Source organism: Phocoena phocoena, chromosome 6 (genome assembly GCF_963924675.1).
Source record: "Phocoena phocoena chromosome 6, mPhoPho1.1, whole genome shotgun sequence".
NCBI lineage: Eukaryota > Metazoa > Chordata > Mammalia > Artiodactyla > Phocoenidae > Phocoena > Phocoena phocoena.
Window position 1 is genome coordinate 113487933 of NC_089224.1, and position 58747 is coordinate 113546679.

General features: G+C 60.5%; 3 protein-coding genes across 5 annotated transcripts; 1 reads left to right on the forward strand and 2 right to left on the reverse strand.

The window, feature by feature from the left end:
• The first annotated feature begins 8346 nt into the window (after nt 1–8346).
• Nucleotides 8347–15830, forward strand: SLC2A6 (solute carrier family 2 member 6). 2 transcript variants are annotated; one of them, XM_065879199.1, is made up of 10 exons: nt 8347–8479; nt 9031–9193; nt 10171–10377; nt 11008–11107; nt 11738–11949; nt 12373–12525; nt 13157–13265; nt 13653–13838; nt 14052–14197; nt 15057–15830. In XM_065879199.1, exons 1-10 carry the CDS (start codon nt 8388–8390, stop codon nt 15210–15212), a joined length of 1524 nt encoding a protein of 507 aa, XP_065735271.1. In that variant the 5' UTR covers nt 8347–8387; the 3' UTR covers nt 15213–15830. The 2 variants fall into 2 exon arrangements, with proteins under 2 accessions (XP_065735271.1, XP_065735272.1); XM_065879200.1 differs by lacking the exon at nt 13653–13838 and having other exon boundaries at nt 8388–8479; nt 15057–15212.
• A 2375-nt stretch (nt 15831–18205) lies between these two features.
• On the reverse strand, nt 18206–25637 carry CACFD1 (calcium channel flower domain containing 1). Of its 2 annotated transcripts, XM_065879603.1 has the most exons (5): nt 25517–25637; nt 22460–22532; nt 21763–21888; nt 18862–18969; nt 18206–18296 (listed from the first exon to the last, which is right to left on the reverse strand). In XM_065879603.1, the coding sequence occupies exons 1-5, from the start codon at nt 25635–25637 to the stop codon at nt 18206–18208; spliced, it is 519 nt and encodes a 172-aa protein (XP_065735675.1). The 2 variants fall into 2 exon arrangements, with proteins under 2 accessions (XP_065735675.1, XP_065735676.1); XM_065879604.1 differs by lacking the exon at nt 21763–21888.
• Nucleotides 25638–26478: 841 nt separating this feature from the next.
• Nucleotides 26479–57254, reverse strand: ADAMTS13 (ADAM metallopeptidase with thrombospondin type 1 motif 13). The gene is given in 33 exon segments (XM_065879970.1): nt 26479–26643; nt 27262–27446; nt 28530–28706; nt 28998–29144; nt 29662–29974; nt 30737–30941; nt 32926–33108; nt 34244–34373; nt 35278–35398; nt 36018–36198; nt 37474–37476; nt 37638–37767; nt 37849–37984; nt 40118–40299; nt 41275–41355; nt 41852–41972; nt 42324–42472; nt 42974–43100; nt 45517–45580; nt 45693–45844; nt 46801–46905; nt 47692–47854; nt 48439–48579; nt 50175–50321; nt 50443–50567; nt 50840–50923; nt 52922–53061; nt 54225–54248; nt 54605–54791; nt 55787–55932; nt 55935–56060; nt 56725–56791; nt 57156–57254. Coding segments are annotated over 33 exon segments (4506 nt in total).
• Between the last annotated feature and the right edge of the window lie 1493 nt (nt 57255–58747).

The window sequence follows — 58747 nt, forward strand, 5'->3', positions numbered from 1 at the left end:
TTGAGAGTCCTCCTGCCGATGCAGGGGACGCGGGTTCGTGCCCCGGTCCGGGAAGATCCCACATGCCGCGGAGCGGCTGGGCCCGTGAGCCATGGCCGCTGAGCCTGCGCGTCCGGAGCCTGTTGCTCCGCAACGGGAGAGGCCACAACAGTGAGAGGCCCGCGTAGAGAAAAAAGACGGCTGGCTATGCCCTCCCTCTGCCCACCTGTCCACCTACTGTCTGTGCCAGTCCCGTCTCCTTGGGAGGGGGAGGGGGCTTCCACCTGTCACCTCATTCCCGTCTCTTTAACCTTTACCTTGCAGAGGACACAGGGCGGGAGCAGGCCCCATGGTGCCAAAGCTGCACTTGGTCTCCGACGAGGGCCCTGGAGGTGCCCGCCTCCCACTGGGAAGTTAGGCCGGGCTGTCCTTGTCTTCTCGTCCTTCTCCTCTCAAGAGGCACCTGAATGCCCCTGAGGACTAGTCCCCGGTGACCCTCTCAGGGCCGAGGGATGAGGATGCCTAGCTCTGAAGCGCACCCACGAGCCCCCCCCACTTCAGGCTCCAGGCCCCTTAATCCCCAGGTGAGAAGGGGGTTGATGGCCTGTATCGGTTAGGAGTGCACGAGGCTACAACACACAGGAAACCAGCTCTCACAACAAGGCGGCCAGGCTCTACATCACCAGAGAACGAGCTCCCGCTTCAGCCCTGCCCACCGTCCTAGCCTGGGCTCCCACCTCGCGGGTGCAGTCACCAGGCAACATGACTGACTTCCAGGCAGGAAGAAGCGGATAGGACCCAAAGCCGCGCTAATCAGGAAGGTGGTCCTCCCTGGACACTCCTGTCTACACCCTTGGCCAGAACGGACTCACGTGGGCACCCAGCTGCAGGGCGTCTGGAGGACCTGTGCGTTTAGGTAAGCACGTTGCCCCCCCCCCGAACACAACTGGGGCCCTTTTAGGAAGGAGGCAGAAAGGAGTAGAGGTGGCAGTGTGGCCCCACCCCACCGCAGACTGATGAGGAAATGGCTCAGGCAGTGGGACTCTCCCAAGGCCACACAGCTGGGCAGAGCCGGAAAGGGAGGAAACGATGGGAAAACCTCTTTCCCCAAAGGAGAAGCCTCCCTGCCCCCGGGGCCACTTGAACCCTGACTTGTAAACACCCACGAGCCCATGCCCGGGCTGGGAGGAAAGAGGCCAGTTCCACTCCATCCCCAGGCTCCTATAGGGAGGCCACATGGATTAAACACACGTGTGCACATACAACTGCATGTATACACACACGTACGTGCACGCATGCACATACAGATGTTCACGGTGTACGTAGAGTCGCACGGGGACACACGCGTACACACAGGCGCGTGTACGGAGATGGCCACACGTGCGTGTGTGTTATGTGCACGTACACACGCGGTGCACGTGTTTGTAGCACGTGGGCACACGTGTGTGCGCACAGACATGCATGTACACATACGCACCAACACATATACACACTCGCACACGAGCTGCTGGCTCCCAGCCATTCCCTGCCCATGGGCTCAAGGAGCAGGCTGCCAGCCCCACGCCAGGACCCTCTCTGGCTTGCCCACCCCAGGCCCAGCCCATCCTGTCACTTGGCGACGTCCAGCCCACCAAAAGCCCAGACTTTCCTAACCTCAGGCATCTGGCTGCCCCGGCACCCCTGGAAGATGGGGGAGACAGGGCAGGAAAAACCCCAAATGGAACCACAGTGTTTATAAAACAGGTCACTGAATTACACAGAACAATATTTCCCTCGCCGGTTCAATTCCTTCCTGGACCAGCTTCACACAGATGCCCGTGCTGGCCTCAAGCGCTACAGAGGGGGCTCGGCAGCCTGGGAGAACCACAGGGGCTGGGCCGGATGCGGTGAGGGGCTGCTGGAACCGCGACGGAAGCCACACGCATTTTCTTGGGCGCTGGACAGAGATACAAACAAGGGGCCGCACACATCTGCCCTCACCCCGTGTCGGGCAGTGGGCAAGGCTGAGGCCTCGGGCGAGGCCCAGAGGGGCTTCTCCTCCCTTCCCTGCTCCCCGGAGGACAGAGGATAGCCCCCGGAGGGCTCTTGATAAGTATTTGTCCAGTGGATCCTGGAGGATCCTGGGGCCTCCAGCCCTGACCTGAAGATCTCCACGACCCTCCCAGCCTCAAAAAAGCACATCTTCCTTTGTCAAGGTCCAAGAAGGGGCCACTGTGGGGCAGGAAGGCTCCGGTGACCCTGGGCCGACCACCCCCTCCCCGCCCCCCCCACCCTTGCTCAGAGTTCTCCCCCACTCCCTCCACCTTCGGCCTGATGCTTTTTTGGTAAGGAGATTATAGATATGGAAATAGAGGGAAAGAAGATAAATAGCAAATGGTAAAAGAAGTTTTCTCCACGTAATCCGATTTGTGCTTATCCACAATCTCAAAATTTAAAAAATAAAACAAACACCTTCACTTCCTCTGCCCTGATGGGAACGCCAAAGGGATGGTGTAGTTCTGACTTCAGCCACCAGGTGGCGGCCAAGACCAGCGCATCCCGTCTCTGACTGGCCTCAGCCCTGGGCAGGGTGCGGGGCTTCCTCCAAGGGTTTTCTGGGTTCCAGGAGGAGGGAGAGGGACGGACACGAAGGGAGACTGTGTGCTGCGGAGGTGACCACAGAATGCCTACCTACTGGGGGGCCTCCCAACGATGCCCCGAAGTAGGTATTGCCATCCTCATTTGATGACTGGGAAACCGAGGTTTGGGATGGAGAAGGGCCTTGTCCACCATCACACGGCCCGGCATGGGCAGAGCCCCCGACTCGTTCTGATTCATTCCACCAATACCCAGAGGTCACCTGGCTTTATCTGCAACACTCAGGATGGCGGTACAAGGATGGGGACCCCGCCACACCCTGCAGCCAGCCAGGACGGGATGGTTTTGAGGCCCAGCTGCCTGGGCACTCTCGCCTGCCCCAGGCCCTTAGCCCACCTTCTCTGGCCGTCCCCAGACGTGAGGCTCCAGCAGCGGCTTTCTGCTTCAGAGTCCAGGGCTCATCGGGGTTCCTGCCCTCCAGTGGGAGGGAGTTGGGGGCCTCCTGGGGTCCCACTGGGGCTGCCACGGGCAAGGGCTGAGCGGCTGGCCCCAGGATTTGTTCCAGGGTGTGGCTGGGGGGGCCGGTGCCACTCCCGCCCCAGGGATACCCACACCCCCCGCTTGGGAGCCCACATGAACAAAAACCTCGGAGGGCCCTGTCCCATACCAGCCAGGCCGAGAACAGGAGGAACAACAGAACCAGAGCCGCAGCCAGGGTCAGGGAGGGCACCAGGTCCGAGTCCTCGGGGTCAGGGATGGCGGTTGCACCAGGCAGCTGGGTGTCAGAGACCTTCCCACCGGGGGGCCCTGGCTGGCCCATCTGTGAGACGGAAGTGAGGGACAGGACTCCGTTTGGGAAGGGCCCACCACCCACCCACCGCCTGTCCCATCCCTCTCCCTCGGGAAGCCCCCCAGACACAGCAGGAGCCAGGGGCCAAGAGGTGCCCCAGAGGCGACCCTGGGCAGTGACTCCCTGAGCCTTGATTTTTTCCTCTGTGAAATGGAGATGCCGAAGACCACCCTGGGAGGATAAGGACCAGATGAGACAGCCCCTGGGCCGCTGGCATTCCTTCCAGCCTCCTCACCTTCTCCCTTGAGATGACGGGGGCTGGAAGTCAGGACCTTTTCCCCTGCGCCAGGGGGTCTGGAATGCAGCTAGGCTAGTTTCTGGGGCAGTTGAAAGCCAGCAGCCTCGTCTGGAGGGACTAGAACTGCAGGAGGATTTGTATCAAGGCTCCCAGATGCTCTCTGCCCACACGGCAGCTAAGGAAGTGGACACCAGGTTACATCCATCTTACAGATGAGAAAAATGAGGCTCAGTAAAGGAAGTGGCTCCCAAGAAGCCCCAGAGCTTGGCAGAGAGGGTCCTGGCAGCCTGAGACCCTATTCTTAGGCTCCTCTTCTGTACAGGGACAGAGTTTGGACTAGGTCACTTAAGCTCCAATGCCCTAGATCAGCCAGCAAGGTCCAGGAGACGGGGTGTGGTCTCTGCCCAGCCCCTTCCCAACCCCAACCCAGGCAGTTCTCAGGACATTTACCTTCCAGCCGTTGGGGCTCCCATGTCCTGGGAGAGGGCTGCCCCGGAGCTGCCAGATTCCCCAGGGACAGACACCAGTGAGTGACAGCCTGAATGGATCAACTACGGGCTCTTTCCGCTAAAGAAACCACCCCCTCTGGGGCTTCCCCCAAGGAGTGGCTGGAGCTGCGAGGTGGGGAAGTGAGGGCCCCAGCCCCCGCGTGGGTGTGTCCAGGGCTTTCCCCGGGCCCAGCAGAAACAGGTTCCTCAACTCCCAGACCAGGGCTTCCCGCTGCCGCTAAGCTTCCGCATGGGGCCTGGGGGAGGCGAAGGAAGAAGGGCAGGCTCTAAATTCAAGCCAGCAAGGGGTCTCCTGGCATTGGAGGTGTGCCCATGCTGTGCCAGGTGCAGGGTGGGAGGGAGAGGGGGGATAGTCCCGCCCCACGCCCAGAGGCCAGGTTCCAGAGCAGCCCCTCTGGGGCTGACCCAGATGAGAGTGGGCAGGAGAGAAGATAGGAGGGTTCAGAGGCCTGAGGACCACAGAAATGATCTTTGCTGAAGGAAATTATCCCTTAAGGGCAAAGATGTTTATCACACTGCTAATTTTAAAAGCAAAAAGGTGTGAAGCCTTAATGCCCATGACAGAAGGTTCAAGAGCAAATCCAGGTTCGTCCACTCAAGAACCTTAAAAAGCTGGTAAGACAGGATTATGAACGAGGAGAGTCATACCAGCTTTATTCTTTTAGCCCAAAACTGAAAACAGCCTGTCCAGGATAGTTAAATTGACACAAGACAGATTAACAGAAGGAATAAAAAAAAACAAATTGAATTTCCTACATGCAGAGGTCTCATACATATGGGCCCCAAAGAAATGACCAAAGCAGGCAGCTTTTATGCTTTTTAGACAAAGAAACAACAAATGTGTGAAGAACTGACAAGACAAAGAAACTTAGGTGTGGGTACTCATTAGCGAAGAAACTAGGCAGAGTTTGTTACACAGCCTTCTTGCCTGGAATTCCCCATCTCTGGTGATAAGGATGTCTCTCTACCTCCTGGTGCAGGAAGGGTATATTCCACATGGGAGATTTATTTCCTGCTTTCAGGGGGACAGAGAGGAGGGTCAGAGTGCCCTTCTTGCCTCCACTTTTCTCAAGTAACTTTAATTCAGCATAATCAATCTGCCACCTTGGCACATTTGGGGGTGGCTCACCCCGAGCTTCATGAAACCTAACCACCCATCAAAGGATGGAACTTAACACGCACAGCGACAAAAAGAGAACAAGCCACTAGAAGACACAGCACGGATGAAACTCATAGATGTACTGAGTAAAAGAAGCCAGAAAAAAGCACTTAATATATGGTTCTCTTTCTATGAAACTCTAGGAGAGATTAATGTACAGTCACAGAAAGATGATTAGTGGTTTCTTAGGGATGGGGGAGGAGTATTGACCGGGAAGGGGCACCGATATACTTCTTGGAGGATGGAAATGTTCTATGCCTTGATTGGGGGGCCGCTGCGTGATACAGCTGTCAACACTCATCCATCTACACACTTAAAATGGGTTCATTTTACGGTGTGTAGATTGTCCCTCAATAAAGCTGACTTTAAAGGGAAAAAAAAAAAAAAAAAGCCAGAAACAAGAGCAGGATTCCATTCAAGAGGTTCAAGGGCGGGAAAATCTAATCCACAATGACAGAAATCAGAGTGACGGGACCTCAGGAGGGTGGGCATGACTGGGAAGGAATACTTGGGATTTTCTGGGGGTGATCAGAAGCTTCTTTCTTGATCTGAGCCGTGACTCCTGGGTGCGCACAGAATTTTATTCATTGAGCTGTACCTTTAAGACGTTACGGAGCTCAGGTCTGGCTGCTCGAAGCTTGAAAGCCAATACTCAAGAAACAGGTGTTGGTAGGAAAGGAAAGATTGCTTCATACAGGAGGCCAGCAACCTGGGGGAGAAGGCGGACTTGTGTGTCCAAAAGCCAACTCCCCCTGCCAATCAGAGCCTTTAAAGGGGAGTTTCAGGGGTGTACAGGCAAAGGGAAGGGTCTACATGCAGAAACAGCACGGTCGGCTCCGACAATCATCTTGAAATTGGTCTTGCGGTGGTCTCATCAGTGCCATCTTGTTTTAAGCCCAGTTGAATCTTCAGTTCCAGGGCTGGTTTGTGCCCATTTCTTTGAGGGCAATTCTTGGAATGGAGATGGAGCAGCTTATGTCATGGCTACAGTGTGGTCATCATGGAGTTAACTCTTTCCACCTAGTGGGGGTTTCGGTATTGGCAAAACAGCTCAAAGGGTATGACTCAGAATATTATCCATAGCCTTTGAGGAAGGAACTAAAGGTCCTTGACTTTGTTTAATGACTAAACTTTACTATTTTGTCCTGTTTGCTTTTCTTTGCTTCTGCATTTTTTCACTTCTCTGATTAAAATTTATTCTATGGATAAAGTTTTCCTACAGACAAAAGGCAGGCAGAGGACATGGAGGGGGCAGTCTGTCCTGGGAAGGCCCCACGGGCTCCTGCTCGGTTTTGACGTGTTACATCTCGATTTTCAAAATATGGTCACGAGGACGATGCAACATGACAGCCAGAGTCACCACTTACTGGGTGTGCCTGAGTCCAAAGACTATACCCTTGACAGCAAGAAAATGCTTAAAACGCAGTGTGACGTGGTCACACGATCAGATGCACACTCGGTGGGCAAACACACAAGACAGACACACGGGGAAACGAGAGGAAGGAAAGACACTAAGATCCCAGCAGGGTGAGGCTGTTGGCAATGGATGCGGCTTTCCCACATCTCTGTTTTCTCTATTCTAATATATGTGGTTACATTTTGATGATTATAAAAGAGAACTCACAACTTTTTTAAACACTTCGCTATTTTGAGAGCTCAAATTTGGAAATAACCCAAATGTTCAACGACAAAGAATCGGTTGTAAGATATATGTGGCACATCCATTCAGCAGAATAGGGTCTGATTCAGCCTCCTCCACCTGAAAAAGTCCAGAGGGAGAGCTGCAACTAGTAATTCCGTTTTGTTGTTTTTGTTGTGTGGTGTGTGCGTGTGTGGTTTGCGTTTTTGTTTGGTTGGTTGGGTTTTTTGTTGGTGGCGGTGGTGCTTTTTTTGTTTTAAGAATGGGCTTCCAGGGCTTCCCTGGTGGCGCAGTGGTTAAGAATCTGCCTGCCAATGCAGGGGACAAGGGTTCGAGCCCTGGTCTGGGAGGATCCCCCATGCTGTGGAGCAACTAGGCCCGTGAGCCACAACTACTGAGCCTGCGCGTCTGGAGCCTGTGCTCCACAACCGGAAAGGCCCTGACAGTGAGTGGCCCGCGCACCGCGATGAAGAGTGGCCCCCCGCTCTCCGCAGCTGGAGAAAGCCCTCGCACAGAAACGAAGACCCAACACAGCCAAAAATAAATAAGTAAATTTTTAAAAAAAGAATGGGCTTCCAGGGAATTTTCAGGTTCTGCTTTTATTTTTAAGTGCTATCTTATTACCTGGATGATTGGCTACAAGCCCAAGTCACTCCTGCAATCAGAAATGGGGAAAATCCAAGTCTCGCCCACTGGAATCGCCACCCCCTCCTCCCTCTGCCTTCACTCCACACACCCTCGGCTGCGGCTGTCCCAGATACTCGCCAACCTGATTTCACCGCGTCAAGGGGACAGCGGTGACTCAGAGACGCGATGTGGCAGGGAGAGAGGTCGTCGAGCGCAAGACGGAGCACACAGCCTTCGTCTCCACAAGCGTTCGCTGTGTGAACTTTGCGCATCACGGCCCCTCTCTGGGCTTCAGCTTCCTCCTGCCTATAGCAACTGGGCCCCGGGGTGGGATGCAGTCTGCGCCCCAGGGCTGGTACCCAGCTTGGATCCAGACGCGGACACAGACGAATGGGGAAGGGCTCTGCCTCCAGGCCCTGCACGACTTTCAAGCGGCTCCCTCCGTGCGGGTTCCCAACCGCTAAGCGAGCCCCGGGGCCTCCAGGGGCGCACAAGGGGCCTGCCGCGTCCAGGGAAAACCCTGCTGCCCCGTCCGGGCTCCTCCGCCCTACACCCGAGTCGGCTCCAGGGTAAAGCCCGGCCGCCCCACCCCAGCGCCGCATCCCGCATCCCGCATCCTCAGCATCCGCACCACTCGTGGCCGCCTCATTGGCCGGCGCCCGCTCTGCAGGGCCGCCCCGCAGCCAATCGCCGTCACGGGGGCGGAGCTGCGGGCTCAGCCGGATGCTCCCAGCAGCCGCGGCCGGACGCGCCTCAGGCCGGAGCCGCCCCTGCCCCTCGGCGGCGCACCCTGACAGGAGAAGCCGGCGATGCAGGAGCCGCTGCTGGGAGCCGAGGGCCCGGACTATGACACCTTCCCCGAGAAGCCGCCCCCATCACCAAGGGAGACGACGCGGCTCGGGTGAGAGCCTCTAGGCATAGGGTCTGCGGGTGGAGGCTAGGGATGGCCCTGGTATCCTCCAGTGGGCAGCTGGCTCCCATCTTGGGCCTCCACTGACTGTCGGTGCGTGGCCACCAAGGGGCCATCTGGTTCCCTCCTGCCCCAGACACACTAGTCCTATTTAAGGAGCCGGTCCTCCTGAGTACAGGGCCCAGCCCCCAATTGGCAGAGACAGGGCGACTGAGACCCAGAGGGGGCGAGGGGCTTGCCTAAAGTCACACAGTAAGCCTTGAATGGCAAAGCTGCGGGCAGACACCGAGCCTCCTCTGTGGGAACAGTGCTCTGCACCTGCGTCTCAGCCACAGCAGTGGGCTGCAAGGGCTGTCCTCATGCCCTGGGGGTTTCCCAAGGGAGCTGGTGCTCAGGCCTGGGAGGTGCCAGTCTGACCAGCTCTTGACCCAGCCGTCCCCAGCACGGCCCTCGGAGCGGGTGGCCACCGTGCTCAGGACAGGAAGCAGTTAGGCGAGGAGGGACTCCGAGATTCTGACTGCTCTGCACCCCCCATGCACCAGGGCCCTGCAGAACAAGAGGGTGTTCCTAGCTACCTTCGCTGCCGTGCTGGGCAATTTCAGCTTCGGGTATGCCCTGGTCTACACGTCCCCTGTCATCCCAGCCCTGGAGCACTCCTTGGATCCAAACCTGAGTCTGACCAAAACCCAGGCATCCTGGTTCGGGGTAAGAGCCATGCTCTGAGCTGGAGGCGGGCAGGGCAGGAGGGGCAGGGACGCACTGAGCTCCGTCCCAAGCTAGGAACCCCCCAAAGGTCAGCCTTGGGACCCCCTCCAGGGCCCTGGTCTGCCCCCTCCCCCACCCTCTCCAGGCTGGGGTGGGGGTGGGGTGGAGTGAGGCCAGATAATGGCTGTGAAATAGGAGGAGGAAGTGAAAGCTGATGGAGAAAGGAAGGAGCAGGTGGGGAGGTGTCCCTTAAGGTCTCCACCCAGTGGGGCTGAGGGCTCCCCAGATCCCCCCACCCAGAGCTGGGCTGTCACAGCAGAGAGGACACCTCCCTGGATGAGGGGTGGCAGGAGAATCAGCTACTAATGGAAAAAGCACTGCTGGGGCACAGAGGGTCCCAGGATAGATGGTGGGCATGTAAGTAGGAAGAGCACAGGCCCCGAGTCCCAAGATTCTAGAATAGCAATCTTAGCGGCCTCAGATTTACAACCACAACACGTTAGCTAAGATAATAATACCCAATGCAGACTGCACACCTAGCATGTGCCGGGCCTGTGCTAGGCACCTGCCATGAGAGCCGGTTTACTCCAGGGCCAACCCTATGAGGTGGGTGCTACCGCTGAGGCTCAGACAGGCCGAGCACCGTGCCCAGGTCACTGACCGGATCCAACCTGGTACGCTCGACAGGGGAATCCGAGAACCCCCAAATCTTAAAATCCCAAGGGCTTCAAGTCACAGAGTTCTCCTGCCTGCTCTATCACAGTGCTAGACATTTAAACATCAGGCTGGACAGAGCCACTGCAGACCGCTGTTGTGGCATCCCTAACGAACAGCTGTCCGCATGCTGCTTGTACCCCTCTGGAGACAGGAGGCTCACTACCATCCAGGGCCCGAGTCCGGCAGCCCAGGCTCCTGGGACAGCCTGGAAGAGCAGCTGCCTCTGGGCTCTGACAGGGCCCCGCGCCCTTTCCCCGCAGTCCGTGTTCACCTTGGGTGCGGCGGCCGGGGGCCTCAGCGCCATGGTGCTCAACGACCTCCTGGGCCGGAAGCTGAGCATTATGTGCTCGGCTGTGCCCTCGGCGGCCGGCTACGCGCTCATGGCGGGCGCCCACGGCCTCTGGATGTTGCTCCTGGGGAGGACGCTGACGGGCTTCGCTGGGGGCCTCACGGCTGCCTGCATCCCGGTAAGGCCAGGACTGCCCACCCTGGTCCCCTCACTGCCTCGCCATCAGCTGAGGCCTCCTGGCCTCGGAGCCCCCTGGTCAACAGGGATATGTTTGCCAGGGAGCCCCAGCTCAGCCCCACCAGGGCAGCTAATCTGGGGGGAATCTGACACCAGTCCCAAGCCGCCCCCAACTCTGGACTCCCCAGACTTCCTGAGTCCTGACACATTGCTCAATCAGAGAAAATCCACATTGAGCAACACAACAAGAAAGGGAAGTCCCTGTCCTGTGCCCTTCCTGGGACCCCCCTCGTCATACCCACCATTCCACACACCCACTCGGGGGCTGGGCAAGCCCGGCATGGGACGAAGGCCCCTGAAGGAGCAGAGGCCAGAGTCCGGGTGCCCTTGGGCCTCCCAATTCCCAGCCTCACGCCCCCACGTCAGAGCTGAGTGCTTCTGCCCACTCGGCAGGGCAACTGAGGCCCAAGGGAGGCCACACCGTGAGTCACGATGCGGAAGAGAACCCCGCTGGAAGCCCCCGCTCCCTGCTCCCCACGGCTCACCGGGCCACGTGTGCTACCTCGGCCAGGCCCGGGCACCTGTGTTCTCAGCGGAGGCCGGGGTGGGGGGGGGGGGATGTGTCTTGCAGGTGTACGTGTCTGAGATTGCTCCCGCAGGCGTCCGTGGGGCCCTAGGTGCCACACCCCAGCTCATGGCAGTGTTTGGATCACTGTCTCTCTACGCCCTTGGCAAGTATCATCCACACGTGCTCTAGGAGCCTCCCCCGTGTGCAGGCCGGGGGGTGACGGGGTGCCGCTGAGCAGCCGGGGCTGGGAAGGGATGAACGTGCCCCCAAACGGATTCCATGCTGGGAGGCCGGAGGCACAGCTGCCTTCATGCTGTGTGCCTCCAGGCAATTCCCTGCGCCTCTCTGGTCACGAGGTCCCACCCCTAACTGGGCAGGGAGAGCTTCTCTTGGGCTGGCAGTCTTTAAACTGTCTTTTAACAGCAGAATGTTTTCTGTCAAATAGTCTTAGGTGGGAAGACCATAGAGAAAAGTGATCAGAGTGCAGCCAGCTGAGGTGGGGTGGGGGTTTGGCGGTAGAGGCCCCAGGACCTTGCTGCTCAGGCTACTCCTCCATGACCTTGCCGTGGCCCTTGAGACCCTCCGAGGACCTGGGCCCTGTGCCAGGGGCCAGGCAGTCCCTGTGGCCCCTCTTGATTGAGACCACAGAGGCCTGGAGCAACCAGGGTAGGCTTCCTGTAGGAGGTGGCCCTGGGACTCACACCTGAGGGCAAATGAGGCTGCTCAGAGGCCCCGGTGGGAGGGGTTCTGGGCCCGGCGCAGCCCCAGCTCCTCACCCGCTCCTTGTGCCCAGGCCTGCTGCTGCCGTGGCGCTGGCTGGCCGTGGCCGGGGAGGGGCCTGTGCTTGTCATGATTCTGCTGCTCGGCTTCATGCCCAACTCACCTCGCTTCCTGCTCTCGAGGGGCAGGGACTCGGAGGCGCTGCAGGCACTGGCCTGGCTGCGAGGGGCTGACGCTGACATCCGCTGGGAGTTCGAGCAGATCCAGGACAACGTCCGGAGACAGGTGTGGGAGGGGTGGGCGCCTACAGCACTGTGGGGCTGTGGCCATTCACTAGGCCGTCACAAGCCTCAGTTGCTTTTCCTGGAGAACAGGGATAAGAGCAGTTCCCACCTCTAGGAACAAGGGGTGGGGGGGTGGGATGTCGTGGCCCCTGGCCCAGGGCGCACGCGCCGTGCAGTGGATGCCTGGGGGCCCGGCGATACTGACAAGCAGGAGTCTGCCTTGGCCCACCCACTGATCCAAGAGCCTGGGTCCACGCAGGGGTCCCCGGGCCTGTCCCCAGAGCCAGGGTTGCCTCAGTGCTGGGGATCTTTCCCGGAGGAGGGAAGAGGGGAGCCTCCTACCCAGCTCCATGCAGCCCAGGGCAGGTTGGTGCCAGCCGGAGGGGTGGGCACAGCCCCCTCAGCGACAGCCTCGTGTCTCCAGAGCAGCCACCTGTCGTGGGCCGAGGCCCGGGACCCCCACATGTACCGCCCCATCGTCATCGCCTTGCTGATGCGCTTCCTGCAGCAACTGACGGGCATCACGCCCATCCTCGTCTACCTGCAGTCCATCTTCGACAGCACTGCCGTCCTGCTGGTGAGAGCCCGGCCCCACACCACCCGTTCCGCCCCCAGATCCGGGGAGGGCACCCCTGCGGAGCATCTGCTCTGTGCCGGGGTCTGGGGTGCACGCACACGCGCAGACACCAGCGTCTCTTAACTGCTTCTGGGCCAACCGCCTGTTCTCAGAGGAACGTTGGTAAACAAAGCTTGCATGTTTTAAAATAAGATAGGCAGAATTACAAGGAAAACCAGCTCTATAGAAGCATAGACCCCCTGGGAGCCACAGATCCCAGGTTCAGAGTATCTGCCACCCACTGAGGAAGTACCTCCCCTCCAAACCTCAGCTTCCTCCTCTGCGAAGCCAGCATGGCTTCATCCACCCTTCCTGGGGCTCAGAGGAAGATGAGGCCTGAAGATGAGCGACAGCACGGTTCCACAGGTTGTTGTTATGCCTGGATCCGGTGCCAGCCCTGGGCTTGGTGGTGGGCACAGCAGTTGTGCCCCTGCCTGCGAAGGCCCCACGGGCCAGGCTGGGTGACCAGCGAAACGCCTGGCACAAAGCAGCCGAGCCTGGGGCCTGTCCCTGCAGAGCCTTGGCGGGGGCGGTGGGGCGGGGAGGAACAGCAGGCTGGGGTCCCTCAGCCCCGGGGGCTTCCTCCTTGCAGCCCCCTGAGGATGACGCAGCCATCGTGGGAGCTGTGCGGCTCCTGTCCGTGCTGATTGCTGCCCTCACCATGGACCTGGCCGGCCGCAAGGCTCTGCTCTTTGTCTCAGGTGAGCACAGGCTGCTCACCGGCACTCATTCACTCCTTCAGCAGCTACCACGTGTCTTGCCAGCCCTCGCGGTGGGAGCGCCAGGGGGGCCTGGGTCAGACCTGCCCTGGTGGCCTCCGTCTCCCCAGCGTCTCCCCAGCAACAGGCGAGGGCCCAGGCATCCAGAAAGGTCTGCTGGGGCTCATGGGAGCAAATGAGCTGACGATGACACACATGCTGGGTGTGGCGGGAGCCCAAGCGCGGGCTGGGTGGGAGCCGGCTGCCCTGCAGGAAGAAGCCTCCAGTCACAGGCGGGCTGAAGGGGACTGGGCCACACGGGGTACAGGGCGCTGAGGGGTGCTGGCTCAGAGGGTCCCGGCCCCCCGAGGGCCACCTGTCTGTCCACAGCGGCCAGCATGTTTGCTGCCAACCTGACGCTGGGGCTGTACGTCCATTTCGGTCCAAAGCCTCTGACCCCCAACAGCACCATGGGCCTGGAGAGTGTGCCCCTGGGAGGCACAGAGCAGCCCCTGGCCACGCCCACCAGCTACCTCACCCTAGTGCCCCTGCTGGCCACCATGCTCTTCATCATGGGTAGGTGTGGCCGTGCTCTACGGGGTCTGGGGACGGGGCTGTCTTGGGTGTGAGGTGCCGGGACGCGCCGGTGTTGTGGGCGGTGTCACTGCCGTCCTGGAGGTTGGGGAGCCGTCCCTCAGCAGCTCCAGGGAGACACGAGAGGCCTTCTCCCCCCCCCCGCCCCCGCCCCGACAAATGGGCTCTGAGCCCGCCCCTCCCCACTTCCGGCAGGCTACGCCATGGGCTGGGGGCCCATCACCTGGCTCCTCATGTCCGAGATCCTGCCCCTGCGGGCCCGCGGCGTGGCCTCGGGGCTCTGCGTGCTCGTCAGCTGGCTCACCGCCTTTGCCCTCACCAAGTCCTTCCTGCTGGTGGTGGTGAGTGCTCTGCCCCCGGGGACCTGGGGCCTCTCTGGCCAGTGCCGAGGGCCGTGCTGAGGCTTCTCCGCGTGTCCCCTCAGCCTTAGCACACACCCCCTTCACGCCGAGGCCAAGGGCCGTCAAGTGACAACATCCATTTCAGCGAACAGACTCAGCTCAGGGAACTGTTGGGAGAAGTCAGGTGATGGACCTCCCAGGCCAGGGTGGGACCCAAGTCCAGAGAGCCACACCCACCTGCCCTGCCTGTCACCCTCCAGGGTATCTGGGCCTTCTGTCTGGGTGGGCAGTTTGGGTCTCTCCATCGAATGCTTCCCCATCCCCTTCCCCTTCCCCCAGCCTCTTGGTTCAAACCCCCAGCAGGCCCTGAAGCCAACCACAACCTCCAGGTTCCAGCTCCCAACTCCCAAGTGGGAGAATCTGATGGGGACAGCTTGGATGGGGCCTAGCCTGGTGCAGTCAGTGGGTCAGGGCAGGGCTGGGGGCGCCCCGAGCAGGTCAGCCACGCTGTGGTGGCAGGCCTGCTGCAAGCGGGCATGTGGGACAGCTGAAAATGAGAAGTGGGCACTGGGACCAAGGAGAGAGGCCGGTGTCTGGGGCAGGGTGGGCTCCGGCTAGCAGTCAGTCCTGGGCCCAGCACAGAGGAAGGCTGCCTGCACCCCTCAAGGACTCGGATGCCCTGCCGAGGCACCTGGATTTCACGCTGGAGACGGTGGGGAACCCGGGGGTGGTCCAAGCAGGGGAACGAGATGAAGGCCTGCTCCCCAGGCTGGCTGATGCCTGCAGGGCCACAAAGCTGGTGCTGGGGCGAAGGACCTTTAGTGTTCCCCTGTGACCCGGAGCCCCTCTTCTCCCCCAGAACGCCTTCGGCCTGCAGGCGCCTTTCTTCTTCTTTGCCGCCGTGTGTTCCGTGAACCTGGCCTTCACAGGCTGCTGTGTGCCCGAGACCAAGGGCCGGTCGCTGGAGCAGATCGAGTCCTTCTTCCGCAGCGGTAGGAGGTCCTTCCGACGCTAGGGCGGGGCCCCCGCCGTTGAGGGCCAAACCACTGGGTGGTGGAGCGTGTCGGGGCCCCAAACCTGCACCCCACGTCCAGGAGGCGGTGTCAACCCGCCACCAGCCAGGGCACAGGAGGACCGGCCAGAGGCCTCAGGGCACGGCACACACACCAGCTCTGGGCAGGCAGCACCCCGTCCAGCCTCGGCCCTGGCTCAGGTGGCCCCAGTGTCACCCACTCATCGGCCAGACCCACCGACGGAGGGGGCAGCCACGTGGCCCCGGGGCCAAGGCCTTGTTGGGCGACCTCGGGCCTAGTGCTCACTCAGGCGTGGAGGGCCACGCCGAGGACACACAGGGCTGCTGGCGGTGGAGCGGCTCCGCACAGGGACGTCAGCCCTCCTCCTGCTCTGATCACCTGGCGGCCATTGAGCCCCTTGGCTTTGGGGACCAAGACAGAAACCTGGGCCTGTGAGGCCTATGGACACCGCAGGGACCGTCCTGGACCCCCAAAGGCCAGGACCCAGCGTGGACACTCCCTCCTACACCCACCCACCTTCTGGGAACAGGAAGCACTCGAGTTCAAGCCGTGTTCACCCTATTTATACAAATAAATCGGGCCACGGCCCAGGAGAGGAAGGAGTGGGGTTTACTCCAGGTGGGGGAGCTCCCCCAGCAGCCAGGCTGGACCCAACTTCTCAGCCGAGGTCGCCAGGGCCTGCTGCTCCAGGCCACCTCTCTACGGCCCCAAGCTGCCCACAGCCAGGCAGAAGGAAGAGGCGAGGGCCGCGGGCCCCCGGCCTTGGGGTTCCAGCCCCCCCTAGCTGTGCGAGCTCGGCCAAGCCACCGTCCTTGTCTGAGATGCTGGGAGCAGGCCGGCACAGGGCCAGCAGCACAGGGGACCTCGATACCGTGGCAGTTACTCCCGGGGCTGGCCCCTGCTCAGCCGGTGTAGGGGCGGGGCATCCCTACCGCTTACTTAGTGTCCCGGAGGGAGACGGTAACAGGCGGACCACGTGAGAGACCATACAAACCGCTACCAGGCTTTATTGCTCAAAATGCAAGCCAAACACTGAGAGTAAACAAGGACCAGGAGAGAACAGAGCCCAGGGCCGCAGAGGAGGGAGAGGGCCCTGGCGGCCCCGCCCTTCCACCACCCGGCAAGGTGGGACCCGCCCCCGACTGGGAGACAGGATCGCAGCTCCAGGGCTGCTCGGATACACTCATTCGGAACCTCGTCAAGTGACCTGCCCACTCTGGCCTGTGACCGAGGGCTTGGAGGGCCCACCCAACTTCCTCACAGGGCAGAAGCGCAAGCTTCCTCAACACACAGCCAGCCCTTCTCCTCCTGCAGCAAGAAGACCCCCGCCAGCAAGGCCCCGGAGGCAGGGGTAGGAGTGACCCCGGAGTCCCACTTCCTGGGTAAGAATGAGCCAGGAGGGGCAGGCAGGGCCCTTGCTCCTCCTGGGAGGTAGACAGGCCTCATTCACGGCACACGCAGGAGAGAGAGACACACAAACACACACGCACACACCCTGCTGGCCTGGAGAGACCTACAGCCCACAGCCCTTTGAACCCAGTGCTGGCCTGAGGAAATTGGTCCTGGAGGACCCCGAAGGCACGTGCCAGGCTCCCTGGACAGCTGCTGGGGGACGCTGCTGTGCCCAGGACAGTGCCTGCCCTCCCAGCCTCAAACACTGACAAATCCCCGAGATGAAAAGTCCCTCTGGGAAGTAAAGACCGGGGCGCAGCCCTGGGGCTGGATCCACAGAGCAGGAGCTGGCCCCTGGGCTCTGGGCGCCCAGAGCAGGCCCAGCCTGGGGTCCCGGGAGGGGCAGGAGCTGAGCCCCAAGCCACCCGGGCGGGCCAGGCCTGTCACACACGCCAATGGCTGAAACCAGTCCAGCAACCAGAGCGGCTGGTGGGCAGGGCAGAAGGAAGGGACGGCGCACGGAGGGAGGCTGGGGAGACGACGCGCACGTCCACACAGGCCCCGCTCCCTGGTGGCCTGGCACCCAGCGCAGTGGGGCAGCTCGCGGTGGGAGCAGGGGCGGCTCTAGCCTCTGCCCAGCTCTCCAAAGGCAGGAAGCTCCCTGAGGACAGGGCGGGGGGTGGGGTCAGCAGGTCCACACCAGAGAGGTGGACGGGCAGCCCCGCGGGGCAGGGGAGAGGCTGCCCTCCGCACGTCCTTAGCACCGGGGCCTGGGGGATGGGGAGAACCTAGGGCTGGCCAGGCCCACGGGAAGTGTCCTGGTTCTGTGCTAGTCCAAGCTTCCCGGGAACCGGGGGAGGGAGCACACCCCGACCAGCGGCTGGGTCACTACCTGGGCTGCCATCGCGGGTCGGGAGCGCTGTGGGCTCCCATGGAGAACAGAGTGGCAGGGGGTGTGGGCAGCAGGACACCGCTCCGCCCTGATGACAGGAGGACAGAGGCAGCCCAGGTGGCTCGGCTTACAGGATGCTCTCCTGCCTGGAGGGCTGAGAGGAGGCCACTGTGGCCAATGCCCAGGCCTGGGCTGATGGACCTCCCACCCCGAGACGGGACCAAAGTCTCCAAAAGCAGCTCCTCATGGGCCTTCAGCAGGTCTCGGGGGTCCCGCCAGCTGTGTAAGCCTGGAAACCCACCCAGGGGCCTCTTGCCGGCAGGCCACGCGAGCTGGGAAGAGTGGGGTCAGGCGGGCCGTCTGCAGAGTTCTGCAGGCTCCGCGCGGCCTCACGCCCCGAGGCCTGGATCACCCCGAGGCCCCCGCTGCCTGCCGCCACCTCCCATCCCCTCGATGCTGGCCAAGGCCCTCAGAGCCCTCACCCCAGCCCCTCGGCGCCTGGCTTGGGGTGATGCCAATCTGGGGGAGGGGCAGACAGAGGAGGACTCCAGGTGCGGGGACAGGTGAGAGGGACTGAGGGAGCTGGACACACAGGCTCCTCTTCCAGGCTGCCCCTCTTCCAGGCGCCTCGGGGACGTGCTCACACAGACCAGAGGGCCGACGGGGGGGCGGGAAGGCCCCCCGACCACATCACAGCTCCCCCTCCAGGGTGTCCGTGAGCTTCTCCTCGTCCGCCTGCTGCTTCTGCTGCTGGATCCTGGCGTAGGAGATCGCGTCGCCCCTGGGGAGAGAGCCAGTCAGCGCCGCATGGGGTCGGACCCCAGACACACAGCCCTCCCAGCCTCCGCCCCATTCCTGACCTGTGAGCCAGGTGTGGCCCGCAGACAGAGCCTAGCGGGCCCTCCAGTTTCCCCAGGCAGAGACCCTACTGCTACGATGGCAGAGACACATCTTGTCACCTCTAAGCGTGACAAAGGCTGCCTGGGATGCTGGCCTGAGGGTTCGGGTTCTCAGTCTGGGCTCCGCGAGAGAGGGTGAATGCTGACCGTGGAGCCAGGTGTGGGCCCCGATGGGAAGAGGCTCTCAGTAGCCGTGCCTCTGCCACCCCTGCTACAGGCTGTGACGAGGCACGACGGGGCCACCAGGGAGTCCCGTGAATCCTCCTGCTCTCACTCCCTAGAGCTCGGACACCCTAGAGACATGGATGGGGGTCACTGACAGCCTCTGTGCTTCCGTTTCCACAACAGAATGACGGGGGCCACTCCCAGCCCTCTCCTCCCTGCGAGACTTCAGGAGGCGGGAAGTAAAGATCCCCCACCCCCGGGGGCTGGGACCAGCAGACGCACTTCTTGCCCAGAGCAGACAGTCCGTACAGCACTCCGGTGGCGAAGGCGATGGCGTTGCCCAGCAGTGTGGTCAGGGTCAGGCTGATGACAATGGGAACGACGGCCATCCTAGAGGAGAAGCAGAGGTCAAAGGGCACTACCACCCCGCAGCCACGACACCACTTCCAGCTTCCCAGGTTCACCCAGCCCCCTTCCCAGACAGCCAGGAACAGGAAGGGTCCCCAGAAATCAGGTGGGGCACAGGTGCACAGCCGGGCTTCGTAAAGTCCTCAAACACCCGTGAACTTGTCTGTAAAATTCTGTGCATTTTCTGGGGAGAGAACCCAAAGCTTTCATCAGATTTTTGAAAGGATCTGTGATCCAAATAGGGTTAAACAGCACCAAAATGGCCCAAAGCCCTGTGCATAGAAACAGGCGGGCGAGAAAATCCAGGGTCAGTTCAGTCCCTTAGCGGCTTTGGGGCTCGGGCAAGTCACTCAGCTGAGGTTCAGCCTCTCTATGATAAGGTGGGGACCACGCCTCAGAGGTTTCGAGACTGAACGAGATACGGCATGTTAACACGAGGCCTGGGACAGGATAAGCACTAAATAAATGTTGGCTCTTATCAGCGCAGTAAAACCAGCCGTATCTCAACAAGGACGGCCCCAAAGGTTAACGTGCACAAGACACGGGGCTTCCTCATTGCAAGGTGCACGCCAAGAACGGCTAACTGGCTGGTGAGGCAGCTCTGTCTGGTCCAGGCTGGCACCACCTGCAGACAGGTGTCCACTCTGGCTTAAGTATCCATGGGGCCGATGCCTGGTCCTGGTTGGGATTTCCAGGCTGGTGGCAGTGATCTGGGTTAACACGCACACCCTGTACACAAGGAAGACGAGACTCTTCTTAGACTCTTCTCGGACTCAACCAAATGAATTCTACCTGAATTTCCATTTGGGCGGGACGTGTGATCGTGAGGTTTTACTGAAGTTATAAACTTTCTAAGTAATAGAAATTGCAAAGGAAAAGAAAAGACCATGGGGAAAAATCTGTAAAAACAAAACTAAAGGCAAACAACAGGCCAGAAATACATTTGCAGGAAATATAGCAAAAAACTAAGAAATCTTTAATATAGAAACACACGTAACTTACTAAGTAAAATGTTACAATGTCAAAAGGCGAAAAAGAAACTAGACCCTTAACTACCAAAAACGAAAATGCAATTAGTAAAAAACATACAGAAAAAGATTTTACCTTAGATAACAGGTACAAATGTGAAAAGGGCACACGGCCCTGGGCCGGGGGAAAGACAGAAGAAACTCAGGTACTCTCTCTGGAAAGCACTTCAGCCACATATTGAAATCTTTTAAATGACCGTAATCTTTGACCTAATAACCCCACACCTGGAAATAGATCCTAAGGAAATCATCATCAACCCAGAAATTTTTAGCACCGAGATGTTCATCACAGCCTGATTTGTACTACAGGTTACAAATGAAGAAAAGCATGATACGTTCAGCGGAATAAATATTCCTATCATTAAAATTCATCTTATGGGGACTTCCCTGGTGGCACAGTGGTTAAGAATCCGCCTACCAATGCAGGGGACATGGGTTCCATCCCTGGTTCAATCCCTGGAAGATCCCACATGCTGCAGAGCGACTAAGCCCGTGTGCCACAACGACTGAGCCTGTGAGCCACAACTACTGAGCCCGCGTGCCTAGAGCCTGTGCTCCGCAACGAGGGAAGCCACCGCCACAATGAGAAGCCCATGCACCACAATGAAGAGTATCCCCTGCTCACCACAACTAGAGAAAGCCCGCGTGCGGCAACGAAGACCCAACACAGCCAAAAATTAATTAATTAATTTTTTTAGAAAGTCATCTTATGAAGCCTTTGTGGTAATACTGAAAATATGTCTACCATGATTTTAAGGGGGAAAAAGAAACAGGATACAAATGTACTTGTAATGGTTAAAACTGTGTGAAAACAGGTTTTAGAAAATGCCTGAAGACAGAGTGAAAGGACACATATCAAAATGTTAATGAGTAGTGGGGCTTTGGGTAACAACTTTTTATTTCCACATTATTTTTAATGAACATATATTACTGTTAGCATTTTTAACTAATTAAAAAACATAGGAATGCCGGCAAAGGAGGCGCCAGTGCGTGGTATTTCATATTCCTCTGTGCTTTGGACACAGTGGAGAACGGCTCTAGAGCTGAGCATGTATCCTGTGCTCTGACACAACTACTGGCCTCCAGAAAGGGAAAAAACCCTTGAAATAAAAACCTCCATATTTATTTCTAAAGATAATCTAGACACAACCACTACGGCTGCTGCTGCCAGACGCTGCTGAGGGCCTCCTGGACACCAGGCACCGCTCCGGAAGCTGCATTAAACACACCCACAGATTAGTTCAGTCTCACGGCTCAGACGGGAGGTACTACGTACTGAACTTGTCGTCAGATGTGGGAAAATAAGAGAAAAGCATATTTGGAAGGCACTATCTTTTGTTCTACAACTTGCTTCTTTCCGCTTTCATGTCAGGACATCTAGATTGGCCACACTCCTGAAAGGCCGCACAGAGGCACATACGGATCTACCAGAATCTGCTCTACAACTCCCAACCGATGGGCCCACAGTCCGGGCATCTCTCGCGTTCTCTGTTACACGTACTGCCGCAAGGTGTACACACCTCACGTCTGAATACTGTGCGGCTGGACCTGTAGGCCAGGCGCGGAGCCCTGGACGCTGGGTCCCATCGTATAGCGGGTCCCTCACGTGACCCTGCACAGACGCCATCCCTGTCTAAACCTCTACCGAGAGTAAACTAAGCAGCCGTCCGCCCAGCCCGGCCAACACTGTCACCTGCAGAAGCAGGGTCTGGGGGAGCCGAGTCAGGCCCGGCCCGCGGCCCCTCACCCGCAGTAGAAGACGGCCTTCTGCCAGGAGCGCAGCTGGTCCACCTTTGCCGCCACCGTGTTCGCAAACTCGATGAACTGGCAGCAGAAGGGCGCCTCGCACAGCAGCAGGACGAACGCGTTCACGCTGCAGAGAGAGGAGCAGGCTGGCGCCCAGGCTGGCGGGTCCCCCGCCCCCCTCAGGGCCCCTCCGCCTGCTCCCGGCTGCTCCCCACACTCTGGGCTCTGGGAGGAGCCGGAGCAGGGCAGCCAGTCCACCGCCACGGCCCGCCCTCGGGATGCCCTCGCTGGAGGAGGGAACTCGGCGAGCCCTGAGCGCAGCGCGTGTCTGCGCTGGGGACAGCTGAGCCCCAGGTGGCACGCCAAGGGTGCCTGCTCCCGCCTTTGGGTTCTCCGTGTCCGGGTCACAGTCACCGTGACCAGACACTGGGCCCTCACAGCGGGCCGGGCCCTTCCATCCACCCCCACCGTGGAGGGAAAGCACCCTCGCTATCCCCGTTGGCCCCCAAGAACCCCCTGAGCCCCAGAGCAGGAACTCACACAACTAATGCCACCCCCGGTCTCCCACACACCACTGGTGCCCAGTAACCCTCACAGACCAGTCCACCCAATTCAACTCATTCGTGTTCCACCTGGGAGGTGCCCAGAAATCCACACGCCCCAACACCCCCCGGCAGGACGGTCACACGGCTACTCACATCATCCACACGCCGGCCGCAATGTTCAGAGGGTGGATGGTGATGCAGTTGAAGAGGCCGGAGATGGCGCAAGCTTGAAAGCAAGAGACACGGGCAGGAATCAGCAGGGAGGAAGGGACAGAGCCTGCGGGCAGGCCACCTGGGCAGACAGCAGCTCGTGGAAGCACGAGACCCCTTCTGACCCCAGCACCTGGCTCTTATAGCACCCGGACGTCTCCCCACTGCCACCAGAGACAAGCAAGGCCAACACAACGACTCCACGAACAGGTGAGGACGCAGCCTCAGACAGGCGAAGCGGCTTGCCCAGACTTCACGGCCAGGGTGCGGCCGGACCCCAGAGCTGGCTCGCTCTCGGGGCTCAGCGAGGCAGCATGGACATCCCGCCCTCTCTCTGTTCTGGGGTTGGAGAAGCCCGCCCTCTGAACCCCAGCTGTCCCAAAACCCATCCCACAAGGTGCGTAGCATGAAAAAGAGAATGTCTCTCAAGGGCTCAGGCCAGGGCAGGCGGCACCGTGCCCAGGGCAGGCCACGAGAGAAGTCCTCTGGGTCTGGGTTGGGACAGGGCTGCCCCTCTTGGAAAAGAAATCAGGACCAGGTCGACCTGGATCACAATTCCAGCTCTGACTGACCCGCCAGCCCAGTGACTTTGCGTATGTTCTTTTCACCTTTCCAGGCCTGTTTTCTCTTCTGCACACAGGACAGCCCTACAGCCCAGCCCACCCACCCTGAAATACCAAGGGTCTGCAGCGGGGAGGGTGCATCCTCTCCTACCCCGGAAAGCGGGTTCTCTGATGCCCCAACTGCGGAGCCTCGCTCACCCCTCCCGACAGCATCCCACCGAGGGGTCTGCACGGTCGCCTCCCTCCTCTCTCACAGCCCCCAGCCCGGCTCCACCGAGACTCCGGGAGTCCGCCCGGCAGCGCCTGGCCGCTGGGCAGGACGCTGGGCCTTCCGAGGCAGCGATGAGCAACCAGTTCATTAAACTTGCAGCAGCTCCCTCTGCACCTGACCTGGAATTCTCCGGTTTTCCCACGTAACCCTATGCAGACAGCAGACGACGGAAGAGGAAACCAGATGCAGTGAACCCAAACTGCAACGGGACCGCCCTTACAGGTCCCCCGCCAAGGCCTCCTCCAGCGACAGATGTACTTCCCGCCTACTAAAGGCGGCACCTGTCCTGGGACAGGTCGCACACACATTCAGGCAGCAAGGCTCCCCAGGGCCACAGACGTGAGCGCCCACGATACAGCACTGCCCCTGCGTGACGTCAGCCGTGCCTGGTCTCACCTGACAGCGCCCCACACTTCCTGCCGCAGTCGGCACGTCACCTCTACCCCACTATCTACCAACAGCCAGCCCTGGGGGAGGACCAGGCTTCAACCCAGACAAACAGGTTCCAGGTAGGAGTCCTTTAACCATCAAGGGCTGGAAGATGTCCCCGCGGGGTGTCCAGCACTCTTGCCGGGTGAGGGAGGTGCCCTGTGCCAGCCTATCTCCTCCCAAGCTCTGGCCTCCAGCTGATGATCAGGACCCTGAGGAAACGCCTCTCCTGAGACCCCCCACTGCGTTGGAAGGTGACGCTACAGCCACCAGCCGCAAACACGAGGCTTAGCTGAACTCCAGTTTCATCTCTAAAGCTCCTCCGTGCTTTGCATTCTACTCTGTATTATATACTATTTGGGATTCACACGACAAGCACTTTCCCCAAATCTGCAGGTGAAACTGACATTTCAGAGCGACGTCACAGGTTTCTCCTGAAGCGTCATCTGTAGCCCCAACACCATGAACTCCTGGGGTGGCCCAAGAATCCCACTTGGAAAAGCGCAGAACGGGATGCGACGCCAGGGCTAACGAGGGAGTTGGCGGGGCAGCTGACCCCAAGATGGAGGGAGGAGGATCACAGCCCACATACTACGCTCAGGCCCCTTCCCTTCTCTCCCCCACCCCGCCCCATCACTGTCACTCCCACAGCAGCCTCGCTCTGATCTGCCAGGGAAACAGCTACCCAGACTCCAGAGGATCATGTCTAAGCCCTGACCAGTCTCTCCTACAAAGTCAAAAACATGCTCCCCCTGAAGAGCAACGACAGGGACGCAGAGGCCTTTTTGTGACTGGAGGGAGGGCCTGTCCCGTTATCACCCCTGAACTTGCGTCCAGCCTCCATCCACCTGGGAGGACCACGAGCCTGGAAGGGGAGCCTAAGGAGGTGCTCCTTCGACATATCGGGTCCGGGTCTGCTTGCCTCCGGAAGACCTGCCATATTATCCTTAGTTTACTTCTGTAGCGGATCTGCCTTCCTACGTATGTTCTTTGGGGGACTGCGCTCAAAGCGCCTAGCTTTCCAGGAAACCTGAGGTCGGGGTGTGCGTGTCCGCGATGCGGGGTGGGGAGTAGAAGTAGGGGAGATGAGGGACGGTGGAGGCAGAGTTGACAGCAGAAGGGAGAGCTGACATCAGGGGAAGCGCACTGCCTCCAGTGCGGACCCAGAGGAGAGGCCGCCTCCCTCAGCTCACTGCGTGGCCCTCCCGTGGGGATCGCCTGGCCCTCAGGAAACCTGGCCAGCACCTGCCCCATTTATAAACAACCTTCGCCCAAAGGTTAAGGCGCCTGCCGCCCGCACCCACACCCGAGCCAACAGGTGAGGCGGCCTCCGGACCAGACTGAGCCCGGGTTTCAGCACTGGCATCTGGGCAATCTCGGAAGGCCCCCGGAGTAGGTGCCGCACTGCCCTCACGCTCAGAGGAGCCGTGGAGGAGCAAGTCTCGGCCGCGTCGTTCCCTCCTGGAACGTCCCTTGAGCTGCTCGACAGCCCCGGACCCAGGCGCCCAGTCCGCGGGCCGGTAACCACAGCAACCGCAGAAGCGCCGGCTACCCTCCGCCCCCGCCGCGGCCCAGAGCCGCGCGTGGCCCGTACACCCCGGCCCCAAGCCGGCCTCTTCCCGGGGGTAGGGGGGGCCGCGAGGTGAGGCCACCGGGGGGGGGGGGGGGGGGGGCGGGGCCGGGCGCGCATGCGCAGCGTGCGGCAGCGCCGGCCCCTCCCCCAGGCTGGGTACTCACAGACGGCCCCTAACACCCCCGACAGGCGACACAGCCAGCGGTACCACCATGTCACGCCCTCCTCCTGCTCGGGCGGCGCCGAGCTCACGGACGCCACAGCCGTTCCGCCCGCACCGCTCATGGTGCCGCCGTCCGGCGCTCCCGCAGCCCTCACAAAGGGTTCCGGAGCCGGCCGCGTCGTCCCGGCGCGCTGCCTTGTGGGAGAGGCGGCCGCTTATTAGCATAGGGGGCGGGGCTCTCGGGGTCGGGAGAGGGGCGCACAAGAGGCTCGTGCTCATTAGGATAGAGGTGGGGCCGCGGGTAGGTGCGCCCGAGCGGGCCCGTGGCCATTAGCATAGGGGGCGGGGCCCGCAGGGACCTGGACAAGGAGGGCCCTCAGCGCGAGCTTATTAGCATAGGGGGCGGGTCCTGGCGCCGCAGGACTCCCAGGCAGTCAAACATTCCCACCCAGACTAGTATAGGGGCGGGGCTTCGATGAGAATTATCAGGTGCGCCAGCCTCAGGGCCCCATCGGGACTCCCAACTCCCTCGCCTCTCCTCCCTGGGTAGGAAGACGACCGCTAGGGGTGGCCAGGGGGTTGCTCAGATCTGGTGTGGATCTGGAGCCCGACCGCGGCCAGGGAATCCCTGCCGTGTGGGGAGGTGGGTTTTCAAGCCATATTTGGACAGGTTATGTAAAGAAAACGCCACTCAGACCTCACGTTCCGTTTATTGGTACCCGAGGGGCTGGGAGCTGCTTTTCCGGAGAGTCTCCCCTCCAACCCTCTAACGTTTTGCACGTTGGAGGAAGCCCTAAAGGAGATACTTAAGATTGGAGGGAATTCGAATTGGAAAGCCAGGCTCCAAACGGGTGCTCATAAATGTCAGGTTCCTTCTTTTCCCTTCCCGGACCGGGAGGAGGCATCCCACCGTGACCGCTGGTCAACTGAGAGATGTGCTTGGAGATGCGGGGCATCGTCAGGCTAATAAGTTCTAGCCTGGAGGGTCCAGTACTGGCCCCGAAGGCTGGTGTGCGCCTCCAGGAAGCCCTGGCTAAACTCCATCTCTGCCTGGCTGCCCTCTGACTCCCAGTAGAGCGTCTGTTGCCCACGAAATGTCATTGTCCTCAGGCTGTGGATATCCCGGATCTGGGAGGAAAGGGGCAGCCCCAAGGGACCGACCACAAATGATAATTAGCTAGCATTCATGAGCCCTTAATATACAAGGTATCATACACCCAGGGTCACATTTAATCCTCACACAACAGCCCTATCAGGAAGACACCATTATTCTACCTAGGAAACTGAGGCTCAGAGAAGTTGTGCTCCTTCCCCAGGGACGCACAGCCAGGATGCCAGAGCTGGGATTTGAGGCCAGATTAGTTTGATTACGGAGGCCAGGCTGCCTCCTCCAGGGAGCTGATACCTTACAGATGCCAGTTCTCCCAGAACACGTGAAAACCTCATCGGGGAGGGCTCGGCCCACTCTTCTGGTAAAATTATATCAGGGTCTAAAATCATGCTTCGGTCCTGGGGGAACGGCAGTCTACATTGGAAAAGGTCTCTTCTATTTCATTCTTGTAGGGAACTCAATAAGCATTTGTTGGTGAATCAGTGGAGGAAACTTTTCTCCCATTCTCTCGCTAATGATTTTGAGGGTTTTGATCAGAAGTAAACTCAGTGGGTCCTGTAGCCCAGCAACCCCCAGTCCCTGTCCCCAGAGATGGATGTCCAGAATTAGAGCAGAAGTCATCCTGGTGGCCTCACCAAGATGTAGCTGGAATCCGTTTCCTCGGTTCTGGTGCCCATGTCCGTGGCCAGGGCACGGATGGCGATCCGGGCCTGTGGGGCCACGTCGATGAAGATTCGGCAGCCCCCCATGTTCCTCCCATCCGGGCTCAATGATGGACTCACAATTTCACCCCGGGGTCCAAAGAGCTGCATGTCACATCCTGCAGGGGGAGAGCAGGCGTACAGACTGGGTGTGGACCACCTCCGGAACATAGGAGTCCCCCAGAGTGACCACTCTCGCCAGAGGCCAGGGCAGCAGGGCAGCCGGGGAGCAGTGGGGGATCAGTGTGGCACTGCGGTCAAGATCGGGGCTCCCAGGCAGAAGTCTCCACCGAACCCCATCTCTACCACTTCCCGGTTGTGTGACCCTAGGTGAAGGCTTTAAACGCTCCGCGCTTCAGTTCCTTCCTCTGTAAAGCGAAGGGAACGACAGCACACACTGGGCAGGGCAGTCTTTAAGAGGAATCAGCAAAGTCACACGTGCAAAAGTTCTTCATGCTGCACCCGCCCCAACCGGGGCAGCCCCTCCTGCCTGCGCCTCCTGGGCCTCCCTCAAAGCAGGTGCCTGCACGTGGGGAGGCTGGGAAGTGAGGAGCGATGACCAGGTAGGAGCTGGTGCCTGTGCACTGCACACTGAGGGGCAGAGGAAGAAGCCCCCCAGGGTCCCACTTCTCACCTGCGGCCTGGGGGGACCCCTGGGGAAGCCACCTTCAGCAAGCTTGGGCTGTGGAAGAGGGCAAGCCCCCTGAAGCAACCTAGACGGCTCTCCGTGGATACGGATGGGGCCACGGGCTAGCAGGGCTCTCGGGGACGCCATCCTCCGCACGAGGTGTGCACGTGCACCCACGCCCTGCTGAGCGGAGGAGGAGCCAGGAGGACAGTGCACCCAACAGGACTGGGGGAAGAGGCTCGCAGAAGGACCTTAAAGGATCCTGAAGAACCTGAGTGCCGGGGCCAGGGTGTGGGGCCCGCGATGGCCTGAGGGAGGGAGTGAGGATGTCCGCCCATCTCGCGCAGGGCCCCAGAGAGGAAGGAACACCGTGCACCTCCGGGACCTCGTCCTGACCGCACGTACAGGGATGGGGGTGTCGGTGGGTGTCCGGGAAGGCGCTGCTTTTCATTCTCAGTCAGCTCAGCTCCCTGTCTGCCTTGCCCGCTGGCCCGTCGGGACTGGCCCCGTTGGCAGCAGCACCCAGCCAGCCAGCCTCTGGGGAAGGCGGGGAGGCTCCACGGCCTCGCCATACCTCGGTGGAAGGCTCCCGGGGCAGGCTGGCTCGAATACCGAAAAAGCACTCCGCCTCGCAGCTGCACGAGACGCTGCTTCACCACCAGCGTGTTGGCTTTGGAGCTGAAAGTCAGGCCGGGCAGCTTCCTGCACATCTTCCTCCACGTGAGCCTGCCCCAAAGCAGCAGCATCTCCCCTGGGAAGTGGCAGTGAGGTGAGGACCCAGCACCCCGAGCCCAGGTCCTGACTCTCCCACTTGCTGGCTATGCGACTGTAAGGAACTGGACGTGTGATCATCTCTCCTAGCCTCAGTTTCCTCATCTGTGAAGTGGGGACAACCACACCCCAGTTATGAGCTGGCTGCGATGGTTACACACGGGGATGCACCTGGAGAATCCCCCCAGGAATGGGGCACCCTGGAGTCACACTCACTGCACCTAGCAGATCCTGTCACTGGCAATAGCTGCTCACGTGGCCCTAGACATACCAGCACTGCAGTTGAGGGAACTGTCGAGGACTCGGAGGGTCACCACCTCACCCAGGGGCCGCCCGATGGCCACTGCACAGTCCGCCCGCGCTGGGCCTCTCATGTCAATGGTTCCTGTCGGCTCAAGGTGCTGCCGGCCACAGGCGCCTGGAAAGGGGGGCGGGAGCTTCCAGGTGGGGTATCCCCAGCAGGGCAGGGCCGGGGGCTTTCCGTGCTGGGGAAGGAGACTGGGAGCTGGGGCATCTGGCGTCCTCCTGGGCCCCGCCGGAAGCTTTCTCAGGCAAGGAGAGGGCTGCGTGGGCCAGAGCATCGCCACCCAAGGCAGACAGCCACCACTGACGTGCCAGCAAGAGGGAGGCAGCATGTACAGTGAGTCACACAGGTGGGGATTCTGACTCTGTGACACCCTCAGGTTGCTTTCCCTTGATGATAATAAGTGAGCTTGCACTTTACCATTGAGGAAGAGGCCCCCTGAACCCGGCCTCCAAGCCCATCCCTTCAGCCCAACCGCACTCATCCCAGCGTCCCGGGCGCTGCAGCCACAGGACCACCCCCAGGAGGTCCCCACAAGGAGCACGGCCTGGCTCTCCCAGGTGAACATGCCTTTGCCCACCCCTCTTGCAGCCAGTCAGCCGCCCAGACAGAAAGGAGGAAGGAACGTAACTGGACTCCGCTGGGCTTTCCTGGGGCCCGGGCGGGAGTCCTTGCGGCCGGGGAGCTGGGGAGAGGAGGTGGGCCTGGAGCTGGGGCCACTGCGGGGAAGCAGTGGCAGCTGTGGTCTGGCCAGGAGCAGTGGATTCCTCGTGGGGCACCGGGCTGGGTGTCCCCTGCCCTGCACAGGGCCCAGCCCAGCAGCCCCGCACCGTCACCGGCTTGGGCAAATGCTGGCAGAAGTCGGCTGGCACGGGCACCTGGGCCTGGGGTCCGAGGCAGGCGTCGTGCCGGCGCTGGATGCCATCCCCACACGAGACAGAGCACTGCCAGGAAAGACAGGAAGGAGTTGGGACTGACCCCGCTGGAGGGTGACAAGGACAGCGGCGACCACAGGCCGGGCAGGATCTGATATAATCTTTGCACAACACGGGAGGCGGGCATGGGTGTCCACGCTCCTCAGAGAAGTCACCTTGCAAGGATCACACGGGGAGGAGGGGCAGGGGTTCAAGCCCAGGTCTCTCCCCGTCGCCCTCGAGGTCTCTCTGCCCTGCAGCCCCTGGAGCGGGGAGCAGGCAGTGCGGCTTCGTCCTTCCGCCCTCCATCACTCGTCACAGCCTGGTGTCCACCGTCCCCTCCCACCCTGCACTGCCCCATCCAAGGGATCAACTCCCCCGACCCAGATGCCCAGGGTCCTCCTGACTCAGGCAGCGGTGGCCGTCTGCTTTGCCTCTTCTCCCTCCGCACCGTGAGCGAGCCCCTCTGCGGGGGACCTGGCCCTGTCTGCCTTTGTCTCTCCAGCGCCTTGCGAGGTGCTGGGCACGGGGTGGCATTTGCTCATCTGTGGGGAGTTATCAGCCCTTCATCTTCTGGAGTCTCCAGACCTCAGGGCCTCTTAAGGCTTACCTGTCCCCCACGTCTCTAGGCCTTGCTATGTCTTCCACCTCTAGGTGCCCCGGCTGCCCTCTCCCCGAGAGACCCAGCTCTCCCCCTGCTTTCAGGGGGTCACAATGAATCAAAGCCCCAAAGGTCCCCATGCGTGAGGACCCTCGGCCCGTGCACTCGCCAGCCCCAGCTGCAGCACTTACCTGCATCCAGGCGCTGACGTGCCACCGGTAGGTGCAGTCGGCGATGATGCAGGGGATGCTGGCCTGCGGCCGCACCAGACCTACACAGGCCGCCCCGTCCACCTCTGTGTCCTGGCCTTGGTCCAGCTGCACACAGGCCACCGAGCGCATGGCAGTGCCGAGACCACAGCTGGCTGAACATGGGCCAAGGGACATGACCTTCCACCTGCAGGAAGAGAAGACCCCAGAGAGAGGCTAGGCTCCCTGAAGGTGGCACTGCCCCGGTGGGCTCCATGGATGGCCAGCCAGGACAGGTTCCAAGGCCACTGGGATCCAGCAGTACAGCCCCTGCACCCCTCCTGGCTAGTCACAGGGCTGAGTGGCAAGGGAAAGGCTCTGCGGGAAAGAGAGCTCTTTTCCCTTAACAAGGTGCCCCCTTTCTTCCCCTTTATCCAGGACACCCGTGGACACCCAGCTGCTTGCTAGTCCGAGTAGCAGGGACGGGGGAGCGGTGGCCCAGGATGAAGGAGAACAGATCTCCACATCAGTCAGTCCTGCCCATGTTAACTTATCATGTTTCAACAAACGATAATGACCGACAGTTTTCAGAGCCGGGACAGAAGGCAGGCAGGCCGCACTGGAGACTGGAGCCCTAGAGTCCCCGTGCTATGCTGCCCTCCCGGCCCGTGATGCCCCCTTTCAAAAACGCGCCTCTGTGGGCCTGGCGCTCTTCTAGACTCCGGGATACGGCCGTGAACCAGACCAAGTCGGTCCCCCCGCCCCGGCCCACCGTGGAGCATATATGGTTCTCTGCCTCGTGACATCTGGGGCCCATGTATGGGTCTTTCTCGTGGGGGCCATCTGCACGGTGTAGGACGTTTAGCAGTACCCCTGGCCTCCACCCACTACATGCCAGTGGCAGCGCTCCCCACCCCCAGTTGTGACAATTAGAATGTCACAGGGGGGACTTCCCTGGCGGTCCAGTGGTTAAGACCGCACACTTCCAATACAGGGGATACGGGTTCGAGCCCTGGTTGGGGAACTAAGATCTCACATGCCGTGGGGCACAGCCAAAAAAAAACCCCAAGGAAACCAAGTCACAGGAAGGACTCCCCGCCTCTGCTCTCTCTGAGCAGAGCCTGGGAAGGGATATCCAGAGCAGACACATTCAGGCAGTGGGAAAGGAGGTGCAAATGCCCTGAATCAGAAGCACTGCCTGGAATGTTCCAGAACATCAAGGAGGCCAGGGTGGCCACAGTGACATTCCAGGGGTAACCAGAGCTCCTGTGCGTGTGAAATTCCCATTAAAAAAAATCCCAGACCATTTCAACTATGACGTGGGAAAATAAACGGGGTGCACATTTAAGCATAGGCAGGGAAATCAAGCGACACGGGTATGGATTAAATGGATCACAAAGCTACAGCGATGAAAACAGTTTGACTTGGGGGTGGGAGTAGGTGGGGGAAATAAAACAACAGAGCCTGGTAGGAGCCTCGACACAGATCCAACCCAGATCTGTTTGTTGGATCATCCAGCAAATGCTGTTACTAGTCAGTGATCTGGAAAAACAGAGTTTGCTCCCCAACTTTGTGACTGACCCCAGGTAAATCACAGACAGATGAGTTAAAGGTTTTAAGGTAAATAAAGTCTTATCTGTAGTGGTGTATTTCTTTAAAACCAAGGAGACATATGAAGGAAACATGGAGATATGCTAGCATCTTTAAATCTGGTGGTGGGACAGGGGTGACTGTTACATTCTTTTCTGGATGTTTCTGTATGATACAGAAGAGCACGGCATTATTTAAAATGCAAAATTACAAAGAAGAAACCACGGGAGAACTGTGAACAAGGCAGGTGAATATTTGCCCTTCCCTCTCGGGCTCCAGCCTGTCCCCGGACCCCACTGGTGTGAGTTGTCTGTCCCCGCAGCTTTGGCGGTGCTGTGCCCCAGCTGGACCACCCTCAGGCTCTACTCAGATGCTGCCTCTTCCACTGGGAAGCGCCCCTGCCCTCCCCACCCCGTCACCCCCATTAGAACCGACAGCACTGCCTGAGTTTGCTAGAGTGTCTCCTCTGACACCGAGCGCAGCCTGCCTGGTGGTCCTGTTTCCTGCGCCACCGAGCTGCCCTTTAACCCCCACGGGCCTGGCCCGGCGTCGGCACAGGCCAGGAGTTCAGGCTGCCTACTGCACACCCTGGGGCTGCTGACCTGGGCGGGCATGGCTCCGGGCTGCAGGCCTCCTGCTGCTCTGGGCGAGGCAGCCCCTGGCACTGGGTGTCCGGCAGGATCTCCTCGGCCTTGTCCTCCCCGTGGGCCCGGGCGCAGTACAGGATCCTCTGCGCAACTCCTCCCCCACAGGTCACGCTGCAGGCCGCCAGCTGGTACCGCCACCTGGGGCAAACCGGAGTCAGGGGGGACCCTGAGGAGTGGGGGGCTTCCCCTCACTTCCCCAGACTGGAAAGGGCCTGGAAAGGTTCTCTCTCCGGGGGTCACTTTGACATCTCCACTGAGAGGCTGAGCGCAGTGGACGGAGAATATTCAGAAGACCCCATTTGACAGAAGGGGAAGCTGAGGTCGCAGCTGGAGAAAGCCCGCACGCAGCCACGAAGACCCAGCGCAGCCAAAAATAAAGAAATAAATAATTTTATTTTTTAAAAAAAAGAAGGGGAAGCTGAGGGTGGCCGTGTCCAAAAAGCAGTGGGGGGAGGGGCAGGGTACCCAAGGGGCCCTGCCGAGATGTCTGTCTCCAGTGGGAGTCCTAGCCCCACCGTCACCTGGACCCCGCCCCTGCCGGCACTCCCAACCTTCCTTCCCACCGTTTGCCACGTCGCACCGGCACCATCCAGCATGAACTGTACGTCTCCCCCATCAATCTTATTTATCATCTGTCTCTCCCTTGCCCCCAGCGTCTACTCCAGGAGGGCAGGGATGCCTGTCTGTCTTGTTCACTGCTGTGTCCCCTCGTGCCAGAACAGCACTTGGACATACTTAGTAGGTGCTCAGTAAAGAGCGAGCGATGAAAAAATGACCCATCAACCACATGTGCCCTCAGCGTCCCAGACCCTGTGCGATGCACGTCACACACTTTAAAAGCCCCACAGTCTTCCGGGCACCAATACAATCCACTCCTGCAGGTGAGGACAGCAAGGGTCACGAGCTTAACGGGAGGTGATGATGCCACCTCCAAGAATGCCCGCCTAGGACCACCTGTCTCCTTGGGAAGGGGCCCACCTGGCAGGGCAGGGCTCCAGGCTGCAGTCCTCGAGGGGCCTGGGCCGAGGCATCGGCCAGCACTTGGAATGAGGCAGGGAGACAACGCGGCCTTGGTCCATCCTCACACAGCGAACAGCCAGTGGCACCTGCCCCCCGCCACAGGTCACGGGGCACGGTGCCAAGGCTCGGGTCTCCCACCTGTAGGAAGGAAAGGCCAGTGCTCCGTAGGAAGCCACAGCCAGGGTAAGACTCCTTCCTCCCTGGGGGACCCACACTGCTGCCCCTCCGCATGGTCTCCCTCCCCCGGACTCACCAAGCCGGGCACGGGGCAGCCTGGCAGACCTCCTGCCGGCTCCCAGGCTTGCCTGCCAGGTCACACAGCTCTTCCCGGACGGGTGTCCTGAGGGCAGAGTCCATGCACACGAAACGCAGCTCCATCAGGCCTGCTGGGAGGAAGGAGGGACCCCGCGCCCCAAGAGGGCGGCTCAGCAAGGACCATGGGTGCCCCACTCTCTGAAGAGCTCTAGCAGACGAGGCCCACGTGGATCTGAGTCTCGGCTCTGCCACTGAGCAGCTGTGTGACCTTGGACAAGTGACTTAACCTCTCTGAGCCTCAGGTTTTTCACCTAATGGTGCCTGACTTGGAGGACTATTTATAAAGATTTTTCAAGGGGAGCTATACAGTGCCTGGTGCATAGTAGGTGCTCAAAAGTGGTAACTGCTCTTATAACTTGAGGGGCATTATAACAGTTGCTATATGAAAATCTCTTACTGTGTTTATCACCAAGATGTTATTAGGACCGTGTCCTTGCATCTCTCTGCAAAAGTATCCTCAAAAGAAATCTCTGGCCTCAATTCTAAACATGCTGGAGTTTACCTGAGCAAGTGATTAGGGGTTTAGTTTGCTTATTTATTTATTTACTTATTTACTTATGCCGCACAGCTTGTGGGATTTTAGTTCCCTGACCAGGGATTGAATCCGGGCCATGGCAGTGAAAGCGCTGAGTCCTAACCCCTGGACCGCCAGGGAGTTCCCAAGGTTTTAGTTTAAAACGCTGTGTATCTTAAAATTAATTTTGTTTCTCTGGGTTGGCCTCCAGGAAGCTCAGAGCTAAGTTTGGGGCCCATCTTAGACCTTAAGAATATGCTCTTGGGTGCCAATATGGTCAGGTTCTATCATCATTTCCTACCTTCCAGCCAGTCAGTGAGCACATTCGCGTGGCTGTCCGTACTTGGCCCCAATCTCCTTGCTTATAATGTCATGTTCTTGTGTAGCTGGATTTTTTGTAAGCCACCTCAAATGCTGTTTTTAGAATTAGCTGACCCTCGGGGCATTGGGGTCCTCACCTTGACCACAGGAGACGGAGCACGGCCCCGCCAAGGGAGTCCACACGTGTGTGGCATAAGCCTCTGGCCTGGCACTGCCCGCCGGGGATGCAGCCTTCTCCCCTGGAGACTGGGCATCTGACTGCAGAGGGCAAGCAGCAGGCTGGTGGGTCTGGGCTTCCCATCTCCACACCTCTGGGCACCTGGCCCTCCACTCCCACCTACCCCAGTCTCTTCAGGAGAGAACAGAAGTGGTTACCAGCACCCCAAAGGCCTCCCCTCCCCGCTGCTCCTTTCCCGGGAAGCCTGCTTCCTGGCCTCCAGGGGATGCCCTCACCACACGCCCCACCTTGGCCTCTGCATCAGCATCAGTAGTCAGTGTGGGGCACAACCGCACTGGGGCTCTGGGGCCAGAGTTGCAGGAACGCTTGGCCCTGCAGTCCCCACCAGCCGGGGGCGGGGCACGGGGATAGGATTGGCCGGCACCCTTGTCCGAAAGCAACATCACCCAGCCTGAGCCCGTGGACGCAGGCAGGAGCGTGGCAGCGTCTCTCTGCACAGCAGACAACTGACAGCGTTCCATCAGGGCCTGCGTTGCCAGCGGGAAGGGGGCTGCCCAGCAGCTCTGAGATCTGTCTCTAGGGTTGTCCTCTGCCCAGGGCCTCCCGAGGACAGCAGCCCTACACAGGGCAGTCTTCTAGCACTGGCAGGAGGCCAGTGGTAACCAGTGCTCTCCATTCTCCAGTGTCCAGGATACTCACATGGCCCCAGCCCGGAGGACATGCCACCTCGATACAGGGCTCGAGGGCAGGCAGCTTCTCGTCTGCGGAGCAGGGCCCAGCAGTTGCTGGCGCCCCCATGCCATCTGCCCCCTGCACACACGTCGTGTTCTGCACGGCCGGATCTGTTCCACAGGCCGACGAGCACGCATCCGGCATCTCCCTGAGGACGGCACAAGACAGCCATTAGGCCCTGCCTCTGCTCCTGGGGCAGAGAGGCAGTGAACCTGCTCCCCCATATCCAAGAGCCCAAAGGGGGATCCCCGCCGAAAGGCAGAAGCCAGGGGCCTTTCCCTGAAGCCTGGATGAACGGCTGCTGGCCCTCCACTCGGCACCCAGGGTGCAATGACACCGGCCCTGACCCTCCCGCCTTCCAGAGGCAAAGGTGGGCCTCCAACCAGACAACCTAGCAGGTGCTGGGAAACAGGTGCCAGATGCAGTCGATCACCAGTTCAGGGACAGCAAATGCATCTCCCGTGGCAGCCCTGAGAGGTGCCGGCTGCTTGGAGTGCTGTGTTGAGAAGGATTCTGAGGCCGATTGGCCCCCAGGAGGAAAGAGTGGTGACTGCTACGTCTGCCACGGATGCGGGGCGTGTGGGGGAAGACGCCCAGAGCCACACGTGGACCACCAGTGACCTAGGCCACCTCCTTCTCACTGGACAAAACTGGGGCCCTGAGAGGGAGGGGACTTGCCCGGGCCACCCAGGCAGTTAGCGGCAAATCAGAATGATAAGCCTCTATCAGCTGGGACGCTGTGGAAATGACAATAGCAGTGACAAAGTGACATTTATTGCTTTACATCCGTGGTTCCGCTTGATCCTCGCAGCCCTCCACAAGCAGAGACTTGGAAGTTCAGAGGCGGAAATGGCCAGTCCAGGGCCTCCGGGATAGGAGGTGATTCCAAGGTCGGCACTCACCCAGGGTGGTGGGGCCTGGCCAGAGGTCTCAGGAAAAGGGGACACTCAGAAGGGGCAGGGCTCAGCTCAGGGATAAGCCCTGCCAGGGAGACTCTGCCTGGACCTGCCTGGATCCGTGCTCACCTCCGGGGGCAGGGCTGGGGATTGCAGGTCTCCACGGCCGCTGGCTGCTGAGCCAGCGCTCTGCACCAGAAGTGGGGCACCGTCCTCAGGAGGCCTCCCTGGGCCTCCACGCAGCGCACCACCCGCTCCTGCAGGCCCCCTCCGCAGGAGGCACTGCATGGGCCGAAGTCTCCGGCCGCCCAGCTGAGGAGAGGAACAGAGCATCGGGCCCCTGGCCGGGTCTCCAGGCTGGCTCAGGGGCGGGGGTGGGAGGCTGGCAGGTCTGTCTAGGCGAGTCAATTCCCGGGCCTGTCCTGGGCCCACTGTCCCTTCAGGTACCTGGACACCGCGCAGGTACAGGCAGCCCAGCCCTCCACCTCTCCAGGTGTCCCCAAGCTGCACCTGAGCCTGGGGACCACTGTCTAAAAGTGCCTGTGGGCGGCTGCCCCAGCCCTGCCCCCAACAGGGACGGCTCTATCCCTAGCCCTGTGCTCCTGCCAGGGAGTGGGCCCCTCCCTGAGCCTCCCAGGCGGGGCGGTCACCCCCCTGGAGCAGTGAGCGCCTGAGCCCCAGGCACACTCACGACGGGGGACAGGGTATGGAGGCACACGACTCGGACCACGCCGCCGGCTGCCGGCTCCCTGCGCACCAGGCAGCCTCCACCCACTCGTTCGCTGCCTGGTCCCGACAGCTGTGGGTCACCCAGCGCAGCCCTGCGGGGAGAGAGGGGGGCTAGACCACCTCCGTGCGGGGAGCAAACCAGGCTTTCAGGCGAGCCCTGCCCCGGGCCTCACCTGCCCCACAGCTCACCGAGCAGGCCCCCCGCACGGGAGCCCACGCCCAGGCCGGCCGACGCTTGGGCTGGAAGTAGGTGAAGGTGATGTCTGGGCGGGCGAGGCTGCCGTACTCCTCACCGTAGCGCCTGTAAACCTGCAGGAGACACACGGAGAGCCGGGGCCTGTCCAGTGGGCTGTCTGAGGGCCACTGTCACGGCCACCTCCTCCGGGAAGCCTTCCTCCATCCCTGTACTCTTTCCCTCGGCAAGCCGTCACCGACACTGACCCCACGCCACGCTTCGAGGACGGCCCGGTGACCAGGACGCTGCCCCAGGCTCACAGTGGGGTGGGGGAGGGTGGGCTGGTGGTAGGTGTGGGGATAGAGGTTCGCACAGGGGATTATGGGAGCAAGAAGAAGGCGCCGAGGTTGACCAGGGTGGGCGCCTGGGGGGAGGCGTGGAGGCGGGTGAAGGGGTGTTCCAGCAGAGGGGAGCCCAGCCCCGGCCTGGGGTGAGACCAGCACAGCTCGGGCTTCTGCAGCAGGAGATGAGACCCAGAGGTGGGCAGGAAGGGGCTGGATCAGGGGCCCTGTAGCTGTCTGGCGGCTTGGGCTCGAGCCTGAGGACACAGAGTTAAGGAAGAGTGTCCAGCAGGGAGCCTGGGTCTGTCCGTACTTCACGAGGGTCACTGGGTCCTGTGAGGGGCCAGTCTGGTGGGCAGAGGCCAGGAGGACGCCCCCAAGCTTCCAGCATCTACTCCCACAACACCTCATCTGGCCACCCGTCACAGTCCTCTGCTAAAATGCGGGTTCTTGGCACACACACACCCCCAGCAGGTCCTGGTTGAGTGTCTCTGAGAGGGGCCCCGGAATCTGTATTTTTTATCCTCACCGCAAAGGATGACCACAGAGCTGCTTGACGCCCAGCCCTTGGAACAACGTTCCCAGGGGCGGGGAGGTGGGTGAACTGGGCCACGTGGGGAGGCGGGGAAGTGGTTAACTGTTCACTGGTGGGGCTCGCTCTGGCCTGGCCTGGACTTCTGGGGGAGCCCCTGCTGCCTCCCCAGCCGTGGGAGCAGAGGGTGGGGCTGCTAGACCAAAGTGAGGGGCCGTCGAGACTTGGACTCCCCCACAAAGGCCGTCAAGGGCTATTTCAACGTCCACTACTTCCCGTCCACCCTCCAGCACCTTCCTCAGAAAAGCACATGTGGCGCCACTTGCAGACGAGGTTACAGCGTGCAGGACACGTCCAAGCACAGCCGGGGCTCCCAAAGAAACAGCAAGAACCACCATCCACCCAGAGCTGCCCCTGGGCCAGGGCCTGCCGCCCACGCTGCCCGCCCATGACCCCAGGAGGTGGGACTGCCATCTGGCCCCCACTCTGCAGATGAAAATCTGGGGAACCCAGCATCCCCGCCAGAGGAGAGCGAAGTGTGGGAGGGGGATATTCAGGCTCCAGTTCTGGCCCCGACAGTGCCCGCCCCTTTGTCCCGGAACTTCTGGCCACCTTCCGTGTGCACATGTGGGGCACCAGACAGTCTGCCAAGTGCTTTGCTGTGCGTCGTTTTGAAGAAAAAACAAACGCATCTTCACGTCACGTAGGTCGGCTCAGTCTCATTTTGCAGACGGGGAAACCGAGGCTCAGAAAATTAAGTCTTTTGTCCAAGTGTCTGCAGAGCCAGGATTTGAACTCTGGGCTGGGTCCCTAGCCTGTGCTCTTGACCCCTGGGTCACCTTGCTTCCAGCTCTCGGGCTGCCTCTGCTCCTCTTGCATTAGATGCCCCCACGGTGGGTCTCTAATCTGGGCACTGGCCCAACCAGCCTCCCCCACGGTCTCGTGCCCCCCACCCTCCTTCGTCCGGGTCGGACGTAGCCCGACCCCAACTCCGCCCTACACAGACCCCCAGCAGCTCCCCAGGCCCCCAGGAGGAAGCCTGAACTCCTCACATGGCCAGCAAGGCCCCTCCAGGTCTGCCTAGCCCTCCAGCCTCCTCGCCTGGAGGGTCCCCTTCCTCCCTCCCTCCTAAGCACCCCCCCTGGGCATGCACTGCTCGCCTCCCTGCTCGGCCTGCAGCGTCAGCTCATCTCAGACCTCGGCAGCACAGCCCCTGTCCCGGGAAGCCCCCGACCCCTGCACAGGGCCCTCCCTCTGACCCACTCTCAGCACCCCAGAACTCCCGTGGGCTCTGAGCACGGGGACCCCAGGCCCCCCAGCGGCCGCCAAGAGAATGAAGAGGTGTGCGTCTGAGCTGACGGACCAGCGGACGCCAGGGGGAGGCCCCCGGTCACCTGGATCTCCATGTCGTCCTGGGTGGGGCCCTGGATGCGGATCTCCTCCAGGCGGGGCAGCCGGTCCTCAGTCAGGGTCACTTTGTACTGGATGTGGCTGTCCTCCAGGAGGGAGGGGTAGGTGGTGCTGGGAGAGATGCTTGCATTTCCGGCCACGACGTAGCGCCCACGGATCCTCACTGCTGTTGGGGGAGGGGCCGTCAGCACCACAGAGACCCCACCCCTCCCCCACCGTGGGACGTGGCACTGCCCCCCTCACAGACAGGTCCTGTTTAAGGAAAGGTGACAACTGGGCCAACGGGGCGTGACTTCCACGGCCGCACCTGCCACTCCCGCCCCAGGATCCCCAGCCTTCCCGGGGAGCAGGTCCTCCTGGTATCCCACGCTCTGAACAGGGTGTCTGACCGCGGGAGGCTCCCCACGCGGCAACTCTGTGCCTCTTCCTGGAACCTGGTGAGCGCCGTGGACCTGCTCCCTCACCAGGTGCACTCACACCCCACTCTACGGGGGCTCAAGGACCCCAGGGCGAGCACACCACCCCAGATTCAAAGGTCAGGCCAGGGCGCCCCCTGGAAATAAAGACCCACAGCGGCATTAAGTAAAGAGGTCGGCCTTGCCCAGAGACAGGTCTGACCTGCGCCCTGCGTCTGACCTGATCCGGAGCGTCTTTGTTTAGGGTAGGAGCTGGCCACACCAGAAAGACCAAACACGTGACTTAGGGTGGTGGCCTTGAGTCACCAAGCCTCAGCCAACCTGAAGACTGAGATCGTCCAGGGGGCGATCAATCCATCCCCCAATCGTGTCTACATAATGAAGCCCCATAGCACCTGGACCCTGAGCTCAGGAGAGCTCCCAGAGTAGGCAGTACACCGTGTGTGTGGTCACTTTCGAGCTGGACACGGAGCCCTCCCTGACGCTGCCCTAGGCATCTCTTCCTTTGGCTGGATTTATTTTGTATCCTTCCCCTGTAATAAGCCGTAACGGTGAGCGTAACAGCTCTCAGAGTTCTGGGAGTCCTCCCAGTGAATCATCCAACGGACGGCAGCTTGGGGAGCACCCAAACTTGCAGGTGGCATCAGAAGTGACGGCACCTTGGGGCTGTGCCCTCGACCTTCACGGTCTGGTTAACTCCTGTGGGCGTCCTCTGGCCAACTCACCCAGGTGCGTGAAGAGAGGCCTGTGGTTGATGATGTATATGCTGGTCAGGTTGGGGGTAACGGTCAGGAATGTGACATACTCTAGGAGGAAGCAGGGCGGGGGTGAGGGGTGTTCTCAGGTCACTTAGGTCACAGTCAAAGGGAGCAGGTTTCAGCGCCAGAGGGAGGTGGGACTCAACTCCTCAACTGACTTTGCAAAAGACCTGACCTGTTCTATAAATGGATCAAAGTCAAGGATTTTCCAAGCATAAGGTCCCTCCTGCTAAGAGTCCTTGAGCAGGAGAGGAGAGGACAGCCCACCACGGATTTCCCAACGTCTGTATTTTTTCTGCAGCACAGGTGCACTGAGCAACCGTTACTGATGTGCCACAACCCCAGCAGTGGCCTCATCACCAAAATCTGAGCCTCACGGGGAGGCTGGCAGAGAGGAACGTGGAGGCTGAGGCCGCTAAGAGGGCCCAGGGCGGAGCCAGAGTGCGGGCCCCGCCACCTAGGCAGCCGGCACCCAGGCTCTGGGCTGTGGGGTTTCTTGGAGGCTGGCGGGAAACCAGCCCTTCACCCCCAGGGAGGCCCCTACCTCTGGCTCTTCCGGCCGTGAAAGAGCCGTTCTGAGGACGGCACGTGCTGTTGTCCCCGCCACACACCTGGCACACATCTCGCACCTGCCCAGAGCCCATCCTGCCGTCACAGCCAAACGTCTGAGCAAAGGAGAGTGGCAGGTGAGACCCGGGTGACGTCATGGGACGGTGCTGGCCCACTGACACCCACAGCTCTGAGGTTCACACAACCAAATGGGGCATTTCTGCAGCTTCTGACATCTGTGCAGGAGGCAAGCTGAAATGACTTGTCCAAGGTCACAGCAAGGCTCTTGACCCCAAGCTCGGCCCTGTATCCCAGCATCACCCAGTGCAGACTCTACTGCAGCTTCACGGGGGCAGCACCCCCCAGACCTGACCCCTCGAAGACCCCTTAGCATCTTGGTTCCTGATGGGAGAGGCCTCGGGGCCACAGTGGATGGAAGGGCACCTCCACTGCCCGAGCACACCTACCTTGCAGCTGCCCGACACGCACAGGCTCAGGGTCCCATCCTCCTGAGGGCTGCTTGGCACACACCGTGTCCCATCCAGGAAACTGTCCCCACGCCTCACAATGAAGCTCTCGCCAATGGCCCGGCACAGATATCTACACAGAGCGTCCCCTGGGAAAGCAGAAGGACAAGCAACCCGGATGGGAGGGTGGCAGGGAGCAGGGAGGGCAGTGACCCTGTGAAACACGATCCAAGTGGGCCCTCACCGACCCCCAAGCGCCATCCCGCTTCACTCTTTACATCTGGGGCAAGGTTTCTATTTCCCACCTGTCCTGCCTCCTGAGGCAGTAATCACATGGCGATGTAATAAATGTTACTGAATTACGAGCCAGGGAGCACGCTCGGTGCTTCCCCTGTGTCATCGCACTGACTCCTGCCAGCAATCCTGGCAGCAAGCTACGCCTCTTATCTCCATTTTGCAGATGGGGAAACCGAGACTCAGAGATGAGAAGTCGTGGCCTGACCTGCTAGCCAGGGTGGGATGCGTGATATGTCTGATGCAGGGCCGAAGCCCGCTCTCAACAGCATCAGAGTGATGGTGGGTCTCCCCCAACGACTCTCCCTGCCCCGGGGTCTCAGGCCTGGCTCGCCCCGGCACACCCCGGGACCCACCTCGACTGTACTGCTCGGCCGTGCCCCAGAGGTAGAAGGAGGTGCTGCCCGGGGAGAGGTGCAGGGGCTCCCCGTTGGTCTGCGCGCACTGCTCCGACATGAACTCCAGCTGGGTCTTCTCGCAGGCCTGGTGGAAGGAGGCAGAGGACGGGAACGGGAGGGGCCGGGGCAGGGGGCCCGGGGCAGGGGGCTCAGGCAGGGAACCCTCGCCCCGGGAGACAGCAAGGCCCCCGGCAGTGCGAGGCCCAAGATGTGGGTTGGAGCCCAGCTCCTGGCTGCACCTCAGTTCCCTGCTCTGTAAAGTGGGGATGTCGAGCCTTCCTCCGCTGATGGGGGCCTACCACCCAGCAACGCAGAGGAAAGCCGGCAAACAGCACTGCGGGGGGGAGGCCCCAACTTCAGAAAACGGGGCTGAGTATGTGTATTCGCTATGTCTACACCTGCAGAGGCAGGTAATTGGAAAAGTCACAAGAGTCAAGGGCAAAGGGCTTCCACACAAGAACTTCCGCGGGCAGGCGTCCTGGCCTTTTTTGCACTGGAGTCAGAGGAAAAGAATCCGAGTGGCCCTGCCGAGCAGGTGCAGGGGCCACGGCTGCCCTTCTTGCAGGCCTGGCCCTCCCCCACCACTAGACAAGGACTCCTTTCTCCTGGTCTGGGAAGGCCTCGGAGTCTGCCTGGAGAAGGCGGGGGCGGGGGGGAGGGAGGGAGGGTCTCAACACGTGCAGATCTTGAGTCAAGGCCAGAGGAATCACTCCACGCCTTCACACCCACTCTGATGGCCGTGTGGGAAACACAGGTAAGTGCTGGAGAGGGTGTGGAGAAATTGGACCCCTCACACTTTGCTGATGGGGAGGCCAAATGGTTCAGCTGCTGTAGGGAATGGCTCAGAGGTTCCGCAAGGACTTAAACGTAGAATCCCCGTGGGATCTGGCAATTCCAGATTGTACACCTCAAAAGGGTGAGGTGTACACCCAAAAGAGTGAAAAGCTGGCGCTCAAAAAATCCACGGGGCTTCCCTGGGGGCGCAGTGGTTGAGTCCGCCTGCCGATGCAGGGAACACAGGTTCGTGCCCCGGTCCGGGAAGATCCCACGTGCCGTGGAGCGGCTGTGCCCGTGAGCCATGGCCACTGAGCCTGCGTGTCCGGAGCCTGTGCTCCGCAACGGGAGAGGCCACAGCAGTGAGAGGCCCGCGTACCGCAAAAAAAAAAAAAAAAAAAAAGTCCACGTACGCACATATTCATAAGCGGCACTATTCCCAACAACCAAAGACGGAAACAGCCCCAATGGACGGACAAATGGACAATGGATGAACAGATGAGCAAAATGTGGTCCATCCATCCAGTGGAATACTATTCAGCCATAAAAAGGAGTGAAGTTCTGGATGGGAGGGAGGTCCTAGAGGGAGGGGATATATGCAGAAACTGACACAACATCGTAAAGCAACCATAGCCCAACAAAACGTAAGAAAATATAAGAAGAAAAGAATAGGGACTTCCCTGGTGGCGCAGTGGTTGAGAGTCCACCTACCAATGCAGGGGACACGGGTTTGAGCCCTGGTCCGGGAAGATCCCACATGCCGTGGAGCAGCTAAGCCCGTGCGCCACGAGTACTGAGTCTGTGCTCTAGAGCCCACAAGCCACAACTACTGAGCCTGCGAGCCACAACTACTGAAGCCCGCGTGCCTAGAGCCCGTGCTCTGCAACGAGAGAAGCCACCGCAATGAGAAGCCCATGCACCGCAGCGAAGAGTAGCCCCCGCTCGCCGCAACTAGAGAAAGCCCGCACACAGCAACAAAGACCCAATGCAGCCAAAAATAAATAAATAAATAAAATAAATATATAAAAAATAAATAAATAAGAATAAACCGTAAAACAACAAAAAGGAGTGAAGCTCTGATACATGGTACATGGCTGAACCTCGAAAACAACACAGTGAGTGAGAGAAGTCAGATGCAAAAAGTCACATATCGTATGATTCCACTTATATGAAATGTCCAGCGTAGGTAAATCCACAGAGGTAGAAAGTAGACTGCTGGTTGGCGGGGGCTGGGAGAGGCGGCATGGGAGTGGCTGCTCTATGGGCGTGGGGCTTTACTCTGGGGCGATGGAAATGGTTTGGAACTAGATGGAGGTGGTGGTTGCATGATACTGTGAATGTACTACATGCTACTGAACTACACAACTTCAGATGGTTGATTCTATGCTAGGTGAAATTCACCTGAACTTATAACTCAAAGAATCGCCCATGCTCTCGCGGTAGTGGACCTGGCTGCCGGGGAGAGGGGTTGTTCTCAGCGCAGAAACGGGCAGCCCTGCAGGGCAGTGCCATCCAGGGAGGAAGGGGGACTCTTCAGGGCGGCTGCTTTCAGTGGTGGGACCCTCCCGGTGAATGCACAGTGGTCCCAGGGCAGGTATTAATAGCACCACCTTCACTCTCAAAACGCCCTATGTGAACCACTAATGACAGCCGCCCTGGCCCTTGGGCTCCTCCGGACCCAGTGCTGCCAACGGCACCCCCTCACCCTGCCCAGGAAGCAGGCCTACCTGGCTGTTGCACATCTTGGCCTGGAGGTCAGCACCTACGCACGCATGCCCCCCAAAGGCAGGTCTGTAAATGCCCACCAGACATGGGTGAGAGGAGAGGTGACCCCCAGCCCCCCACCAGGGAATGCGGAGCAGCGACCTCCCTGACCCACAGAACAGAGCCCTCCATGAGGCACCTGGGGTTGTTGCACTGCCGTCTCCTGGTGACCACACCTCCTCCGCAGGAGCGGGAGCAAGGACTGGCCGGACCCCAGCTAGACCAGTGCCCGTGCACCGCCCCCACGGGGGCCAGCTCTGCCAGGGAGCGGCAGTGCCCCTTGGAGCACCACTGCAAGAGAAGGACAGAACCACGTTCTACACCCAGAGCATCCCACACCCACAGGTGCCCACACCCAGGGCATCCCACACCCACAGGTGCCCACACCCAGGGCATCCCACACCCACAGGTGCCCACACCCAGGGCATCCCACACCCACAGGTGCCCACACCCAGGGCATCCCACACCCACAGGTGCCCACACCCAGGGCATCCCACACCCACAGGACCCCACACCCAGGGCATCCCACACCCACAGGACCCCACACCCAGGGCATCCCACACCCACAGGTATACCCCCTACAAACACACGCACACACACGCACTGGACCCCCATCCGGCTTTGGAGCCAGTGCTAAATGGAAGAGGGCAGAGCCCCTCCCACAGGACAGGGACTGGAGGAAGGGCTGGCCATGCAAGGCAGAGAGGAGGGCAGGGGCACTGGGCCGGGAGCAGGACGTCAGGTGGCTGCTGCAGGCCGGCAGGGGGTGGGGGTGGGGGGTCACGCAGTCACGGGAAAACTTTGCCTACTCTGGGTGGCGGGCGACAACCCAGTCCCTGTCTCCAGGCCTCCACACTGGGCCCGGGGTGGCCGTCCCTCAAGCGCCCGCTTTCTCTGGAACAGCGAGGAGGTTGACGAGGCAGGCCAGATGCCCCGCCCGCCCTGGCAGAGTCAGGCGCAAGCCTTCGCCGTTAGCTGTTATGAACCGCCTGCAGAGGGCAAGGCGAGCACTGCGTGCACGCGGGGACCCTGCTGCCCACCTGTCCTGACCGGGACCCGGAACAGCTCCAGGGCCCTACGCCCCTGCTTACTGAGGCCCTCCTGTCTCCCACGCCAGGGTGAGGGCTGCAGGCCGCAGGTCTGCGTGAGCGTGTGTGAGCGTGCGTGCGCACACACGCACACACACACACGCGCGCGCACACACACACACACACACGCTCACATGCTCCTTCAGTCCCCTCTCTGACCTTCCCCACGCCACACTCTGTCCCATCCAGGACAGGAATAAGGAGGCGGCTACAGCTGCTTTGGTCCAGGGGGTCTGTGTGGCAGGAGAGAGCCTGGCACATGTCCTAAGAGGGGAGACAGATGGCCAGCTGAGGGGCCACCAGGGCCTGGGGGTCAGTGTCCAGCCATCACTGCCCCTCCCAGACCACAGCACACGGTGACACAGCCAGCTCCCCGGGCAGTGGTGGGTGGAGAGGACAGCCGCGGAGGACTCCTCCACCAGGAACAGGGACAGTGCCCAGGGCCCACAAAAATGCTTTCATCTCTTTTAAAACCAGAAGGAAAAAGATGATCTTTTAGATCAGAAAGAATATGCTAATAGATAACATTAACACTGTACTTTCAACAACACACGTAAAATTCTATATTTCATGAAAACACTAAGACATAATCCCTAACGTTTTACGAGGGGGAAGGGGCTCACCAAGGCGAAAGTGCCTGCAAGTCCTGTGCGGTCCTGAGAAGGGGGTCTGCCTTTGGGGTGCCTGCCCCCCTTCAGCTCCCCTCCCACTGCCAGCTCCCACCCCGGCTGCAGGGTTCAGCTCGAGGTCACTTCCTCTGGGAAGCCCTCCAGTTCCCATTGGGTGGGAAGCCCTCGGTAACTGCCTAGGTAGGATCAAGGTCCACAGGCTCGGGGGCCCTATCAGGACCAGCTCTACCTAATTTGTGGGGCCTCGTCAAGAGGAAAATGTGGGCACCCTTGTTCAAAAATTGAGGATTTCGAGCGGCACCTGACAGTCTGGGCCAGTGGGGTCTCACAGCGTGCAGGGGTCAGGAGCGGGCAGAGGGAGGCCCAGATGCGGAGGGGCGGGGGGGGGGGGGCGGTGCGCATCACCCACTGCTGGACTCACTAGGTGCTCCCTGCGGAAGGTGCAGGCGACCGCCGTCGGGCCGAAGGCGACGCGGCACTGCTCGTCGGCGCCATAGTACAGGCCGGGGTGCGCCTCGGGATGGCGCCCCGCGGGCTGGGACTGCGGCCCCGGCGGGTCCCACACGCAGCGCGCCCGTCCTGCGCTGCGACAAGGCCGCGGCTCAGGCCAGGGGCGGACAGCAGGTGGGCGCGGGATGGAGCAGGCGCGGGAAGCGGGGGCGTTTAAAGCGGCGGGTTCGGGTGGGCGAGGATGGGCGTTCTCAGCCCGTGTGCCCCGCCAAGAGCTGACCCTGGGCTAGGACAAGGCTCGAGCCTAGGGGAGGGGAGGGGATGGAGGGGCAGATGCAGGGGGCGGGGGAGGTTGGAGAAGTGGGTCTGGGAAGGGATGGAAGTGGACAGGGGAGAACCAGCGGTGGCCACAGGGGCGGGAGGCGATGGAAAGGAGGGAGGTGGCGCGCGGGCGGGATGGGCGTGGTCCGAGGGATGGGCTGGCGGGGGCGGGGCGGGGGCAGAGATGGAGGGGGGGACGCCGGGAGGAGGTGAGGGCGGGAGGGGTGGGCAGAGGCGGGATGTAGGAGTGCCTCCTGAGACGTGCTGGGAGCCCGTGGAGAGGTGGGCGCGGGGACGCCACGGAAGTGGGCACAGGGTTGAGGGCAGATGGAGGGGTGGGTTCGGGCACGGGAAGGAGGGGCGCTCGGGGAGGGGCGGTGCCGGGGGGTGCAGCTACCTGAGCAGGCTCAGCAGCTGCCGGCGGCTGCAGGGGGACCACGCCGGGCCTCCGCGGGCGGGCGCGGCGCCGTCGGAAGCCATCACGTGTCCGCTGGGCCCGCAGCCGCTGCCCGGCGCGCCGTCGTGCTCCAGGCCGAAGCTGCGGAGGCGGCGGCGCTGAGGCCGGCGGTGGCCAGGGTCCCCCCACCCCCGCAGGGGTCGCCCCGGCCCTGCCACCAGCTAACCCGGCGGTAGGCCGCGTCGCGCAGGTGCCCAGCCTCAGTTTCCCGCCCGAGGGAGCGCTGGGCCGGCCCGGTGGCCCCCTACTCTTTTGGCTAATACGTATCAAAAGGCTTGAAAGGGCTTCCCTGGTGGCGCGGTGGTTGAGAGTCCGCCTGCCGATGCAGGGGACGCGGGTTCGTGCCCCGGTCTGGGAGGATCCCACATGCCGCGGAGCGGCTGGGCCCGTGAGCCATGGCCGCTGAGCCTGCGCGTCCGGAGCCTGTCCTCCGCAACGGGAGAGGCCACAACAGTGAGAGGCCCGCGTAACGCATAAAAAAAAAAATAAATAAATAAAAATTAAAAAAAGGCTTGAAAAATGTGCAGGCCAGACTCATCCACGGTGTTCTGAGCGTGGGAGGCCACGGCTCGAGGGCCTTTGGGGCCCTGCTGCTGACAGCTTTCTTGACCTGGGGGTGGCTCGGTGTGTAAAAAGCACCGACTGAATGTGTACTGGTGAAGTGAAAAGGTCGGACCTCTGGCCAAAGTTTCTGCTCCCAGTGGAAGGCAATGGTTTTCAATCCCTTTTTTTCCTCCAAACAAGATAGATGGAGGAATTGTGATGGGTGGTGGGCCAGATGGGTGAGAGGTCAGACGGAGGTGCAGAGCTGAGAGCGAAGGTGCGCAGCCGTGGGCTGCTGTGGGGATAGGAGCCCCAGCCTTGCCCGTGGAGGTGGGTGTGGGAACCCCTCAGCACTCTCGGGGGGGGGGGGCGAGAGGCCTGCGGGTGGGAGCGGGGCTGGTAGGCAAGGAAGTTAGACACCCACTTTTCACTTCAGGAGTCTCTGTACTCTGAATTTTTACAGCAAGCAGGTATATACTTTCATAATTAAAAGGCTAAAAATCAAAAAGGAAAGAAACCCTCCACTCCGGGTGAATAATAGGAACACAGATTTGCCCGCAGAATGTATAGCAGTCGTATCAGGAAGAGTCTGGAAACAACCTAAATATCTAACAAGAGGGGATGAATTAAGTAAATTATGGTGCGTACGAAAAAACCAATATATGTTGTAAGAGAATGTTTGGGAGAAATGTTTGGGATACGTTGTTACATAAAAAAGCAGTTAACCAATATACAGCATAATCCCAAGTTTACAAATAAAATAGTGTGTGTGTGTGTGTGTGTGTGTGTGAAGAAAAGATGGACGTTTTCTCTAAGTGGTGGGATTTGGGATAATTTTTGCAGCCGGCTTTTTCTTTACCTGAATTTCCTACAAAAATTACTTTTTAGCTCCTAAGTTTGTTTTCCTTGTATTTTGAAAAAAAAATTTTTTTTTCTTTTAATCCTTCGGTAATGAAGAAATATCAGATTTCCCAGCCCTTGCCCCCGCCCACCCTCCCTAGTCCATTGGGGTCAAGAGTACAGGCTTCTCCAGCTGGCTCTTCTAGGGACCACTGCCAGCCATGACCTCCCCTCCTGGGGGCCCAGGTCACGTCCTTGTCCGGAGCTTGGGGACAGGGGTTGGGGCCTCTTACCTGTGCCCAATCTCATGGGCGATGGTGACCCCCAGATCGAAGCCAGTATCCTCAATGATAAGGCAGCTCCAGGAGGGGGAGCAGACGCCACCCAGCTGGGTGACCCCCCGAACCTGCCGGTTCCCATCAGGCAATTCCAGGTCAAACCTCAGGAGGACAGAACAGCTAGCTGGGCAGTGCTGAGGTGCCTACCCACCGCCGGGCTACCATTGCAGAGAGTGGGAGCAGCTCCCCGGCAGGCTAGAACGCCAGTGGGGAGCTCGGCTACCTGGTGATGTAGAGGACCAGGTCAGCATGGCCGGGATCCGTGTCATCCTCAGGGTTGACCGTCCTGCTCCACTCACAGACGCTCAGCAGTGATGCGGTGATGTTGGCTGTGATATTCGGAGCATCCTGAGGGACCGGGAACAGAGCGCACATTCAGGGCGTCCACCCCAAGCAGGGCGCGGGCCACTGCTGCCGCCTCAGTCCTCGTAACAACCCTATTACTGTCCCATGTTACAGATGATGAGACTGGCGGTCAGCGGTGCCGCGTGCCAGGGCAGAGCCGGAATTCAGGTCCAGGCCCGGCTGGCGGGAAGCCCTGCCACCACCCCCACGGCTCTGTGCACATCTGCAGGCAGAAACCGGTTTCCCAGTGACTGGGCGTCCAGCTCAGCGCCTACCTCAGGCTGCGTCAGGATGACCGTCTTCACCAGGTGCACTCGGAACTGAGCTCCCAGGGATGGGTCCCTAAGCAGCTCTGACCCCTGTGGAAGGGCAGGCAGGAGAGGTGATACGTGTGCGTGGGCGCTGCTGACTTCCAGGGGCCCGGGGCGGGGGTGGGGGTGGGGTTGCCTGGAGAGGATGCTTCATGAGCAGGGGGGGCACCCGAAATGCTAGTCCTTGGGCCTGGGAGCCGGCCATAGAGACAGTCAGAAGGAAGGTTAGCCGACACAGAGACCCCGAAACAACGGGTCCTTGGGCCTGGGAGCCGGCCGTAGAGACAGTCAGAAGGAAGGTTAGCCGACACAGAGACCCCGAAACAACGGGATGCGAGTAGCTGCCATTAGTCTAGAACGTTCCTTTCAAACACTGCTTCTCTTGGACTGGATTTTCCTTGTCCTTTCTCATCTGTCCACCTGCCTGAAACACCTCTCTCACCTCTGCTCGCTTCAACTGCTCATTTCCACGGGGCAGCCCGAGGGCCTCCTCCCCCACCGTGAGCCCTTTCCTGGGCACCCGGATGAGAAGGCTCCCCCCACCAGGCTCCCATCTCTCCCGGTACATCTGCCGAGAGCTGATTGTGGTCGACTTGCACTGCGGCTGCTCGCACCAGCTTGTCCTCTAAATGAGACGTGGCACCCAGGAGAGAGGACGTGGCGCCACTGGCCTCAGCTGACCTGAGTCTGAACCCAGGCTCTGCCCCTTCCTACCTGTACGCTCAGGATCCCATTTACTAACCTCAGGACCCCGGTTTCCTCACCTGTAAAATGGAGAGAAAGCCTTCCATGGTTGTTGGCAGACTTAGGAACAGTGCGGCTGGCATGAGGTGGGTGCCCAGTCATGCCACTGGCCATTACCACGACTGGCACCATCTGGGCAGGAGCCACCTGACCATCCCTGGCCCTCATAAAACATGTTGAATGACCACAGGGAGTGTGGTTCGAGTACCAAATTTCAGCATATTCGAGGTGGGGGGGACCCCCAAAACTTGAAAACAGTAGCCTTCAAGTGACCTAGAGGGAATATTTTCCACCTCTGGAGTTGGCAGGTGGAAACCCAAGCAGGCTTGTCCTGGACTTGAGCCAGCTTTTCCAGGGGTCAGGCTGCATGGGTGTGGCCTCTGGGACCCAGACTCCCTCCGGGGAGCGAGGCCCAGAGAACACATGGGAAAGGAGAGGTGTCGGAGGGCCTGGGGCTCTGAGATTGGGGGACCTTTTCCTTCTGTCCGGAATAGCTGGGCATACCTGAGGCCGGGGACAAGATGGTACTAAGGACCCCACGTTCTAGGATGGCTGCTTGCCCTCCAGGGCCAACTTACCAGGGGGGGCAATGCCGGCCCTGCCGCTGCCGGCGGTGATACTCATCTCCTGACGTCATGGAAACTTACCTGGCCGCCTTAGAACACGTTTGTGTGTGTTTCACACGTGAATGCGGTCGTGGCCAGGCACGGCCCGTCAGACTGAACGTGTCATCAGGTGCTGCAGTCACCTGTTTCTGTGCCGCCTCTTTTTCTCTGAGGTAATGGTTAGTGGGACCTGTGCTTCCTGCCCCACCATTACCCCTAGAAGCCAAGTGAAGGGGAGGCCTGCGGACATGGGGGTACCCACAAGAAGGGCGCTGGGAGAGCCTGGTGTGGGGCAGCCAGGCTGGCTGCCGGGAGAGTGCTGGCCGACATGCCCACGGGTCAAAGGGACGTCGGGGGAGAGGCCAGGCTTGAGGGTCCCCGGGCGAAGGGACCCAAGTAGCAAGAGGCTGGGGGTTGCACTCCCTAGTGGGGTAAGGGAGAAAGATCACGCCTCTCCCCACCCCAGGGCCCCGAGCCCCAAGTGTGACCCCAGCCTCAGGTTCATACTGAGCTCAGCCCCCCCAGACGAGACAGCTCACTGACGCTCTGCACAAGCTCCGGGCGCAGGGCGCTGTGTCCAGAGGCTCCCGAGGACGGGCTGGTTGTGGTCTCTGAGGACAGCCACCGCCACCCCGGAACCCTGAGCCTCGCCGGGTCAGCGCCGCCCACAGAGCCCGCCGCCCACGCGAGCACTCACCATGTTGAGGTTGGTGAGCACGTAGCGCTCCGTGTCCTCCCGGTGAGCCCGGTGCACGTCGGGGCCCACGGCCACCAGCAGCTCCAGGTGCAGGAGGCTCCTGGCAGCCTGTCTCCGCAGGCGAGGGGCGGGAGGACGGCCTGGCGGGGCGGGGGGCAGGGCCGAGAGCCAGGGTCCTAGAGAGCAGGTGAGATGTGGCTTTGACCTCGTGGCCTCCATGGCCAGGCCGCTCCATCACCCCGCACTCCTGGGCTTGGGGATGCGCCACTCACTGTGGGGATTAGGGCGTGGACGGGCCCGACCCTCGCTTTCTCACAGGGCATGTGGGGAGCCAGAGAGGGCCCGTCTCCCGGCACAGGGAGACTGAGGGAGCGGTTCCTCTTTTTTGTTTTTTAATCACTAATTGGCTAAGCATTTGGTTCATTTATTTGTTTATATATTTATTGAGGCAGAGTTGATTTACAGTGTTGTGTTAGTTCCAGGTGTACAGCAAAGTGATTCAGTTATACACATACGTATACGTCTATTCTTTTTCAGATTCTTTTCCCTTACAGGTTATTACAAAATGTTTTTTTTTTTTTCCCCTCCATGCTGCACAGCTTGCGGGATTCTAGTTCCCCGCCCAGGGATCGACCCCGCACTGCGTGCGTTGGGAACGCACAGTCTGAACCACTGCACTGCCAGGGAAGTCCAAGGTTATTACAAAATCTTGAGTAGAGTTCCCCGTGCTATAGAGTAGGACCTTGTTGGTTATCTATTTTATATACAGTAGGGTGTATCTGTATATAAAACTCCTAATTTATCCTTCCCCCCTCCCCCTTTGGTAACCATAGCTAGTTTTCTATGTTGACTGAACAGTTCTGCCCTGGCCCTCCTGGAGCCAGCCTCTCAGCACCCCGGTTTCACGCCCTTGGACACCCACCAACTCATCTGGGGTAGCCTGGTCCTCCCAGCTCTTCGGGAGGAAACACTCTCAGAGGGTGAGAGGTCCCGAGCTCTCGCATGTCATTCACGTTGTGACCGTTAGAACTGACAGCTTGGCCAGCTTACAGGGGAGACGCGGCCGGGTCTCGGGAGGATGGCCGTCTCAGGTGGAGACGTTTCATTCCACCCCTCGGGCCCAGATCCCATTGCTGCCTGGGTATTCGGGGCAGCGCAAGGCCAGAAGACATCAGCTGCTGTGTGGCTTTTATGTCCTTCTGGCCACCCCAAAGCCCCACGCTGGGCGCATACTGGAGTAGGGGGTCACCCCGAGACGGCAAGAAAAGCCCAGGACCACACCCCGCTTGCAGCCGGGCGCAGCCTGGGGAAGGCATGAGCGGGCGTGCTGGCAGCAGAGCCGGCCCGATCCTGCCCCTGCCCTGGAGCCGTCCTGGAGGCCTGCGGCAGCCACTTCCCATCTTCGGGCCTCTGGATTCCCATCTGCAGCATCAGATCTGTCAGGAGCCACTGACCTCGGCCCGCCCAAGGCTCCACGGCGCACGTCTGTGAACACGCTTTGTGAACTGTGAATGGCTGTGCAGAGGCGGGAGGTCTACCTGCCCACCAAGCAGACGGCCTGGGGCCGCGGCTGGTGGCCACGTGTTCTCCTGGCCTGCCCCGTGAGCTGGGCACTCCCCTGCGTGCTAACGAAGGTGGCTGGTGGAGCTGGGCCCAGGCATCGGGAGAGCTGGTCCCTCCTGCAGAGCTGTCCTCGACGCAGCTCCGCCCTCCCTCTCCCAGGACCTGTACCTGGAACCGTGGGTGCCCTGGGGGTGGGCCTGTGGAGCAGGTGGGGCTGGGCACCACCCCAGGGAGGCACCAGCTCCCGGTGCCACCTCCTCAATGGCTGGATATAGATCCTGTCTGCACCCACCAGGATGTCACCCTCCTGGAGGAGAGAGAGCTGCCTGGTGCATACAGCCCCATCCCCCATGCAGGGCCATCACAGCACCAGGCATGGACTTGCCCCCTCCAAGGGGTCCTGCCCAAGTCCGAGGTCCGAGAGCCCATCTGTGTGGAACAGCGGGGGAGCCACGCCCTCTGGGGGCTGCGCTCGCTGCCCACCACCTGCTGCCAGGCCCCCAGCCACGCTTCCAGTCCCCGTCACGCACAAGGCCTCCCGGCCCCAGTCTACAGGGCCTGGTAAGGATCCCGGTGGGGCCCCACGTGGGCAAGAATGGAGGGGGTCTTGAGGGACCAGCTAGGCCTGCGCTAATGAACAGTACTGCCTGTCACCAGATGGGCCCTGAGCGCATCTGTTCCAACCCAGACTGGGCCTCCTGACCCCGGAATGGGGCGGGGAGGCGGGTGGTTATGAATATAAACGGCTCTGGCTCGTTCAGTGACGCATCGTGACAACACGTGACAATCCCCAAAGATACCCAAGAGGCCACTGCTGCTGCCTTCACCATTTCTTTCTTAATCTTTCTTTGCTTTTTTTTCTTTTTTTGGCCTCGCAGCTTGTGGGATCTTAGTTCCCCGACTGGGGATCGAACCTGGGCCCCCATAGTGAAAGCACCGGGTCCTAACCACTGGACCACCTGGGAAGTCCCATCAGTGACGACGCTGACGTCCAGGGAGTGCCTGGCCCAAGGTCACCTGTACTAAGGCGCAGAGCTGGAGTCTGAGCTCAGAGGTCTGACTGCAAAGCCCACCCTCTCTCCGTTCCCTGTTCCCCGGGCTTGCCACCTGCCAGCTGGGTGGCCTTGGGAAACTCAGCTGGCTTTTCTGAGCCTCGAGGAACAGGCCCCAATGGCGTCAGAGTCTGGCTAAGTGGTGTTGCGCTCACGTTTGGCTGTGCAGCGGGGGCTCGGAGGCATCTCTGCCCCACTGGGGTCCCCACGGCACAACCTCCCCCTGCTGCCGGCCTGGGCGCCCACTCACCACACAGCCCAAGCAGAAGGTGAGCCTGGACGCTGCGCCTGGGGGCAGCACGGCAAGGCCTCCCGTGAGGCAGGGGTAGGGGGCCCCCAGCAGCCGGAGGGAGGCATTGACCACACGCTCGCTGGTGAAGGAGGTGGTGAGGAGGCCCAGAAAAGCCGTCCCAGGGCTGCCAGGGAGCAGCGTGGGGCCCTGCAGGGCAGCCCCCCGCGCCCGTCCTTGGCCTCATGCTCGGGCTCACAGACACAGGTGAGCGGGGCCACGTCGAATCGGGGCGCTGCGGGAGATAGGAGGCCCCTCACTCCCCCCGCTCGGCCCTCCAGCACAGCTCCCCCTGCCCGCAGCGCGACCCCAGCCATCGCTCAGCGTGCATCTGGCCCCGACCACAGAGAAGGCAGGCACGAGTGGGACACCCCTAATTCCCTCCGCTCTGACCACTGGCCTACCCTGCCTCTGGTCCCCACCTGCCTTTGGATCACCAATGGCCCTACTTGGAAAGGGGGCTGGCACCATGGAGAAGTCCACAGACACGGTCCATGAGCGACAGGAAAAGGCTTTGGCTGGAGCTTGACCCAGCGCCCTTCTTGTGTCTCACAGAAAAGATAAATGTGTTTACATCCTGGCCAGAAACTGCAAGAGTTCCTGACAGGCAGTCAGCCCAAAGGGAGGCCCAGGGGCGGAAGAGACCAGCTAATTAGTGCCCGTTCCCTTGAGATACTGAGCAGAAGCCCAGGGTCACAACCCCAGCCCGGCCCAGGACACCCAGACCAGTTTTTATCGACTTGGCAGGAAGTAACAGAAGTAATTAACGGGGTGACAGCAGCAGCTCTGACTTCCTCTCAGCTGAACCACTGAAAAGCCAAGGTCCCTGACCCAAGGGTGAGATGCCCCCTGCAGGCTCTGAGAAACTCCCCTTGCAAGGAAGACGCCAGGACAAGTACCTTCGGAGGCAACGTCAGGGCCAAAGTAAGCGGTCACTTCCTCTGGCTCCAAAGCCTGAAGAAACTGCTGTGGGAGAAAGGATGAGTGAGGGAAGATGAGGGAGAAGGAGGTGTGGGAGAGGAGCAGGCGGGGGGGTAGGGGGGAGAAGGGGCCCAGGATGGAGAGGGGGCCCAGGATGGAGAGGGGGCAAGCCACTCACACCGCCTAGCCGGGTCTGCCCCTCAACAGGTGGGTGGACAGTACCGAGGCCAACTCCCTCTCCAGTGAGCCCACTTCAGCCCCTGAACCCCAAGTTCGGATTTCCTCCCACTTGGCCCAAGGGCTGTCGGGCAGCCGCTTCTCCCCCAGGGACCCGCCCTCAGCACCCAGCGGAGCCCAGATTCCCAGCTCTCGGGGCTCCCCCAGCACCGCAGCCCTCGGATCCACCCACCTGCCGGAAATCAGGGAGTCCCCAGCAGCCCAGGAGGACGAGGGGCACAGAGATGAGAATTGCCCGCACACATCTCCCCTGGAGGCGAAGCTCACTCATCCTCCCAGGAAGGGAGAGCGACTGCAATCTGGCCGGCGTGGAATGTGACAGACCCGCTGGGCTGGATGATGAGGCTGTGTTTACTCGTGAGCGCTTCCTCCCAGGGCAGGGGCCGAGGGGCTGGGCGGCCTGCAGGCTCCTCCCGCCGCCACCCGGCCTTGGGCTGGGCTGGGCCTTGGCTCAGAGCACAGCCACCGGTCCTGCGCCTGAGAGCACAGAGCGGGGGTGGGATTCATCTCCCATCTGTGTGACTGTGGCTCCCGGCTGGCTGAGGCACCATCACACCTTCTTCCTATGGACACCTTGCTTTCCATGACCTGTTCCCGCTCTCCTGTCCTCATTCCCTCCCTCTCAGCTATTGCCTGCTCTGTGCCTGCAGCCAACGGCTGCCCACAGAACCGGGACGGTGGCACCAGCCCTCTGCCTGCCTCCCCAGCCATCCCCACACTGCTCACAGACCTTCAGCCACCGCCCCCCCACCAGCCTGCTTTCCGTTCCTCAAATACACCCAGTGCTTTGCTGCTCTAGTTTCAGCTCAAGTGTCACCTCCCTCGTGGCACCATCTAAGTGGCCCCCCAGGGAAAGGTGTCACATTCAGAAAATAAAAATTAGGACAGCAGCGAAACTTGAATTTCAGGTAAACAATGCATTTTTTTTTTTTTTGGTGTTAAGTATGCCCCGCAAATTGCAGCTAATATATGGGACATTTTTATACTCAAAATTATTCTTTATCTGAAATTCCTATTTCTCTGGGCGTCCTGCATTTTGTTGGGTAGCCTTACTCCTCCTCAAGTCCGTACCACGGTATCTCACTTCATCATTTTCGTTGCAATTACTACTATCCACAATTGTTGATTTAGCATTTGTGTTTCCCTGAAGGCCCCCACGCACGTACAGAGCCTGGGATGGAAGCTTTGGGGAAGTGGAGGCCTCACCTGTGTCGCTGATCCAGGTATTGCCAGAGCCAAGGCATGGTGCGCAAGTGACTCGTTATCGTTGTTGTCACACAAAATCATACAATTCAACACTCGTTACAGAGCTTATTATTGTTATCGGATGCTGCTGAACTACGGCCCTGGGAAAGCAGGCTGTGCGACCTGGGCTGCTCCCTCCCGTCCCTGGGCCTCAATTTCCCCGCCGCGTAGGGAAGATGGGCCGGGCTCAGACCCCGGGGCGGGAGACAGCTGCCCGGGGTACCTGTGAGTCCGCTCCGCACCCGCCGCTCCCAGGCCCGGCCGTCCAGCGCCCCCTGGCGGCCGCCTGCCCCGCCCTCCACCGGCCGGGCCTCGGTGTTACACCGACGGCGGCCCCCCCCAGTTCCCTTCCGGCGCTCACGTTTCTCGGCCCCAGGCCGGCCCTCGGGGAGATCCCGGGCTTACCCCAACCGGATCCTGTGTCGCTGACCGCGGACGCCGCTCGTCGGGGTGGCAGCCCTTTTCCTTGGGGGCCAAAGAGCCCCGCCCTGCTCCCGGCCGCGCGGTACCAGAGGCGAA

Coding starts and splice junctions, on each gene's coding strand:
- SLC2A6 (XM_065879199.1), top strand. CDS start 8,388: ATGCAGGAGCCGCTGCTGGGAGCCGAGGGCCCGGACTATGACACCTTC. Junction 9,194..10,170: donor CCCAGGCATCCTGGTTCGGG/GTAAGAGCCATG, acceptor CTTTCCCCGCAG/TCCGTGTTCACCTTGGGTGC. Junction 14,198..15,056: donor AGTCCTTCCTGCTGGTGGTG/GTGAGTGCTCTG, acceptor CTTCTCCCCCAG/AACGCCTTCGGCCTGCAGGC.
- CACFD1 (XM_065879603.1), bottom strand. CDS start 25,637: ATGAGCGGTGCGGGCGGAACGGCTGTGGCGTCCGTGAGCTCGGCGCCG. Junction 22,533..25,516: donor GGGGGTGTTAGGGGCCGTCT/GTGAGTACCCAG, acceptor CTTGCTTTCAAG/CTTGCGCCATCTCCGGCCTC. Junction 18,970..21,762: donor AAGGCCGTCTTCTACTGCGG/GTGAGGGGCCGC, acceptor CTTCTCCTCTAG/GATGGCCGTCGTTCCCATTG.